The sequence below is a fragment of the Panicum virgatum genome, chromosome 5N (genome assembly GCF_016808335.1).
Source record: "Panicum virgatum strain AP13 chromosome 5N, P.virgatum_v5, whole genome shotgun sequence".
NCBI lineage: Eukaryota > Viridiplantae > Streptophyta > Magnoliopsida > Poales > Poaceae > Panicum > Panicum virgatum.
Window position 1 is genome coordinate 66,778,626 of NC_053149.1, and position 69,409 is coordinate 66,848,034.

General features: G+C 47.6%; 6 protein-coding genes and 1 long non-coding RNA gene across 9 annotated transcripts; 3 read left to right on the plus strand and 4 right to left on the minus strand.

Moving 5' to 3' along the window:
- Positions 1-11,161: 11,161 nt before the first annotated feature.
- LOC120672814 (calreticulin-3-like) lies at positions 11,162-15,140 on the plus strand. Its single transcript, XM_039953407.1, has 14 exons — positions 11,162-11,314; positions 11,869-11,976; positions 12,124-12,316; positions 12,615-12,873; positions 12,957-13,013; positions 13,087-13,134; positions 13,246-13,332; positions 13,430-13,487; positions 13,652-13,719; positions 13,833-13,928; positions 14,010-14,066; positions 14,216-14,287; positions 14,606-14,635; positions 14,747-15,140. The coding sequence occupies exons 1-14, from the start codon at positions 11,212-11,214 to the stop codon at positions 14,756-14,758; spliced, it is 1,248 nt and encodes a 415-aa protein (XP_039809341.1). The 5' UTR covers positions 11,162-11,211; the 3' UTR covers positions 14,759-15,140.
- Positions 15,141-15,643: 503 nt separating this feature from the next.
- On the minus strand, positions 15,644-17,077 carry LOC120672815 (RHOMBOID-like protein 13). The gene has a single exon (XM_039953408.1). It carries the CDS (start codon positions 16,661-16,663, stop codon positions 15,842-15,844), a length of 822 nt encoding a protein of 273 aa, XP_039809342.1. The 5' UTR covers positions 16,664-17,077; the 3' UTR covers positions 15,644-15,841.
- A 12,140-nt stretch (positions 17,078-29,217) lies between these two features.
- On the minus strand, positions 29,218-30,741 carry LOC120674433 (cytochrome b561 and DOMON domain-containing protein At3g07570-like). The gene is made up of 2 exons (XM_039955617.1): positions 30,424-30,741; positions 29,218-30,343 (listed from the first exon to the last, which is right to left on the minus strand). The coding sequence occupies exons 1-2, from the start codon at positions 30,628-30,630 to the stop codon at positions 29,426-29,428; spliced, it is 1,125 nt and encodes a 374-aa protein (XP_039811551.1). The 5' UTR covers positions 30,631-30,741; the 3' UTR covers positions 29,218-29,425.
- Positions 30,742-34,558: 3,817 nt separating this feature from the next.
- On the plus strand, positions 34,559-37,797 carry LOC120675144 (proteasome subunit beta type-7-A-like). 3 transcript variants are annotated; one of them, XM_039956226.1, is made up of 10 exons: positions 34,588-34,724; positions 34,870-34,982; positions 35,070-35,211; positions 35,848-35,989; positions 36,073-36,169; positions 36,249-36,318; positions 36,397-36,501; positions 36,653-36,751; positions 37,334-37,424; positions 37,509-37,797. In XM_039956226.1, the coding sequence occupies exons 3-10, from the start codon at positions 35,071-35,073 to the stop codon at positions 37,583-37,585; spliced, it is 822 nt and encodes a 273-aa protein (XP_039812160.1). In that variant the 5' UTR covers positions 34,588-34,724; positions 34,870-34,982; position 35,070; the 3' UTR covers positions 37,586-37,797. The 3 variants fall into 3 exon arrangements, with proteins under 3 accessions (XP_039812159.1, XP_039812160.1, XP_039812161.1); XM_039956227.1 differs by having other exon boundaries at positions 34,870-34,970; XM_039956225.1 differs by lacking the exon at positions 34,870-34,982 and having other exon boundaries at positions 34,559-34,724.
- Positions 37,798-47,694: 9,897 nt separating this feature from the next.
- LOC120672177 lies at positions 47,695-48,999 on the minus strand. Its single transcript, XR_005673998.1, has 2 exons — positions 48,737-48,999; positions 47,695-48,120 (listed from the first exon to the last, which is right to left on the minus strand). It is a non-coding gene; the product is annotated as an uncharacterized LOC120672177 (long non-coding RNA).
- A 576-nt stretch (positions 49,000-49,575) lies between these two features.
- LOC120675625 (cytochrome b561 and DOMON domain-containing protein At3g07570-like) lies at positions 49,576-51,373 on the minus strand. Its single transcript, XM_039956827.1, has 3 exons — positions 51,058-51,373; positions 50,515-50,959; positions 49,576-50,425 (listed from the first exon to the last, which is right to left on the minus strand). The coding sequence occupies exons 1-3, from the start codon at positions 51,289-51,291 to the stop codon at positions 49,797-49,799; spliced, it is 1,308 nt and encodes a 435-aa protein (XP_039812761.1). The 5' UTR covers positions 51,292-51,373; the 3' UTR covers positions 49,576-49,796.
- A 717-nt stretch (positions 51,374-52,090) lies between these two features.
- LOC120673082 (probable membrane-associated 30 kDa protein, chloroplastic) lies at positions 52,091-56,803 on the plus strand. Its single transcript, XM_039953767.1, has 11 exons — positions 52,091-52,340; positions 53,358-53,449; positions 53,533-53,643; positions 53,883-53,947; positions 54,033-54,114; positions 54,366-54,440; positions 54,602-54,672; positions 54,755-54,837; positions 55,693-55,757; positions 55,840-55,914; positions 56,400-56,803. Exons 1-11 carry the CDS (start codon positions 52,238-52,240, stop codon positions 56,517-56,519), a joined length of 942 nt encoding a protein of 313 aa, XP_039809701.1. The 5' UTR covers positions 52,091-52,237; the 3' UTR covers positions 56,520-56,803.
- The last annotated feature ends 12,606 nt before the right edge of the window (positions 56,804-69,409 follow it).

Genomic DNA, 69,409 nt, shown 5'->3' on the forward strand with positions numbered 1-69,409 from the left:
CAGGGCCGGGGGGCTAGATCCGTGCTTCATCGACCTCGCCGGTGTACCTGGTGCTCCGGCTACAAAGGTGAGTCTCTTACCCTAACCCTAGATGACTAGATCTATGTTCTTTCCCTAACCCAGGTCTTGATCTGTGCAGCTGTTGAGGAACCAGGTAACTGGCGAGTGACGATGGCCGGATCTGACGACGAGACGGTGGAGCTCGGTGTTACCGAGAACGAGGAGCGGCGATTGTGCGGGATGGCCGGAGATGATGACGAGGATGACTTGCGCGAGGACCGTGATGCCTTGTTCGGCCCTGGTGCTGATGATCCCATCAACATCGACGATGATGGCCCTGCTGTACCTGCCTGCGGCGGTGCACCTCCCCCAGACGGTAACAGCGCCAAGCACTCACGTCCCTCTACCTCTCCTGTTTGGGATGATTTCGAGAAGCTGTTCAAAACCACAGCTGATGGTAAGACCATCAGGTATGGAGCTAGGTGCCTACATTGCTCTAAGATCTACTCTGGTTTTTCTAGTGGTGGCACTGGTCATCTTTCACGCCACATTGCCTCTTGTGTTAAGAGGCGTGAAAAAACTCGCATGTCTCAGTCTCAAATCTCTTTTAATCCTGATGGTAGTATGCGTACTTGGGACTACTGTCCTCTGGTTGCTCGTACTCAACTGGTTAGATTGATTGCTAGACTTGATGTTCCTATCTCTATGGGTGAATCTGAGGCTTTTGAAGAGTTTATTAAAACTGCTCACAATCCTAAATATGCTAGAGTGTCTAGGCAAACCACCACTAGAGACATACAGAAGTACTTCACTGATTGCAAGGCTAAACTTGTTGAGACTTTTGGTACTTCTGTTAATTGTGTGTGTCTAACCTCTGACATTTGGTCTGGTAATGCCAAAGAGAATTACCTCAGTGTTGTTGCTCACTACATAAACTCTGACTGGCAATTAGAGAAGAGGGTTCTTGGTCTAGTTCTTATTGATGTGTCCCATAATGGACAAAATATTGCTGACCGTGTAGCATCTGTTCTTGCTGATTATGGTTTGACTGATAAAGTGTTTGCTGTTACTTTAGACAATGCATCATCTAATGCTTCAGCCATGCTAAAATTGAAACCTATCCTGTCTCACTACCTTGGTTTTGATGTTACTGATGAACCAGAGTATGCATCATGTAATGACATTGCATCATCTTCTGTTAATTCTATGTTCTTGCATCAGCGTTGTGCATGTCATATTCTCAATCTGATTGTCAAGGAGGCCTTAACTACTCTCAAGCCTTTGATAGAAACATTTAGAACTGTAATATCATTCTTAAATTCATCTAATCAAAGAATTGCTGCATATAAAAGTTACTGCATTGCAACTGGTGTTATGCCTAGAAAGTTTCAGCTGGACATGGAGGTTAGGTGGAATTCTACATACCTAATGCTTAAACATTTATTTCCTCATAAGTCCCCTTTCACTACTTTCATCCAAGCTCAGTATCCTAGGTCTGAAGGTGAGCCATTTCTGTTAACTGATGAGCATTGGATGATTGCACAAAAAGTTTTATCATTTCTTGAGCTGTTTTATGATTCAACAGTTACATTGTCTGGTGTGTACTATCCTACATCTCCACTTATGATTCATTATCTTGTTAAGATTGCTTTGCATCTAAAAAATTATGCTAATGATATACACATCAGATCTGTGGTGCAACCTATGATAGACAAATATAATAAGTACTGGAGGGACATACCTTTGCTGTACTCTTTTGTATTCATCTTGGACCCCAGAGCTAAAATGAAAGGTTTAACTAGGGTGCTTAGAAGGTTAGGTGGTCTCACCAGTACTGATTATTCTACTTATTTGGTTGGCACTAGAGCTAGACTTACTGATGTGTACAATAAGTATGAAGAGAAATATGGTGCTGTTAGGTTGAGGAGGACTGACCCTCCTGTCCTGTCTGGTAAGTTAAGATCTGCTTGGGACGAAATATATGATGATGATGGTGCTGCTGGTTTGGTTTCTGGTAGTTTGCCTGGTACTCTTAACATGTCTAGAGATACATCTGCTACCTCTCTGCTGCATGCGGTAAGGTCATCAGCTTCAGCTTCCAATGCTTCTGAACTTGTGTCCTACTTGGACTGTGTCGGTACCCCAGGACTGGGGTACCCCCTCTTGCTGTGACTAGGCAAGAGCCTTAGTAGTCATCCTTGACTACAACCAAACAGCCGGACCCCTGCAGTCCGAAGTCCTGTCCTCCCGACAAAGGTCCGGACCTGTTCCGCGGCCGGGGAAGGTCTGGGAACGCCACGTGTCCCAGGAAAAACAGGCGCTCAAGCGCAAGCAGCCAGGGCTCCGGACCTCCCAAGGAATCCAGACCCCCGCGGGGTCCCGGACCCCTCATAGGGTCCTGGATAGCAACCGGACCCCTCTCGAAGGGAAAGTTTGGACGCCCCGCCTCAGGGCGGTCCGGGGCCGACACGTGTATGAAGTCCTTGGTCTCCATATTGAGGTCCACCTACCTTCGCATTCATTGCAGTAGGTGGACATCCACTTTGATATAGTGGAAGCCGAGGCGTTTGACTGACCAGGGGGCACTATTGATCGCGTATTACCAAGGCAGTGGAGCCGATGGCGCCGCCCATGCCGCGTCTGCCAGTCTGCCGTAACAGTCGGATACGACGGCTCGGCTTCACCCATTATGACGCTACATAATAGCCTCAGCAGGCCACGCCGCAAGCTACGCTACTCCAACGGGCACCTAGCTGACGGAACAAGAGAAGACCCCTGTGACAGGAGAGCAGCAGTACGCATATCGAAGGAAAGATTCGCTACCACTGTAGCCGCATTCACGTTGGGCCCACCTGTCGGGGCATCGACGTCCTATGTATCCGCTCCCCCTTGATCTATAAAAGGAGGGAGCGCCGCTAGAAAACCTCAGGCTGGGCAAGAGCCAAGGCCAGCAGAGGATAGGTTCATTCACACAACCAAGACAATACATCTCCCAGTGGACGTAGGGTATTACGCTCCGGCGGCCCGAACCACTCTAAATCGAGTGTTCTTGAGTCCTTGTCTCAGCGAAGATCCAGCCCCATCGCCTAGTACTTCCCCGAGTACTCCCTCACTGGGAATAGGCGGGTGCGCTCCGCCACCCGGCTGTGGGTACCCCTAAAAATCCCCACAACATTTTGGCGCTGTCCGTGGGGAGGACAGGCGTTGGCTGGATCTTCAGGCCTCTAGGCTGTGTTCTCCCTCTGCAACGGCGAACTTGAAGATGAAGGAAGGCACACTCACTCCGCATGCTATGGCACCGGCACTCCGACGCCCTCGGTGCGGCGGCGCACGGCAGCGGCGCCTGCTGTGTGTCGCCACCGCGACACCTCAGAGCCGGCGTAGCAACGCACAGCGGAGGCGCCGCTGCGCGCCGCTGCTCCTACGTCGACTCAAGGTTTTCTCTCAAGCAACGGCCACGCCTCCTCAGCGGTGGCATGGTGTCGGCTCAAGGCTTTCTCTCAACATGGAGCCTGGAGCCGACGGCCATCCCGGAGGAAGTTGACCGTGTCGTCCCGCCGTCTCCAGCGCCGGAGATCCACCTCAGCGTTGCTCGGTGCTGCTGCAGACAGGACCCCGCCTCCTCGTGCGGGGGCCCCTGGCGCTAGCACCAAGGACAAGCCGGCGAACGACCGCACTTCTCCACGCGTCGCACCGGTCCATCTGCTGCGCAAGGGCTCTGGTTTCCATCGGCAACGGCGACGGCAGGGGGAGGGGGCCTCTTCCATTCAAAGCCAAAGAATTTGTCTCATGCCATGTAAGCATGTGACAGCTCTTAGGCAAGGAGGGGTCCCCCGAGCTCCCGAGGTGATGCTGGATGATGCGGTTCAGGCACGTTCAGGGCGCCTTCACCTCCGAAGAAGAACACGCTGTATAGCATGCAGCCGTAGGTTACTCCTAAGAAAGGAATGAGAGATTTTCTCCTTTGTAATAGCGTGGTGTCTACGTGTGTGTCCAGAGCGGTCAAGGTCCGACCTTGTAAACCCGACCTCTGGCCCTATCACACAAACAGGCAAAAGCGGTCCGGAGCGGTGGAGGTCCGTCCTCGTAATCCCGACCTCCGATGTATACCGTGACAACCACAATAATAAAGGAGATTTTCCTCCTCAGTTTTGCCTAGGCTCCACCCTGATTACATTTATTCGCCTTGGTTTAACTATTCTTTTCTCTTGACCGGAGTTTCCCTTATTGCTAACAATCCAAGTTAAGTTGCTGGCTTGTGGTCAGGTAAAGACACCCCTTCTAGCTGGAAGGCGGTCCGGACCCCTAAGGACCTGCTCTGGAGAAGTGGTATTTGTATCCTGGGGTAGAGAAGCTCCGCGTGGCTTAGCCTGGTAATGTACCCTAAGTTTACGTACTTCACTACCCTGTTACAAGTACTCTAGTATCCAGGACTGCTGACTTTAGAGGTCCCGGGCTCTCTTCTAGTATAAGGCTTGGTTTCTTTGCACCTTACTATGAGGTCCGGTAACATGCTTCATCGGATTGTCAGCCACGGTCGCTCCAAGTCCACTCCGGTGGCCCGCTCCGGCGGAGACCGCTCGCCACGGTCGCTCCAAGTCCACTCCGGTGGCCCGCTCCGGCGGAGACCGCTCGCCACGGTCGCTCCAAGTCCACTCCGGTGGCCCGCTCCGGCGGAGACCGCTCGCCACGGTCGCTCCAAGTCCACTCCGGTGGCCCGCTCCGGCGGAGACCGCTCGCCACGGTCGCTCCAAGTCCACTCCGGTGGCCCGCTCCGGCGGAGACCGCTCGCCACGGTCGCTCCAAGTCCACTCCGGTGGCCCGCTCCGGCGGAGACCGCTCGCCACGGTCGCTCCAAGTCCACTCCGGTGGCCCGCTCCGGCGGAGACCGCTCGCCACGGTCGTTCCAAGTCCACTCCGGTGGCCCGCTCCGGCGGAGACCGCTCGCCACGGTCGCTCCAAGTCCACTCCGGTGGCCCGCTCCGGCGGAGACCGCTCGCCACGGTCGTTCCAAGTCCACTCCGGTGGCCCGCTCCGGCGGAGACCGCTCGCCCCGGTCGCTCCAAGTCCACTCCGGTGGCCCGCTCCGGCGGAGACGGTCGACAAAAGCCGGGTCCGGGAAGTAGTGCTACCCCCTGAGCGATCCGAAGTCCGTGTAGCCGCTTAGCTTGGTTCTGTACCCTAAGCCTACACCTTCGTCGCCCCGTGGAGAGCACTCTAGTACCTAAACCAGGCAACAATCATACCGGCCTCAGGGGTCCGGGATGCCCACTCTCTCCAAGAGCACACCAACGCAATCAAGTTGCGTCGGAACACATCACGGTGGTGGCCCCACCCGCGGGTTCATACCTCTCCCGAGGTGGGCCCGGGGGCCACTGTCGGTACCCCAGGACTGGGGTACCCCCTCTTGCTGTGACTAGGCAAGAGCCTTAGTAGTCATCCTTGACTACAACCAAACAGCCGGACCCCTGCAGTCCGAAGTCCTGTCCTCCCGACAAAGGTCCGGACCTGTTCCGCGGCCGGGGAAGGTCTGGGAACGCCACGTGTCCCAGGAAAAACAGGCGCTCAAGCGCAAGCAGCCAGGGCTCCGGACCTCCCAAGGAATCCAGACCCCCGCGGGGTCCCGGACCCCTCATAGGGTCCTGGATAGCAACCGGACCCCTCTCGAAGGGAAAGTTTGGACGCCCCGCCTCAGGGCGGTCCGGGGCCGACACGTGTATGAAGTCCTTGGTCTCCATATTGAGGTCCACCTACCTTCGCATTCATTGCAGTAGGTGGACATCCACTTTGATATAGTGGAAGCCGAGGCGTTTGACTGACCAGGGGGCACTATTGATCGCGTATTACCAAGGCAGTGGAGCCGATGGCGCCGCCCATGCCGCGTCTGCCAGTCTGCCGTAACAGTCGGATACGACGGCTCGGCTTCACCCATTATGACGCTACATAATAGCCTCAGCAGGCCACGCCGCAAGCTACGCTACTCCAACGGGCACCTAGCTGACGGAACAAGAGAAGACCCCTGTGACAGGAGAGCAGCAGTACGCATATCGAAGGAAAGATTCGCTACCACTGTAGCCGCATTCACGTTGGGCCCACCTGTCGGGGCATCGACGTCCTATGTATCCGCTCCCCCTTGATCTATAAAAGGAGGGAGCGCCGCTAGAAAACCTCAGGCTGGGCAAGAGCCAAGGCCAGCAGAGGATAGGTTCATTCACACAACCAAGACAATACATCTCCCAGTGGACGTAGGGTATTACGCTCCGGCGGCCCGAACCACTCTAAATCGAGTGTTCTTGAGTCCTTGTCTCAGCGAAGATCCAGCCCCATCGCCTAGTACTTCCCCGAGTACTCCCTCACTGGGAATAGGCGGGTGCGCTCCGCCACCCGGCTGTGGGTACCCCTAAAAATCCCCACAACAGACTGTGACATTGTCAACCACCTAACTGATGACTTCAACATCTTGAACTGGTGGCATCAGCACAAACTTACATACCCAGTACTCTCAATCATGGCTAAAGATATCTTAACTGTTCCTGTTTCTACCATATCTTTAGAATCCACTTTTAGTATGACTGGCAGGATCATCGAGGAGCGAAGAAGGAATCTGAAGCCTGAAATGGTGGAGATGCTGACCTGCATCAAGGACTGGGAGGCTGCAGAAGCAAGGCTGCAACAGAATGTGGAAGACAAGGAGCTTGAACAAGCTTTTGAAGAACTTTATCTTGATTAGTGATCATTCATGTAATGGGCTGTAATATTTAGGACTTATGGACACTCTAGAACTTTAAGTATTGGACTGTGATGTAATGAACATTATTGGAGCTTGGCTGTACTCTTTTTCCCTCTCTAGAGTTTCTCACAAATGTGAGTTTTATCTAGAGAGGTTTTTAATGAGGCAGCTATTGCACAAGCTCCTGATAAAATTTATCTTTTGTTAGATCTTGTGTTGAGTTTTCTGAGTTAAATTATGTGCTTGTTTGAATCTACTATAAATTCTGAGTTGAATGAGTATTTTTGGCACTACCGTGCTAGTTCTGGCCCGGGCACTAACGTGCCCCTTGGCACGGCACGACCCGGCTAACTGATAGCCGTGTCGTGCTAGTGCCTGGCATGTGGCACGGCGGCACTAACAGGCACGGCACGGTTAATCAACCGTGCCACTTAGTGCCGTGCCGTTTAGTGCCGTGCCAGGCCGTGCCCGTGCCGTGTAGTGCCGGGCCGGCCCGTTTGGCCAACTATACGCGGAAATTTGGGGTGAGAGAACGGGCATCGGCCTGGCGTCGCGGGCCCAGGCCAAGCACGGGCACGAGGGCAGGAAGCGGCTGGCGGCGGTCATGGCAGACCCGCGAGGTATTGTGTTGCTGCTCCTGCGGGGTCGGACTTGTGCCGAGCACCTGGTGGGTGCCTCGGACTTGTTGGCGGCCGCAACATCGCCACAAGTCACACGCCGCGAGCGAACGGCCAAGCCGGAGCACAGCGGCTGCTCGCCGCTGCCCCGCACCAGCACAGCCTTCACTCGCGCGCGCCACGAACTCGTCGTTCCGAGCTGCCGCGAGATGCAATCATGCAACCGCTGAGCCGCAAGTCCACACACGCGGCGTTCGGGCCGGGCATCGACCGTCACGCCGATGCGCTACTCTCGCCCAGACGACGGGCGCACACCTTCGTGTCTTGTGTTGGTGGCCTACTCGCCCAGGATGGTCGGATCCATCCATGGCAGCGACGTGGGGTTCTCGGGCCGCCGTAGTTCCCCCAAGCCTTCGCGCTGGCGTCACTGCCCGCCAAATCGACTGCACACACGTGACCCCACGCCGCGCCCAAGAGGCTTGCCCTGCCCTTGCCCGTTAGGCAAATGCATGAGGCATTCTGCCGAATATCTATGGTGCACCCATAAGCCCGACGCGAACAAGACCACATCCAAAAGGGAAGCAACTACTGCAAACCGACTCCGTGGACTACGTCTATGAACCATGGAGCCGGACTACACAAACCTGCACACACTGGCGGACACAGCGCCCGGCCACCCGGGCCCTAGCCCGGACTCATCTAGGAGCGACACCTGCACCCAAGCTCTGTGCAAATGAATATTATGAACATAAGTTTAGGATAAATAGTTGGTTATGCACATAACGAGCACAAATTAATCTAAGTATAGACGAGCACAACTAATGTGGCCCGGGCTCCAAAAAATTTCTGGATCTGCCACTGCCTGCACAGCTGCAGCCGAGCCGAAACACACAGGTGGGACTCGAAACTGACAGGTGGACCCATGAGAGCAGGATCCACGTTGACTTGTTCTATGTCCACCAAGTCAGCAATGACATTGCTTTCACGTGACTCAATAGAAAGTTCATACATGTCGAGATATTGCATCTACTACCAAAATGCTTATTAAAAAAACATAAGAAAATGCTTATTTAAAATAGGCTAGCTAGATTTAGCACTTAGCAGTATGTGGTGGATAATCACACCATAGATTCATGTGGAATCTCGATCTGCTGTGGTCTATACACAAGCGCATCTGTTGAGGCGACGAATGTATACCACACCACACATATCATTACGACAACGCCTGCTATCTTCACACTGATGTGTTCGTCTGAAATAATAGCTCCGCTTGCTATCATGATAGCGCAGGTAGTGACAAAACCCTGGACAGAGAAGGTGTCTAAGTTAGCGCAAAAATTATTAGAACATGTAAATAAACTAAATGAAGTAGTGGATTGTAACATGTGAACCCAACATGTTTCTAGTTTAATATATGACAAGTGATTTTTTTTCTTACGAAATACAGTATAGATGCGCAGATGTTCACAAACATATATGCACACACATCCCTGGAATGGCAAGTGACTTAAGTATACACGATGATTTATTTTTGAGAAAAACACTAAGGTCGATCTTGTTATTAGACGCGGTACGGTACTCCATACATATCAGGAGGGATCGATCTAGATGAAAATTCAGTTTATTTTTCGCTCCATTGTTATATAGATTGTGACATATTGGTTTTACCCAAACTAAGATCTGAAGGAGTAACAATATATACAATGGCAGCCATAAGTTGAGGCAAAGTGGGCACGTGAATGTAGTCCAATCCCTTACCCGGATGGCCCACCGGTAGGCCGGCTTAATGGTTGTCATCGTAGGCACTAGAAGTTGTTGATAGCCGTCTTCGTAGTGGCCTCTGGATGACCTCCCGGCGCGCATGGTGTTGAAGAGGTCTAGCGCGCACCGTGCTTGACATGGCGCCCTTGCACGGGGCAGTCGTGATCGAGGAAGCTCGCTCTACCCTTGGCGGCGGAACCGCTGGTGCTCACCGGCCAGCGCGATATAGCTAGACGACGAGTGCCGGGTGGATGAGCTCGATCGATCAGGTCTAACACGGGGGTCCCTATGTATCTTGTGGAAGATGACTAAGCAACTCACCTATAAAGCCCAATAAAACCCATCTAACAGTGTATTCAGCATTTTACTGAAAAAATGTTGAATTAGTATTCTGAAAATGTTGAACTACAATTTCAAAAATGTTGAACCAATCGTTTGAAAATGTTAAACTAATACTTCGAAAATGTTGAACCCCCAACCTCTTCTCCGACGCCGGCGGCCGGTGGCGGCGGCCCGGCGAGACGGCGATGCGGGCGCGGTGGCGGAGCTGGCGGCGGCGGAGTAGACTCGCGGCGGAGCAGGAGGAGGTGGCGGCGGAGCAGGCGGCGGCGCACAGTAGGCGGTGGGAGTGCTCGGAGCAGGCGGGCAGCGACGCGAGGGACGACGGCGGGGCCGCAGGCGCGGCGGTTGTCCAGACCAGGGGAGCGGCGGCGCCGGGACGTCGGGGCCGTGGGGCGGCGGCGCACGGCCGCGGGGCAGCCCCCGGCGGTAGGTGGCGGCGGGCAGTGGGAGGGAGAAGGAAGAAGGAGGTGGGGATTAGGATTTAGGTGGAATCCAAGGGTTACAGTTGATTTGCACGAATCTCAAACACTGGAAGATTATTAGAAAAAAAACTACCCGAATATATATATATATATATATATATATATATATATATATATATATATATATATATATATATATATATATATATTCCACTGTCTAACACGGCGTGCGCCCCTTGCGCTTGGGCCTTGGACTTATTATGCTCGCAGGCACGGTTCGGCTCGCCCTCGATCTCGCTTGCGTGCACACACGATGACACGAGTGCAAGACGGAAACAATGCTAGGATTCAGTTCGAATTCGAACACAACAGAGGTTTGGGCCGTCAGAACAGATTGCTCTTGGGCCTTGGCGGACTTCAACTCGTCGTGGCCCGCCGGTTCCTTGCTTTTCGGGCCGACCACAACTCCTCTCCTGCCGCGCCAGTCTCAGCGGTTGCTCCTCTGACTGCTGAACTCTGCAGCTGCTTTCGGCTTACTATATACGAGTCGCGATCCAGCGACTGACGAACCGAACCGTAGGCGACTTCCGGTCCGCACGAAGCCCACGCCCATGGCGAAGCAGCGAACACCTCAGTCGGCTGACGTGGCCTCCTGTCATTGGCTACGCAAGTGATTTACAAACTCGCGATTGGCTGATGTGGAATTAAGTGCGTAGGCTTTCCGCCATGGATAGGAGAAATCGATAGCACACACGCGCTTTGCGGGCATTTCCGCCGACAGTGGGCCCCATCCAGGTAGGGACACGTCCGAAGCAGCGACGTTGACTTTGACAAGTCGCGGCCGGCCGGCCGTCCGTTCGGAGTAACCACTTACCACCGGTCTGGTCTGCTGCAGACTGCTCCGCTCTCCAGTCTCCGCGCTCCCACTCGGTCCTCCCGTGGTCCGCATGAAATGCCCAGGAGTCTCGAATAAACCACCAAAACGCCACCTGCAGATTCTTTGTGCACAGGGTGCTAATCGGTGATCTTTATATGTGCCTTCAAAATCTTTTAGTTTAAAATTTTATATTAATTTTTAAAATAAATTTTATTTTAAAATAGTACACAATTTTAAATTAAAAAGAATTGAAGCTGATCACTAATTAACAACCAACTTGTGCAGTACTATGCGTTGAGCAAGTTCTGACACCTGAGTGGCATTATCATGAATTGAACCAACATCTAGGGTCACTTCGACTCCCACGCGCACTACAAATATTCCCTTTGGCCCAACCCAACAGCTCAGCACGTCGCCACTGCAGCAGCCAAGCTCCCCCTCCTCCCCGCTTCGTCTCCGGCGATGGGTCCCCGCGGCGGCGGCGGCCTGCGCGGCCGCCTCCTCGTCCTCTCGTCGCTGCTCCTCCTCGCGTCCGGCGAGGTCTTCTTCGAGGAGCGCTTCGAAGGTATTGCACACATGCCTCACTGACTGCTCCCCGCTCCTCACCGCTTTGGCGCTTCCCGATTAGCCCCAGCTTGCCCTCGTGCTATCTATAGTAGGTAGATGCTTATTTTTCTTGCTTCCGATTCGAGTTGCCGGATTGGTAGCGGCAGCCTACTGGATTGGGATGATGGGCCGCTACCTGCTGAGTGTTGACGGGATTGATCGGGCGTGCGCTACTTTTCCTTGTCACCCCCTGTGCTTTGCGAGTATTATCGCTGTGCCCCTGCGGCTGCTGCCCTTGGCAAACGAGGTTTTGACTGTTTGGAGATGAGCTGAACTGATGACCTGATGTACTCAAGGATTCCAGCTGAAATTATTACCAGTAGTACCGGAAGCGCTCTAGGATTTGGGTGCAGCGCTTTAGCAGCTTGCTGAGCTTGGCATGGAGTGAAAAACTGATGACATGAGCTTGGTTTTGCAATTATAATTTAAAATGTTCCTCGACCATTGTCATTCTAATTTAAGATGTTTTACCATGTTAGTACTAAATTGTTCTGTTTCGGTGCGAATGTTCAGATGGCTGGGAGTCCCGGTGGGTGGAATCTGATTGGAAAAGGAGTGAAGGGAAAGCTGGAAGGTTCAAGCACACGGCCGGAAGATACTCTGGAGATCCTGATGACAAAGGTTTATTTTTCATCCCTGGCACACTTTTGTTTCAATTGACTATGTATGTTGATCATTTGATCATAAAACATGACATGCTTGCTCAACAGCTTAGTTCCAGTAAGTTTATTGATCCATGTGCTTTGTTTTTTGTGTATACCGTATCAGGAATACAAACAACAATGGATGCTAGGCATTTTGCTATCTCAGCCAAGTTCCCACAATTCAGTAACAAGAACAGGACACTGGTGGTCCAGTACTCAATTAAGTTTGAGCAGGATATCGAGTGCGGTGGTGGATATATTAAGCTTATGTCCGGTTATGTCAACCAGAAAAAATTTAGTGGGGACACTCCATACAGGTAAATTTCTTAACGGCTTTTGTCCCCATGGAATTTCCCATTCTTTCAAAGCCACATTGATTCCTATGCTTGATGTGTGCTTAGCTGTTCAAATTGTTGATGGACGACAAATGCACTCTTAACATATAATTTAGTTGTGTTTTAAGAGTCGATATAGACTTCACAGCTTGCAAATTAATAATCCTATCATTGCTTCTGAATGTAGTGTCTGAATATGAATTGCAGCCTCTATTGTTATTATTCTTGTTGTCGCCTGCTGAGTGGTGCCTGCTAACTTTCATAACTGTCTCTTGTGCAGCTTGATGTTTGGGCCAGATATATGTGGTACTGAAACAAAGAAGCTCCATCTTATACTTTCTTACCAAGGGCAGAATTATCCAATCAAGAAAAATCTAGAATGTGAGACGGACAAGTTAACGCATATGTATACTTTCATTCTTAGGCCTGACGCATCTTATAGCCTACTTGTTGATAACCGTGAAAGAGAGTCTGGGAGCATGTACACTGACTGGGACATCCTCCCTCCTCGTAAAATCAAGGATGTTCACGCCAAAAGGGTTGGTTATTATTTTTATAATTAGAGCTATATTTTGCCAGCATGATAAACTTATATTTTCTAATGTATACATCTTCACTGCAGCCTAAGGATTGGGATGACAGAGAATATATTGATGATCCTGATGATGTTAAGCCAGAGGTTTGTGATTCCACAACTCTTCCGAATATGCATTGTCACACATGTTGCTTAATGTTCCATTGGTGTTAGCCAGGGCTATGATTCTATCCCAAAACAGATTCCTGATCCAAAGGACAAAAAGGTACGCAAGTTCTAACATTAGTCAAGTATTAGCCATGGAACCATATATGTAAATAAGTAGACAAAACATAACATGGAAAATTTGTGAATTTTTTTTCCTTCTATAAACCAGCCTGACACATGGGATGATGATGATGATGGCATATGGAAGCCCAGAATGATATCAAATCCAGCATACAGGGGACCATGGAAACGCAAGGTGCGGTATTTTGTTTGGCAAGCAGTCCTTGGCAAGGTCTGGTACTCCGGTATCATCTATATATAGAGTTCACATTTTCACATGCTGCTGCTTGCAGAGAATTAAGAATCCTAACTACAAGGGTAAATGGAAGACCCCATGGATTGATAATCCAGGTATCCAAATAAATATATTGGTTTTTTATGTATACACAACTATTTAATAATACAGTGCACATTCAGGCTACTTCCAATATTCGATTCAACAGCTGATTTTGAATTTTACCCCCACTTTAAGCTTTGAAGGTCAAGTTTGATGCTATCGATGTATTAATTTGCAGAGTTTGAGGACGACCCAGATCTTTATGTGCTGAAACCTTTGAAGTATGTTGGAATTGAAGTTTGGCAGGTAGTATATACAGTGTTTTTTTAATGTCTTTTCTTAAAATTCCATCTTCCTGCTGCCTTATGATTTCTTAAGTGACGTAGCATGATGTAGACTTCTATCTCAAATATATGCAGGTAAAAGCTGGTTCAGTTTTTGACAATATTCTGATTTGCGATGACCCTGAGTATGCAAGAAAGGTTGTTGAGGAGACTCTGGGTGCGAATAGGGAGGTAACCACAAATAAGCCTTTCACCAAATTGGTCCTGCTACCTCCTGGGAACACTTATCTCAGTTTTCTGTTATTTCTGCAGGCTGAAAAGGAGGCTTTTGAAGAAGCTGAAAAGGAGAGGAAAGCTAGAGAAGATAGGGTTAGAATGAAGCACTGTGATTTATGAATCATCTACCTTCAGTTGGACTTTGTTACTTCTATGTTGATCATCATTCAATGTCGTTGAATCAAAGAATAACTAAAATCTGTTAAAGAGGCTAAATTTTCTGCTAAACTGTTTGTGCACAGGAAGCGCAACAAGGAAAGGATGAACGAGGCCGGCCCCGAAGAGACAGGAAGGACAGGGACAGATACAAAAAAGTATATTTTCTTCATCCTGTTACATACCTCACCTAGATTTTTGCCTTTTCCATTAAGATCCTAATTATAAAAGCTTCACCTCTGATTCCTTTCTCAAGTTATTACCGTATCATCAAAAGGGGCCATATTAGAGAAATGAAACATAAATAGTCAGAATGCTGCGTTGATGTGTTTTGCATTTGCACTGCTTGCTATAGGCTTGCATTTATGTGTTGTGATTTGTGCTGTGCTCATGTGCTGGAGGCGCAGATCATTGCCTAAAATACAGTGCAGTATATGCATACATGGTGCACTAACTCTCCTTCCTTGCTTTTACAGCGTTACAGGGATCACTGGGATGACTACCATGTAAGTCAAAATGCTTTTTTTATGGAAGAAATGCAGCTAGTACTATCTATTATGAACTTCCTAACTCGATTATGACAAGAAGCTTATGTAGTATGCTGGTTCCATGTTCAGGATGAGCTGTGAAGTTCTCGAAAAGTTACATTCTTTGAAGCATAATCTCAAGCCACCATGGACATGACACGACGTTTTCATCAATAATTGAATCTCCAGGCCAAACAACCTGAAGTGTTCCGTGCTATGCGCCAAAAAATATTAAATTTCCAGATTGAGATGGCATGGACAAAACCGAATATCATTCCTGCTTCCTGCGCAACAGCAGGACATTCCAGTGAAAACTTGGCTTTGACACAAAATAGTGGGATGAGTCTGTTATGCATGTAATTTACACGGCGCTGGCAATGTGCTAGCTTTGTAATGTCAAAACATTATCCTCGCCAATATGAATAATGTTAATTGACCTTACAAGAATATGAATCTAAGATGATCCCAAATTTTACCACGTGCCCAGTCAGTTGTACAAAGTGCTGTTGTTGAGGACACTTGATATTTATTAAATTGATGCTCAAAATGATACTGACGCGCTTGATTTATCAGCACAGATGCATAAATGTACAGGTAGGTTTCAAGCTTTCAGGTCAGATCATGGAAGAAAGGCCTGAACCTACAAGCTCTCAGAGTTTTCTTTATGCACAAATTTTTTTAAATCACTCCGCCGATAGTAAACTGGTTAAGCTTCCTGTTGTAAGACCTATTGATGTTTAGAACTAAGTGATTGGTTGATGGCTTGATGCGATGGAACAGCATCAGAGTTCCAAAATACAGTGAGACAGCAGTGTAAAGGAGTAGAACAACGACCCCCAAAACAATGCTGTCCTGTCAAAAATATTTTTTCCAGTGGCTCGGCACTTGTGCGTAACAGAAGGAATGAACATATCAGTTCTTCATGCAAGCTACGGTGTATACAAACAGCACTGAAGAAATTCAGTTGCAAAACCTGACCTCACATGATAACTAGCACAACAGAATTCCTTTCTTTTCAAAGTGAACATGAAGCATCTTGAAGTCCAGATGAATAATTCCTTTATACCAAGGATGACCAAAGACATCCATGACACCAAAATTTCAAAACTGAATACAATGCACGGTGTCAACATGATAAAATTTTCATAACAAAAACAAGATTTTTTTGTCAAACATTTCTGCATACTATACAATGTCGGCAACTCTTCTTGCAGGTAACACATCCATCTGAAGAGTTCTGCCATTTCTGGTGGCAACCACACCAACAGAAGGCAGTGACGGGTCTGTCACTGGTTCGATCTCAATAAAACTCAACTCCACAGAACCTGTACGCTTCAAGCTCAAGACAAATACAAGCGCAATCCAGCCGAGCATGGTGATTGCCCAGTAGTTATTGATCCCATGAATCAGGCCCCAGGCAATTGAGTACCCGACAATGATCCCCGACAAGTGGCCAATGAAGCTAGCCTGCGGTACCATGATTGATGTGAATATCAGCGACTCGAATGGCGCGAAGCTGATCGGCAGCGACAGAACCCCGAAGATGTTGAGCTTTGATGACGGCTGCTTGGCAGCCAGAATTGTCATCCAGCCAAACACAACGCAGGAGTACCCAACAGCAGTCACCCTCCTGAAGTACTCGACCTTGAACCTCTGAATCATCATGTGGTAGAAGCCGAGGACCAGCAACCCGGACAGCACGATGAGCACGAGCGTGTAGTGCAGGTAGTACTGGACGCCGAGCCCGATCTGGCCCAGCTGCTCGACGACGCCGAGGCTCCACAGCGCGCTCATGTTGAACACCAGGTGCACGACGCTGATGTGCGAGAAGGCGGAGGTGATGATCCGCCAGTACTGCCCGCCGTCCACGGCGGCCTCGTAGCTCAGGCCGACGTCCCCGTACCCGATGCCCCGCTTCTGGATGAACCACCAGATCAGGGAGCAGATGCCGATGACGCTGCTGCTCGCCGGCTTCTCCAATATCTCGTAGATCAGCGGCTTCCCCATTTCCCCCAACAGGAAGCTCCCTGAGATTTCGGGCCTAGGACCCCTGGCTCGGGGATTGGGGAATCGGGGAGGAAATGATCCAGCAATTCGACGGACGCGTGGGGAAGATTGGGGGCTCACTAATCGCGAGGGGATATGGGCTCGATTTGGGGCGCACGAATTGGTGGCGGGAGGTGGGGTTTGGCGATTTGAATTGTGAAATTTGATGGGTTTTGTGATGGATCAGTGGCTCTCACCTTGGAATTTTGGAGGGGATTCGAGCAGCTTCTCGACCGGGCGCTTCCGATGCCCTAGGGCTTTTGCAGTTGGGAAATTTTCGTCTTGGGTCGCTTCGCTTCGGGAGGAAAGATGGTCGTGTGAGTTTTCCGATTAGTTCAGGACTAAGCTGCAAAATGATCGTGCCCTACTGCCCTTGATTAGTGAGAACCCTTAGTTTGTTGTAAATTTGTTTGGTCGCCGCTGTCGCAGTCCAAAACCTGTTTCCGCTATCGGGCCGGGCCGCACCGTGTTTCTGGGCCCATTGGATAAGATAAGAGGAAAATAGTACTCCCTTCATATTGTAAAGGGAGTCGTTTTGAGTTTGTCTTAAATCAAATATTTTAAACTTTGACTATAAATAAATTTTTTTAGATTAAGTTTGAAAATATAAAAGTGATGTAAGTAGATTCATCTTTAAATGTAGTTTTGTAAAAGTATATATTGACTATATTTTATAAATTTTTTATAGTAAAAAGATAGTGGTTAAAGTTGTTTTTGGAGACCATATCGATGTCTTAAACGACTTTCTTTACGGTATACGATAACATATTTCAGTATTAGAGTGTTTCTTCTTCTTTTTTTGACACCGTATTTGAGTGCTTCTTTCATGCCAAATTTGCCTTCTTTTGTAGTTTTCGGTAGAAGCTCATGATTGGTTTTACCGAAAAGAAGACCTGGAAATATCGTAGTTGTTCAAATGGAAGGGAGTACTCATATTATTCCCTCTTTTCGACAGGTTTGTGAGTTAATCAGCCAGCAGTGCTTTTCTTTCACACCAAATCAGCACCGGCCATCAACTACGTGTCAACCAGCAGTACTTTTGAGTTAAATATACCAGCGGCCCTTCTACTTGTCCCCAGGTGCCACTTAAATTCACAACTTACAAAATCAAAATCTGGCACCCTAAACTTTTTAAATTGTGCCACTTAAATCCATAACACTTCAAAAAATATGAATACATCCAAAAAAATAAAAACCTCGAGATTTATCATCTTCTATATTTACATCCGCCCCCTCCCCTTCCATGCGCCCTCCGCCGCGCTCTCCCCCTCCCAGCGCCGCGCTCTCCCCCTCCCAGCTCCCTTTGCTGCTCCCTCCCTCTCCTACTCCCTCCGCCGCCCCCACCCCCCTGCACCCACCTCCACCCCCTCCAGGGCGAGCAGGGTCACGCTACCTCCCTCCCTCGGCAGAGGAGCAGGGGCCATGCGTGCGGCGAAACGATCCATGTCTGCATGTGTGGGCTGCCTCCTCGCTCCTCCCTCCTCCGTTCATGGCCGCGGTAGCCGGATCCGTGCCGACGTGGAGCCCGCTTGCTCGGAGAGGGAGGAGCGTCGGGGAGGCGTGCCGCCAGGGATGGCCGGAGCGGATCCGTGCACGAGCTCGGCCGTGGTCGCCGCCGCCCCCTCTCCCGCCCTTTATTATATACAACAATTAGTGGATAATTAAGAAAGTTAAAACCAGCATCTCGAAGGCTGTAACTAAAGGACATGTTGTCTATTCGGTGGTATATATATTGTAAACAATCTCCATCAATGAATCAATCCAATCCCATTCTCCATTTCTTTCTACTTTTCACTTTCACTTCACACCAGCGATGTCGTCCACTTAGTCTGAGCTGGTGGAGAGAAAAATCGTAAAAAAAAACTGATAGGAAATTACTTGATAAATGATTAGGAATTCCGGAAAAAAAAACATGGACAAGTCCTGATCTCAATCCGGACTAGAGAAAAAGAGCGGAAAAAACAGCTGCTCGTAACTTGTGGGCCGGTAACTTGTGGGCCATTTAGTTGCGAATACTGGGCTGCTTGTAACAAGCTATCTATATCTATAGGAGCCCCCCGTCCCCGATCCTGACTTGTGCCCCTAAACCCTAACCATTCGATCTTCTTAAAAAACTCGATCGGGGGGTTGAAACGGTCCCCACCCGTGTTTCATTAAGAGGAAGCGACTGCCTCGGCTCTTAACCCGACCGAGAAACCCCCCGAACCCTGGCCCACCAGCGAGGGGGATTTTTTACCCCGCGGCATCGGAAATTCGCGTCCCCCAGGACTCGAACCCGCGCCGCGGGGGTGCCGCCAGCCCCAGCCGGCCAACTGGTCGTAGGGGCCTTAGGCACCATTCGATCTTCTCACTGGCAGAAAACAGAATGGCTGCTTTTCCTGGTGCGAGCGTCGCCGCCGCGCCGCCGCAGCTCGCTCCTGTGTCTGGCAGGTTTGTTACTTCCCGCTCCGGCATCCTCCCACACTATCACACAAGTATGCGTTCGTGCCATTTCATTCATTCGTAAGTAGATTCAGTTGTCTTTGAATAGATTAGAGATGGATGCTAGACATGGTAGCAGAGAAGGGATACAAATGAGATTGATTTGAATAGACTAGATATGGATACTATTACTAGATACTCCTATGTCAGTAGATTCAGTTGTCTTTGAATTGATTAGAGATGGATGCTAGATCAATGGTAGCAGAGAAGGGATACCAACTGTTACAGTTATTTCGTTCTTCTCATTGAGATTGATTTGAATAGACTAGATATGGATACTAGATACTCCTATGTCAGTAGAGAAGGGATACCAATCGTTACAGTTATTTCGTTTTTCTCCTTTTTAAATCTAAATATGGGCTTAAGCTAGTGCTACCTTTTGCTTTCTATTAAAGCAAGCCAAAAAATAGTCTTTGGTCTAAAATAAAAAAATAACTGTTACAAGGCCTTTGATAGTAATTATTGTTTTTAACAGAGGTGGCCAAGCTTGCAGCGGACACATTACCCTCAATTGTTAGTGTTGACGTTACATTATGGCACCATGTGTACCCAGATGATAGGTTAGATTCAAAAAAGCAATATGATGCTAGGGTTAGGGAAGTCAAATCAGCCAAAAAGAAGAAATCAACCAAAAAAGTTAAATCTGCTACTAGGAGCTCAAGAGGTTTTTTCATTGCTACCAATGGGGAAAAAAAAACAGAATTCTCACATGTGCACATACAATGGATGACTGCTATTCTCCTCACGTCGAAGATTTGCCTGCAGAATCTGCAAATTGTTATTTTAAGTTTGAGAACACGTGCTCCCATCAAGACATGGAGATTCACAACAACCCCGGCATCAGGGATATCAGTGTTATGAAAAGGTCCAAAACTGCGGCAAACTGTATTGCCCTCTGTTGAAATATGCAATGTATACTTGAAATATTCTAGAAGATTGTGGAAATCACAAGAAACTAACTTTGCAATGCATGAGGATAAGATCATGCCAAACCAAAGTAAGAAGGTTCTAGAAGAGTGGAGAGCAAGTACGAGTAATAGTTATCATGTCTCATGGTGAAGTGTAGAACTCTATAGAGTAAAGATATTTGTATGATGGAATAAAGATAGGGAGAACTCTAGAAATGTAGAAGAGTGTAGAAGGTGGACACATAGCAACACCATATGAACTATGAAGTCCTATAAATAGGGGTGTCCCCCTCCCCCATGCCATACCATGGTAAGAGATCTCAAGTAGGAGATGGCAAGATTGCCATGTAGTGTAGTGATGTTATGGTAGGGTAGTCACATAAAGAGTGTAAGTGTCATCTCGTGTTGTATCAAATTGAGTTATGAATAAAGGTTTGAGTTTCCTTGTAAGTGTTAGTCTCTCAGTTTCTAAGTACTTAGTGTATAAGTTGTGATCTATCGTAGACTGTCTCTGCCACCCGGGATCACAAAGGGTTGCCTTCATTGTAGGAAGGCTCTGACTCCCGAAAGCCAGTTTCATCTATTGGTAGGCTCTGCCACCCGGAAGCGAGAAGGCGACTCTGTCGTTGAAAGGACCTTATACACTATGTAGCTAGAAATTGAAAAGGCTAACCGACTCTAAAATGAGTTGGTGTCTTAGGTGTAGATGTCTGCATACGGTTTCCAACATCCTCGATGCACTAAAAGATCTCATGGTTCTTGAATGTTATGCTGATAAGATCAATATAAGGTTCAACACTGAAGGTGGGGACATTGTGTGTACAAACGAGCACCCAGTGATTACCATGATCACTGAGGATCCACCAATGTTACAAGACTGTCTCCTGCAAGGGTGGCCACCTCATTGTATCTAGTGCTATAAGGTTGGCCATTTCTCTTTCTGCAATAGAAGCCATAATGCCATAACATCACTTAACCCCAAAGGCTACACGACGAGGCTGTCTGATTTTAGTGGGCTCGTGGCTCCTGATGGTTGCTCTGGTGGCCCTGTTCTGGATTTCAACAAAAAGTGCATGGGAGTATACCATTGTCAGTCACATGGATGTTAATGAGTTCTTGCAGAAGTATCACATTGTAAGTGTGATTACTGACAAGTAGTATAAAAAAATTCTCAAGTATGTGTGCTTCTACTAATCAGCTTACTTTTTCTCCTTTTCAGCTGGATGAGTAGAAGGACGGCAACGACGATGCACCAGCTAAGGAAGCTAGTGATCTACAAGTTCCTGAACCACTTGGCGCTCAGCAGGTCATTCATCAAGAGCTACCTGGTGGTGGGCGTCGCTTTGGTGATATTGTATATAAGCTGGGGAGAGAGTGATTGTTCTTTTGGCCAGTTCTCTGGTGGGGTATTGGCAGCTTAATGTAGAAAGAGAAAAATGACTCTTTTGGGAGAGGATGTTGGTGGTCTTTCTGGACAGTAACTAATATAGTGTCATGTTCCCTAAATATGAATGATGTCTTGCTAGCTTAGCTCTTGGGTATTGGCAGATTATAACATAGAAAGAGAGAATGACTCTTTTGGGAGAGGATGCTGGTGTTCTTTCTAGAGAGTAACTAGTAGAGGATGCTGGTGTTCTTTCTGGAGAGTAACTAGTATAGTGTCATGTTTCCAATGAATGATGCTTTGCTAGCTAGCTCTTGGATATCTCTGTTTTTTTTTTGGACAATCTAGCTGTGTTTGTCTTGACCACTGTGGACCTGTGTCTCCTTTTTTCTTACCACTTGCAACCACTCTTATTTCACTGAATATTTCGTTTTGAAACTGGCCACTTTGATCATTTTCAGAACAAAATTCAGTAGTGATATGCTTTTTTGACTGCTTACACCTTACCTTTCGTTTCCTTGTTCAACCCATAGCATGCTCTAATCATAGAATTAAAAAAAAAGGGCGTACCCAATGCCGTAGGCTTCCTGCACTGTTTGATGTCAAGAATTTTAACAGGACTACAGGGAAGAACTGATGGAGTATATCAGATTTTCAACTATGGATCTTGAAAATGACATGTCCAGACTTGTCTTCAATAGTAGTTTCAAAAGATTACACTTTTGCTGTATTTTGAATGTTTTAATACTACTAATGCATGGTCAACACCTGTCTTGGTGATCATATTACTATATGAAATGAAAATTATTTGAAAATTCGAGGGAGTAGGGTTTTTATCAAGTCACAAATAACTAAATAACAGAGGGATGTAGTGTCTTTTTGAAGACAAGTTAGGCATAATATCCAACATAAAAATAACCTATGGTGCTTAATACTCTTATTAAATAATATTGAACTAATATAATACAGCCACTTTTCTTCTTTTAGAAACTTAATTGGCAAAATTTTACAACAACTATAGTCTAGATATCCTCTAAAGACATATTGTGAAGCGTTTTCTCGCAGGCACATGGACAGGCAATAGTAGAAAGTAGGAAGTATCTACTATAAGTTCATTAAGACACTAAGGGCCCATTTGGGAGGCTTTTGTTGGCATCAGCTTCATCTGTTTTGTGTAATCCGAGGCATTGTACAATGCAGTGGTTTCACAAAACTAAGACAAAATTAAAGCTGAAGTCAGGTGAACCTTTTTTTTTCTTCAACGCCTTTGACTTCACCAGTAAAGTTGTTTTGGGAGAAGCCAGCTGAAACTGTTCCAAAGTAACAATCGAAAAGCAATGGCCAGCTCAAACTTTTAGTAACAATGGAAAGCAATGGAACATTAAACGCGGCTCAAATGTAAAGATGTGAAAAAAAACACTACAATACTTCCTTTGATCATGTATATAAGAGCAACTACAGCAGTTTCATAATAAATATCTTCCAATAGGATAGTATTGGGATGCTCCAATACCATTTCCATATATTATTGGGAGAGATGCTTTCACAGTAACCTCATCCCAATACAACTGACATATTGAAAGAGCCAAAACTCTCCCTTTATTTGAGTGGAGTTGTGGTGAAATATTGGAACAACCCAATAATTATTGGGAAAGGGGCCAGGTTTTGAGAACTGCTAGAGTATATCTTCTTTCCAATGATAGATTGGGGAAAGAGAGACCGCAAGAGATGCTCTAAGTCCATTAAATCATTGACCCGATATCTAATACGATACAAACCAGCAATATCCATAAAAGGTATTATCCTAAAAACAAAAGGCTACATATTGTGAAGGCATATTAATTAGTGAATCTAACAATATGAAATTTAATGTTAGTGATTTGTATAAAATTTTGTATATTAATGGTCAAAGGTATGTAAAAAAAGTTTAGCTTAGGACAAAGAAACAAGGGCTTAGACTTTTATCGAAGAAAGTATTTAATTGGAGAGATAATTCCTACAGTAGTGACTAGTTCGCACAAAACCCTGACGCCGCCCTAACCTCGCCGGCGCCGTGCCTGGCCCCGCCATGGGCGGCGACCGAGCACCGCCGCTGCGCGCGCGCACGCGCGCGGGAACACCCCAAGGCCGGCCCTTGGCCGCCTTGGCACCCTTGGGATGCCGCCGCTGCCTTGTAGCGGTGAGCCGCCGCCTCGTCGCCGCCACCGCGCTCCGTCGGGCCTTCGCCGCGGACGCCGGTGCGCGTGCTTCGCCGGCACAGAGCGCCGCCGCCGTAGCGTTCTACTGCCGCCGCCGCCGTAGCGTTCTACTGTCGCCGCCGCAGGCATCCTTGCTGGCCTCACGTGTGCGCCTTTGCCAGCCTAGGCCCCCAGCAGCGCCTCGCCGGCGGCGTGCCGCCGCCACGCCGTGCGAGGACACCGCCGCGACGTCACGCGCGTCGCGCCCCGTCCCCGGCCACACGCACGCACGCACTCAGATCAGCCACACAGGATCCAGAGGCTGCCGCACGGGATCCCTGAGCCACTGACGGTTGGGACCCACCTGTCAGAGAAAGTGGATGGCACCGACAAGTGGGGCCAACTCGTCAGTGAGAGAGAAGGAAAAGAAGAAGAAGAGAGAAGTTGGGCCATTGCCCGTTGCACAGACCGGCCTTTGGGCCAAAAGCCACGGAAGGAGGAAGCCGAACCGGCCTACTGGGCCGCCCAGCGCCGAGTCGACCCAAGCCGAGTCGAAGATGGGCCACGAGCCGGCCCAGGAGGAGAAGAAGCCCACGAGCACAGCACTCCTTTTTTCTTTTTTTTTCTTTTCTTTTTCAGCTCTGACACATGGGCCCCGCTGACCGACAGGTGGGCCCTCTAACCGTTGACCGGTCGACGTTGACCGGTCGACGTTGACATCAGCAACGGCCATGCTGACGTCAGCAGAGCCCTCGCCCCTGGATGACATCATGCTGACGTCAGCATGCCACGTGGCAAGCCCAAAAGCTGCCATGTGTCACTGATTTTTCTTTTTATTTTCTGAAAATCATTTATTATTTTCAGAAATACCTTTTGACTTCAAAAATTCATAATAAATCCATTTTAGCTCCAATAATTTTTCTAAAAACATGATCTACACGTTAGAATAGGTTTTGGGTGCCATTTGGATCTTATTTGAGAGTTTTGTGCATATTTGCACTTTGACCCCTATACTTATACGTATTTACGAATAGAACCCGGCACCGAGGAGCTGACCGAGGACCAAGAGTACTAGGAGACTCAGGAGTTCTACGAAGAACCAGCAGGTTCACGCCCATCTCTTCTCTTGACACCTATAGTCATCGCATGATTAGATATGCTACGCTTTACTTTCTATTGAGTGAGAAACTGCATGGCCTCTTTATTCATACTTCCCTTGACCACCTACTCCGCCAGTATATGGTTAGGAGATTATGAGTGTGTACGGATCTGTGATATAGTCTTGGTGTATGAGTTACTTATGAAGGAGACGGTGGATAGGGTGATGTCGCGGGAACGAGCAAGTTAACTCGATCTCGGATCGAGGGCTGGGGACATGTGTTGGGCATGGCCTGCGGGTACCTATGGCGGGTACAAGAGTTCCCAGTGCGGGGACGGATCCTTCGGAATCCAAGATAGATTAGGAAAGAGATGGTAGGCCATACCTGTAATGGGTGCTAGTTGCGGAACGTTGTGGCGGATACGCGTTGTGACGAAGATGCTCGTTTCAGCAAGTAAGGACCGAGTTGGCTGGACCTGGTGACGGAACTTTGACTACGTGCACACCACTTATCCTTTATGAGGAAGGATCCGGTCCGGACTAGCTACGCGCGGTGCCAAGCCTGCAGGAGGATATAGATCAGTACAGGGGGAGGGCCAGTGCTGGCGTGAAGGGGTGTTGGCCCTCGTTAACCCCGATATAGCAGGAAGAGGCTTCACAGTCCCGGGACGATCTCTCGTGGGAGATCGTACCCAGATCCGGGAAAAGCAGGATGGCGGCCGTAGCCGTTAGTCTCGTGACGTTAGACCGGTGTTTCGATATCCGGGAGGGTCATTCCCGATCGGCTACGATTCGAGTGGGTCCAGGTGTACAACCCCTGCATGGTGTAAAACTATACGTATAGCCGTGTAATCGGATATGTACGATTCTCGATCCGGCTTCACTGACTAGAGTAGGGTTACTATATATTTCTACATCCCCCTAGTCGAGTCTTCCTGTCGTGGTACAGCTGAGGTACGAGGAGAGGGAGTTCTCGTACCGACTGAGTGAGTGAGTGAGAGTATGAAGGAGAACGGTCGGGAGTCCGGGATACCAGAACAGTCCGAAGTGAGGAGAGATGAGCTTGTGCTGAAGATGTTCTTGCATAGGAAACCCCTGCCTTTCCTTGGCTACTCTTTATACCTTTGCATCCACAAAGCTTGCATACGGATGGTGACGTGAACCTATTCCGTCCTTGGGGATAGTTTTGCAAGATGCAGGATCCGAGGAGGAGTTCGACACAAATGATGATGGTTGGTATGACTAAAGCTTGGGGTATGCACAAGCCTGCTTGTGGGAAGAGGAGACCCGAAGATGATGGCCCAGAAGACTAGAACCGCTTCCGCTTTTTTGCTTGAACTATGAATTCAGCCCTACGGGCTTGTAAGGAGAGAAAATTATGAAACTCTCAGGAATCTATATATATTATATTAGTGGAACCCACTATCTATCATTAACTACTATTTCTTTGCTCTCACGTTGAACCACATCACCCGAATAATCGCATCCATCCAATCATTTTGTTTAGTTAATCCTATCCGTTCTCTCCATTGGCTCCCACTATCTATCATTAACTACTATTTATATACTCTCATGTTGAACCACATCACTCGAATAATCTCATCCATCCAATTATTTTATTTAGTTAATCCTATATGTTCCCATTGGTTCATTCTTACCTATACATCAATAGCTCCTCCACTCACTTGAAATTAAACAATATGCCGCAGGCATCTCCCTGTCTTCCTTATTTTATTAACTATCTATCCTTTTGTTCTCCTGTAACTGACAAGTAACATGAGCAATCAAGAGTTGGCAGTCGAGCGGTCGTATGCACAATTGCTCTTTATGATTTTTTTTCATGTGTGATAAATCATCTACCATATCCATTGTTCTCTTCCTCATGTATTTTTACGGTTTGTATGATGCTCTCATAATGCAATCCATTCGTACATCTCAACCTCTTAAATCATAAATATTTGTTTCTACGATGCTCTTTTAGATCCCGCAGCATCGCGCGGGTAATTCACCTAGTTATGTAATAATTAAACCCATGTTTGTACTCTTTTAAGTGGTATGACTTCGATGTTGCCTAAAATGACGATTCTGTATGTGATAGCGTCTGATCCAGGGACTATCACGCCAATACAGGGAGTCGGGTTCGCTATACGAGAACACGGTTCGTTTAAAAAACAGGAGAAGATGACTGCCACCGAAGACAGTAGAGGACGAGGGACCGTACTCGGGCTGACAGGATAAGGTAAAGGGGGTCAGATCACACCCTACCCCCTCGGCCCCTTTCTTTTTACTTTTCCATTCTTTTTGTATCCGACCCCCTGGTTCACCCTGAGACTATAAAGGGGCTGGGGTACCTCTATGCAAGGGGGACGAAGAGACCCGATTGACCGAACACACACACTCACACACACACACTCTCTCTCACACACACACGCAACCAGAGACTTGGGAAGCCCTCTCCCTCTCTCAACCGTTTGTAACCCCTACTGCAAACTTGAGTGCAAGAGCACGAGTTCTCAAACTGGACGTAGGGACGTTCTGCCCGAACCAGTATAAACCCTCGTGTCGAATCAGGGGCGGAGGACCCGGTATGGCGAGGTATGGCGCTCGCCATACCTTGATTTTTCGTCAAGTCGCTGCTAACTATCGGGTTCTAGCTGTGGCTTCATGCCAGCTGCCATGGACGCATAGCTACAAGCGAGTGGAAGAGACACACGAATAAGAAAGCCACGATTGCTATCTAGCTTTGTGGGCCGCCCATTTATTACCCGCTGTTACTGCTGGCCTGCTTGGCCCAATAGCTAATATGGCAGCCATGACCAAACTGCATGATAGGCCTCAATGCCGGCCATAGGGGGAGAGAGTGGTGATTGGTGAAGGCATATACGTGCGAGCTGCGTAGCAACTAGCAAGGCCTGCAGAAAAGATAGACGACCAAGTTTATGGCGAGCGGCAAACATAAATGAGGCACCATGTACTGACCGTAGGCACTATTAAGAAGTACAAATTGCAAAATGCATTTTTTAATCACCAATTTGATGCAAAATTATGTGCTATTTGTTTCTTTTTTTAGTGAAACTATGGTGATGATGTGTAAATTCGAGGAGCTTTTGGTCAAGGGGAAATATCCATACCATTTCGCCATACCTTAAATTTTTTTCGTCCTCCGCCACTGTGTCGAATGCTTGCATTACCATCCGGAATAGTGACGCACATACAAATTTACTAGTCGGTAATACGGAACACCGACACATCTCTAATGGTGTGGACTAATAGGTCATATCGAATTATGTCCAAGCTGGCCAATCCAAGCCAGGTCGATGGCAAATATGTTGGGACAATTGTAAAATTGGTATTTGAGTGCTGGCCATTCATAAGGATGGTAAAAAAATTAAATATTCTTGGAAAATTTTGTCTTGGGTCGCTTAGCTTCGGGAGGAAGGATGGTGATGTGAGCTTTCCGATTAGTTCAGGACAAACCTGCAAAATAGTCGTATTGAACTCTTGCTCTTGTAATTACTATACTGATGAATCAATCACCCTTGGCATTTGCATGGACAACCCTATATTTGTTTCAATTTTTTTTTTGTTGCTGCTGGCGCAATCAAAAACCTGTTTCCGCTATCGGGCTGGACCGGACCGTGTTTCTGGGCCCATTGGATAAGATAAGAAATTAAAGTATAATTAAAAGACAATGTATGTATTTTAGTATTTCAGTGTTTTTTCGACATTGTATTTGAGTGCTTATTTCATGTCAAATTTATCTTCTTTAGCAGTTCTTTTTTTGCGGAATTATTATTTTCCAGTTTCCGGGCAAAGGTCATGATTGGTTTTGCCGAAAAGAAAAACTTGGAAAATATGGTGGTTGTTCAAATGGAAAGGAGTAGGTATCATCGTCGGCAACGTATCTAGTGCAAACCAAGGACCTCGTGCAAACCCGTGCAAACCTACTAAACAAAGTTTCAAAAAATTCTGAAAAAAATCATGAATGTGCTTCTCAGCTTACCTCATCTATATATAAAATTTCATGGTCAAATTCGTCTTACTCTAGAAGTTACAAAAAAGACAAATTTTCTGACAACAATAATGGTTCAAATGCATCTCAAATTTGTCTTTTTTTAACTTCTAGAGTAAGACGAATTTGACCATGAAATTTTATATATAGATGATGTAATTTTAGAAGCACATTCATGATTTTTTTCAGAATTTTTTGAAACTTTGTTTAGTAGGTTTGCACAGATTTGCACGAGGTCCTTGGTTTGCACTAGATATGTTCCCATCATCGTCCCCCCCCCCCCCTTTGTTTTGTGTATCTGTTGAGCTGTAAAACGGATTGCTCACTGCAGCGTTGCATTAGTTTGATTTGATTTAAGTGTCTAGGGAGCATTGCAGCACGCGGCACCTAATTTGATTTGAAAACTTAAACTTCACGCTAATCAGACCCTTGCGAATTTAGGATAAAATGAAGATTATGAAGAAATGGTAGTACTATATTAATCAACAAATGTATGTCTCAACGAAAATGTGCTCAGACACGGTCGCTAAAAAAATGTCTCAACGAAAACAAATCATCTACGCTCATACAACAAGGTATAGTAGTATAGACGACGAGATCGAGGCTACGCTCGCGTAACATAACCGGTGTACATAAAGTCCGAACGGTCGTCGATCGCCGGATCAAGCGGCGGACCTCCAGAGCCTGACCTCGAGAACAGCCGAGGCGAGGACCCAGGCCGCGAGGAAGACGCCGTAGAAGGCGGCGGCGGCGGAGGCCTCGTGCGCGACGGACAGCCCAACGAAGACGTTGGCGACGGCGCAAGCCACCGCGGCGCGGCCGACGTAGTGGTGGTACCAGTTCCAGTAACGCCGCACCTTGGACTCCTTGCCCGGCCGCGCCAGGAACGCCAGCACCTGCAGGCAGCCGAAGACGAGGATGGCGATGCCGAGCGCCTGGTGGCGGTCGGCGCCGGGGAGATCGTCGTTCAGCTTGAACCCAGCGATGACCCCCGCCGTGCCGAGCACGAACCCGACCCCCTGCACGGAGATGTGAGCGTAGAACCAGAACGGGTCGTGCCGCTTGAAGTAGCGCGCCAGCGCGACGCCGACCGGCATGAGCACGCCCCACCCGAGCCCGGCCATCGCGCCGTGCCATTTCTTCGTGTCGAACGACGCGCCGCCGCCCGCGCTGGAAGCCACGCCGGTGGCGTAGTCGACGGCGGCGGATCCGTAGCTGCGGTGCCGCACGAGGTAGTTGTTGGAGAGCTGGGCCCCCGAGGGGCCGACGGCGTAGATGAGGTACGGCGCCGGCTGCGCGGCGGTGAACTGGAAGGCGAGGTAGAGGCGGGACGACTGGGCCGCCAGGAGCGTGGTGCCGGGGAGCAGCGCCAGGCTGCCCTGGTCCGGCGGGCAGCTCCCCGGGCTCGTCCCGCCCAGCCGGTACTGCTTCGCCACCCCGACGCCGCCGCCGGTCGTCCACCCGGCCACCGCGCTGCTCCCCACCATGGCGCCGTTGGACGAGAACCCCACCGACACGTACCCGCCCGCGTCCGGCGCCGACAGCACGAAGCTCCACGTGTCCCGCCCGCTCTTCCCGTACTGCACGCGCTGACAAGGATCAGTGCTCCGGCCGGCCGTGGATGAGAATACAGGGGGGATGTGAATTGTGATTGACGTACGCGCAGGATGAAGCCTTCGGAGGGCCAGGCGTCGAAGCAGGTGAGGTTGGAGGTGTCGAAGGGGATGAGGCGGCTGACGGCGGCGAGGCTGGAGCCGGAGCCGCACGAGTCGGCTGTCTGGGACCTCGCGACGGAGCTGCAGAGGCAGCATAGCAGCAGCACGAGCAGCGCGCTGCTGATGCTGGAGGAACAAGACCTCGGCTTCATGTTTCTGTCTGCTGAATCTGATCTGCCTGCTAGTGAGACGGGTGAGGTTGGCAGTGGGCTGAGGTGGGCAGCTGCGGAGGCCTGCAGATTGATGAAGTGCCCGGGGCTGCGGTTTCCTGACCAAAACGGGATGTCCAGATATATACCAATCCGTTTGATTCCAAATGTAAGTTTGCTTCGACGAAAATGCATACCACACAACGCGTGGCAGTTGAGAATGTACCATAGCGTCTCATAGTCAATGGGCACCATTTCTTTTTTTAAAAAAAAAAAGATAACGAAAAAAGAAAAAGAATACTTAAGACGAGTCGACTCGGAACTAAGTGGATAGTTTCCACCATAAACCATAAGAAACCGAACACTCAGTTCACAATCTAGCTGACAGTTTAGTCACCCTTCATCTTTTAAGAATGAAATGACAAGCAAGGAGCAACTATGGTCGTTGCGGATTGTACTGATCTGCTGATGGTTCTACGAGCAAATCAAGGACAGGATGCCATGTTCAATATGCACATTCATTAGGAAAAACTTGTTCATGACTGCTGCTGCTCTACCTCTGCTACTAAAGATTTACACATCATTTCATTTGTTAAATTCATAGAAGAGTCCTCGCAAAAAAATTCATAGAAGAGAGATGCTGAGGTCAAAAGGCAATGTTTAATTTGCAGGTTGTTTTGCCTGCATGGTCGTCAGAAAGACGAAACCAGGTAAAGGTCACACGCCCTACAGTACAGACTACAGAGACATACGAGCGCACAAGATAGCGTCTGATCTAACATTCCCCGATTTGATAAACTTGACCCCTAGAAGGTTCCAGCCCATGCAATATTTAAACCCTCGTTTATCCTTTGATTAGTGGTAGCCTCTCTACGAAGCATATATTTTTCGGTGGGGCAAGTGCAAGTAGTGCAAGGTGCTATCTGCCTGAAACACTGAACCTGCCCGTGGATTCAGAAAGGTCCACACGACGACCAAGACTACCATGGCACCGGCTCGTCGTCTCCAGGAAGAGAAGCATGGATTCCTGTGGCTTGCTCGGATTCTCCACACACTCCTCACGACGTTCGCTTCCTTTTGAAAATCGTATATCGGCGTGTGGCCGCCACGCGCCTTGCCGTTGGTGTAGACGACCACCGACTTCTCGACCAGACATTCTACCAAAAACTGGAACCTTGCAGTGAACTGCACGCGGCAGGTGAACTTGGAGTGACAGTGGCATGAAGAAGGCGATCGAGATCACAGTTCAGAAAATTTTCAAGTAGTAGTCCCTGCAGCCGAGTGCAGCACAAGGAACAAGGCTTGCCCCCTTATTTAGTTCCCTTTAAAATTCTAAAACTTTACAAGATTCTCCGTTACGTCGAATCTTTGAATGCATGCATGAAGTATTAAATGTAGTTAAACAAAATAACTAATTATACAGTTTGTCTATAATTTTTGAGGTGAATCTTTTGAGCCTAGTTAACCTATGATCAGATAATAATTACCAAATACAAACAAAAATGCTACGATACTTTACAGCTTTCCTTTTATGCATTTAAATAAGAGCTTAGTTCGGTATGTTCTTCAACTTGCAGTGGCCCCCAATGTTGTTTCATGTCAAATCAACACACAACAGGCCAATCTGTCTTTGGCTGTGTTTAGATCCGTAAAATGGTGGTAAAAAGGGTAACAGCGGACACTGTAGCACTTTTCGTTTGTTTATGATAATTGTTGTCCTATCATGACCTAACTTGCCTCAAAAGATTCGTCTCGTCGTGTACATCAAAACTATGCAATTAATTTTTTTATTTACCTATATTTAATGCTTCATGCATGAGGTAAAAGATTTGATGTGATAGGTGAATAGTGAAGTTTGGATAGAGAAATTTTGAAACTAAACGCAGCCTTTGCTGGAAAGCAGCAGCACTGCAGCAGACGCGTTGTAGCTTGAGCATTCACAGAGCATGTCGCGGCCGCTGATTTCCCATGAACCGTCCGTGGTTTTCACCCACTTGCTACTATCAAAAGTTCAAAACATTGCCGCAGGTCTCAACCTCGCTTAGCTACATACATGGAACATGCGTGGTGCACTGAAGTTAGTTCCGACCACGGACCACCATTTGTTCAACTATAGATAAGTTATAATGGGATTTGTTTTTTCATTAGACACGGTGTCATCTCAACATTTTTATGAGATAGCAGAGATAAAAAAAGTAATCGATTTCAACAAGATAAAAATTATCTGAAATTCAAGTACTCCAGGAATTCTAAAGTGATCAGGAAAGGCATTTCGTTATACACGGAATTAGTGGTACTCTATTGAATGTTCCGTGCAAGATGAAACGGGCTTGCTAGCGCCCGGACCGTCGGTTCAACGCAACATCGAATAATAACATTCACAACATAGAAGAAAAACGTCTACAACATAAAAAACCATCATTTGCAACATAAAAAAATATTGAGAAGAATTGTTAACCATCCATTGCTAATGAGGAAAAAAAACCGCCGCAACATCTGTTTCATGTTGCATGGGACATTTAAATCTCTCATTGATGCACAACATTCAGATTAAACAATTGCAACATCTAGATAAACACTTGCAACATTCAGATAAAACACTTGCAACAAAATGCAACAACGCAACGTCTAGATCTGTTTTTGCAACATCCACTTGAAATACTTGTAACATTTCAAAATCTCTCCTGCAACATCATAAAATACCTATTACCACATGACCACCCGCTGCTCGCCACAGTCTTAGTGGTCTTCAACCTCCAGGAACTGCCCGCCATGGCCGCCCCCCGAAGCTCATCCGTCTGCCAACGCGGCTTACCCCTGGTGCGGGATAGCGACCATGGCGAGGGGAGGTGCCGGGGAGCGGCGGCCCAGCCCCCACCGCGTGCACCCCACCCAACAGCTGCTCGGAGCTGCCCCATGGCCGGTGTTCACCGACGCCGGCGAGGGGCTCGCCGTTGAACGGAGCTCGCGGCTGCCCACGTGGGGCTCACCGCCGTCCACATGCGTCGCTGGTCGTGCTAGGCTTGCCACGCCTGTGCGGGCTCGCCGCCGGCCATGTGCTCCGTCAGCCCCGGAGTTCCCACGGCCACCCTCGCACGCTGCCGCCAGCAGGAGCTCGCTGTTGGTCTCGTGCGCCACGGCCTTCGCGCGTCGCTCGCCACTGATCTGGTTGAGAAGCAGGGAGGGAGAAGAAATGAGGAAGGCGAGTCTGGAATGGAACGGTGAGGGAGGGCATCCGATCCATCAGATGCTAGATCCCTAGCATTTCCGAAGATGAAATCACAATTACTTGGTTAGGAATCAAGTCTTAGTCTATACGGACTATCTGAAGGACTGGTCAATCAACGAATCCAAAATGCTCCATTATACTCCATCCGTTCCAAATTATAAGTCATTCCAAAAATCTTGGAGAGTCAAACAATCTCAAAGTTTGACTAAAATTATAGGGAGAAGCATAAATATTTATGACATCAAATAGAAATACGATGAAAATATAGCTAATAAAGAATCTAATGACATTTAATTAGTATCATAAATGTTATTATTTTGTTATATAAATTTGGTCAAACTTGAAAAACTTTGACTCTCCAAGATTTTTGGAATGACTTATAATTTGGAACGGAGCGAGTAATATGCATTTCATTAACCTGCCCTTACAAATGAGCAAATAGAAGAGTTGATTTTGTTAAGTGCGGGGCGAAATTTCAGTCGGAGTTTCGATGAGAGAGGTCATAAACTATGTAAATCGGGCCAGATCACCAATTGGAGCTGAAATGAGAAGATAAATTAGACCAGGGGTGTGAATCTAAAATGCACCATGTGCACCAGGACCAGATTGATGTGAAAGATCTTCTATAAGGGCTTCTCCACAAATTGTATCTTTGAACTGATCCCATCCGTCTATATCTGATCCGGTGGCTAAGATTTCCCGTAACACTGGTATGTTCACCCTTTCTTCCTCCCCAATCCAACCCCAGCTCTACCCGCTGCTCCGACTCGATCTTGGATCCAAAAAGAAAAGAAAAGGGGAAACAGAAATAGAGAAGCGCACAGGAAGAAGCCTCGCCGCTCTCGCATCGTCCCCAAACTCAGATCAGGTACGCGCGCGGCTGAAACCCCAACGTGTTCCACCTTGCAGTCTATCCACGCCGAAAATCGGGGCCGGGTCGCAGGGATATCTAGGGTTTCGTTCACCTGCGATTTGTTCTTTTTTCCCTTATCCTTTGTTTTTTCCTCGCGAAGAGCGGCATCTGCGGCTCGTCGATCCCTCCCTGCCGCTTCCATCTTTAGCGCGCGGCCCACTTGATTGGGAGGAGGAGGGGGCAAGCGAAGCCGAGATTGAGGTGGAAGGATAGGATAGGTTAGGGGTTTAGGGCTAATTGGTTGACGACCTGTGTCGGTTTGACCTGATCTTGATCTGTGGTGGTGCCGTTGCGGTGCAGGATGACGGGCTCCATGGATCTCCCAGCGAAGGGCGGTTTCAGCTTCGACCTGTGCCGGCGAAACGACTTTCTGGAGAAGAAGGGGCTCAAAGTCCCCGGTTTCAGGAAGACCGGGACTACCATCGTCGGTCTCGTCTTCCAGGTGCAGCTCGCGTTCATTTATTGCTACTTTTCGTTATTCTGGGATTAGTAGCTTGTCTTCTGCTGGTTCGAGTTACATGTGTTTGCGAATTAGATAGGCACTGTCGTTTCTTTATGTTAGTAGGCTTGGAAACTAATTTTTCAGCGCAATTGATCTTTAGAAAAAATCTGTCTGACATGTCAGTGTTAACCTCCATATGCACATACCCATATTGTGGACTTGTGGTACTAGTTAGTGATATGAGTTGGGAAAAATGTTCAGTGCAAACAATAGTGGAACTGTGAGAAAAACCCTCTCTTTTGTGATATCTGTTTGTTAGCCTTCTACTTGTATTAACTCATGGGGAAAGGTAACCCATACACAAAAAAATACTAATACTTATGATATTTGATTTGTGGCAAATGTGGCATGCCTAAATTGAATCTTTATTTGTGTCAACTTGTGATTGAATGAATGTAATGGATGGTAGTTTTGCCTTAACACTTCTAATTTCTAGCAATTTTTTAGTATGTGTACTATTGCTAGCCCAGTGCAAATGGATGAAAGACATTGCATTCATGTGACCTGTTTGAACAGGCATTTTTCATATTGCTGTATTGAGGTTAACATTGGACTAAACTATATTTTGGTATCTAGGATGGGGTTGTTCTTGGGGCAGACACCAGGGCAACTGAGGGTCCTATAGTTGCTGACAAGAATTGTGAGAAAATCCACTTTATGGCGCCAAACATCTATTGCTGTGGAGCAGGAACGGCTGCTGACACAGAGGCTGTTACAGGTAAATGACTAAAAGAATGGCATTTCGGCCTTTCCAACTCCTTCCCATGAATTCCTTCTGACATTTTGTTTCTTTTACATTAGACATGGTGAGCTCACAGCTACAGCTTCACCGATATGCAACTGGTCGCGAATCAAGAGTTGTGACTGCTCTTACACTGCTGAAGTCACACCTTTTCAAGTGAGCTCCTGTCTCACAGGCATATTTTCAACTTCCTGTCATTCTATGACGCTTGACCTACTTATGCCATTATGTTTAGGTATCAAGGTCATGTCAGTGCTGCTCTTGTTCTTGGTGGAGTGGATTGTACTGGACCACATCTACACACTGTGAGTAACTGAGTATAACTGTTTGTTGCTTGTTATAGTTAAAAGTTAGGGTAGTTGAATTAACTTTGGAAAGTGCAGGTTTATCCGCATGGCTCCACAGATACTCTTCCTTTTGCCACGATGGGTTCTGGATCGCTTGCTGCAATGTCTGTGTTTGAATCGAAGTACAAAGAAGGGCTTACAGTAAGTGAACCAGCACAACAGTTCCTACATTTAACTATGTTGGCAATATATTATTGTCTTCCGTGGTGACTGAATTTGCATTTGATGGTGAAAGTCTGTTAATAGTGTATAATGCTATTTTTGCATCAACTAATTCCTTTTTACCTTCTAGAGGGAAGAGGGGATACAACTTGTGGCCGATGCCATCCGTGCTGGTATCTTCAATGACTTGGGTAGTGGCAGCAACGTGGATGTCTGTGTGATAACCAAGGTATGCATTGCATTTTCTGGGTCATGACTGAAGTTAACAAAACACTGCAAAATTTGAATACATCAAAACATAATGTATTGTTTACTTATTAGAGAAAGAACTTTCAAACTTATCTTTGCAGCAGTGTATTTGTCAACTTTGATTCAGTACTCCCTCCGTTTGAAATTAGTTATCATTCTAGCCTTGGCCTAGGTCAAATATTTCTGTCTTCAACCATTAATTCCTAAAACTTTGTGTAGTTTAACAACATGCAGATTTTATATTAGGATATCATTTCTTATTGTGAATCGAACAATCTTATGATAAACTGTATGAATTTGTAGAAATTGATGGTCAAAGATAGAAACGTTTAACAAAAATAGAATGACAACTAAAACGGAGGGAGTATATCGCTTGCACATGGTTTTGATTACTTCTGGTCATCAATTGCCAATAGTGCTCATTTTTTAGTAAACTATTACACTGCATTTTGCATGCTACCATCTGCCACAGATGCCTTTTTAGCAAATCAAAGAACATGAAATATGTTCTTAAAAAATCCTTCGAAGTGCTTTGCTGACCAAACCCTTTTGACATTACCAGGGGAAGACAGAATACTTGAGAAACTATGAGTTACCGAATCCAAGAACTTATGCTAGCTCAAAGGGATACAGCTTCACCAAGGGGCAGACTGGTGAGTTCCTTGCCAATTAATGGTACAGAATATGACATATTGAACAGTATATAAAGTTATGCATGATTCTGTTCTTGTTTGCAGAGGTACTGTCCACAAAGATCATACCGCTGAAGCAGAAGGTTGAGGTTGCTGAGGGCGGTGATGCAATGGAGGAGTGATCACGCATGCATACATTCGGACAACGGTCATATTCAGAATTTATGTAATTTTTCTTAGTGGGGCTGCTAGAACAAGAAAAGAATGGGATGTCTTTGTTGTACTTTCTGGACTGAATCCAGACTTTTACTGAAAGGTGTTTCTTATGTTGACATATTTTCAAGTGATTGTTGGTGCCGAATATAGATTTGTCTAAAACTGTGATGGTATGGTATTTTCTCTGCGTTGATACCGCTGCATTGGTTGTTAGGTTCATGATGAGGGAAAGGGTTAGCAGGCATGTGGCACTCTGACTAGATGAAGGGCGCTACAAAAACCATCACTGGTGCAGTAGATTTCAACTTTATATCAGCGCTTATTTGTACAGGGTTGTGACCATGCAATATCTCATTTGTTGGTCAGGATATATATGTTCAGTTGTGTAAAAAAAAACGTATATGATAGATTGCGTCATTAGTTACTATGGGGACGGGGAATGCATAGACCCACATTCGGTCAGAGCTAGTGTTGTGCTAGTCGAATTAAGGCACTGTTACAGGTTGCTTTGCCTGCATGATCAAAGACGAGACCAGGCTAACTCAAAAAAAAAAAAAAGACGAGACCAGGCCACTTGTTCAGCTTCCACGCAACGCCAACGCGGTCGTTGGATACCTGGTGGAGTAAGATCGATTGCAGAAAGACAAGCGCACACGATAGTACTCCTTGCCTTTCCTGTGATAATGGTATTCCCTGGTTTGATAAACTTGAGCCCTAGAAGGTTCCAGCCCGTGCAATATTTAAACCCTTGTTTGTCATTTGATTAGTGCTGCCTGCTGGCCTCTTTCTGAAGCTCACTTTGTCCCCCTGACGGCATGCCTTTAGGTGGTGCAAGTGCAAGGTGCTATCTGCTTCTGATCTGCCTGAAACACTGAACCTGCCCGTGAATTCAGAAAGTTCCACGACGACCAAGACTACCATGGCACCGGCTCGTCGTCTCCAGGAAGAAGCAAATAGCGTCGGCGTGTGGCGTCCACGCGCCTCGCCGCTGGGCAGAGTCAGAAAGACCCCGATTGTGTACTGTGACGGAACCGCCAAATTAAAACTCTAATTAAGCGTAATGGCCGTCATTTGAACACATCAGGCTCATTAGCTTAATGGCTTAATTTGGCGATCCTTTCGCAACCCACGTCCCGATCGAAACATCACCGATAGTCCCACGCGAAGGTGGGCGCAGATGGTACAAGCACGACACATATTGAATATACAACAAATATACATAGAACTTGACCTTAAGTTTTACAAACCGAGTTTGAATAAATACATAATTCACAAACTTTTCAATACTGAAATCCTGGTTCGTCTAGAGGAACGGGGCCTACAGCTACCAAAAGTGAGCCCTAGAGAGATCCCTAACTAGACGTCCGGCTCCACGACCACCCATCCCTCTGCATCCCGGCGGATGAACTTGGCGCAGCAGGGACAGAAGTCTACGTCTGCGTGCCCTGAAATAATGTTGGCAACAAACCCTGAGTATTCTAATACTCAGCAAGGCTTACCCGACCAGTGGGTATAACTTAGCCCACATAGCTAGACATGCAAGGCTTTTGGCTGGTGGTTATTTTGCAGAAAAAGCAACTAAAGTAATTCCTTACTTTCATTATTTTAGCTTCAGATTCTATAAAAATTAACTCTCGTCTCATATTCGCGAAGACCTACTATAGCAATCATGGTGATGCAAGCAAAATAATTTGGTGAGCTCAATATTTTATATAAACATTCCTAACTCATATTCTACATTTTTGCTACGGTGTGACAAAGAGACCAAGGCCCTCATAACCGCGAGACACGGCGAATCGATCCGATTTAACCTTGCAAGGTGGACCTAACCAACACGGCACGTATTTGCCCCGTCGGACTATACATACCAACCATTCCCCTCCCCGCCTCGAACTACAGGAACCAGCCCAACGACATATGGTCAGCCGAGCTCAACGTGAGACCACCAAAAGTAAACACATGCATCCCAATTCTCCGCGACTACTCGACTCGCCCCAGGAGTTGGGTGCGGGTTCCTGTACTTTCGAAGCAAGGCAGTACTCGGCTTACCGGTTTCGACTACCTCCTACTCCCGGCATGCGGTTAGTACAGTTCAATCCCCGATCAGCACTGCCACATCCACCGGTCCTTAATCGACACAGACGGGGCTAAGACACCCAGGAACCCTGTCCTGTTGCCATACCTATCCATCATCCCCGCCCGGTCTCACATTTCCATGTTCATTTCAAAACCAATCTCACATACTGAATCATATAAAGATAATAACGTATCTCGCGAGTAACCGGAAATTACTCGACTCCTAACATTCTACATCTCGCGAGTGCAGGAGACCACTCGTCTTCTACCGGTAACGCTAAGCTTAGCACAACTATCGTCCTATACATGCTAGTATAACTCCGGGAATCCTATGAATCATGCAACTAGGGTTCCAAACAATTCCTGAACTTAATGCACAAGTAGTAGAAACATACATAGGTGTCTTAATTTAAAATACTAGGATGTGCACCGGGGCTTGCCTTGCGCCTGCTGCTCAACACTGGGGCCAGACGGGCCTTGGGCCGGGTGCTCACACCTCTCCTCTTGGGCTTGCGTCGTTTGCTCTTGTGGTGCCGCGATCGCCTCAAAGACGGCTCCCTCAGATGCGGATGCTACACGTATGCATATGTATTAAATGAGTGCAGCCCAAGAATTGTAACTAGTTTACTTTAACTGAAATACCCTGCGGACTGTCCGCGCCCGAGTGGCGGACTGTCCGCCGCACTATCCTACCAACCCAACAGAGGCAACAACGTCTCTGGAACTTTTTCCCATTTTACCTGCGGACTGTCCGGCCACCCCTGGCGGACCGTCCGCAGTTCAAGTACTCAACCCACCAGAGACGAAAACGTCTCTGGACAATTTCCTAGACTCTACTGCGGACTGTCCGCGCCCTAGTAGCGGACCGTCCGCAGTTCACCCCTGCGAACCTCCAGAGACGACATCGTCTCTGGAACAAATTTGAGCCTCAATGGCGGACCGTCCGCTCCCCGATAGCGGACTGTCCGCAGTCAATCTTGCAAAAACAACCAGAGGCAACATCGTCTCTGGACAAAACTAACCTGACCTGCGGACCGTCCGCGCCCCCCAGGCGGACCGTCCGCGATAACTAATTCCTGACCCTCGCCCTAGGCGGCAGCAAGGGCGGCGGCGACGGCGGAGGCCGTGCTCCGGCGCCGGCGACACGCCATGGAAGGGGAAAAAGGCTGGGAAGCATAAGAAACTCACCACGAATCCATTCCCGCAGTCGGTTCGAGTGGAGGGCGACCGGAGAGGCGGATCGGCGGTGGAGCAAGCTTCAAGCACCCCCAATGGTGTCCGGCGGTGGTGGAAAGATTCCAGCCGGGGATAAGCCGGTTTAGGGGTTTGGGAAGGTGGAGGAGGTGACGAGGAAGGTTCCTGCGCGAGGAATCGAGGTCTGGTGGACGGAGGAGGGAGATCGAAGCAAGGGGCGACGATGGCGCGGGAGCTCGAGCTCCGCTCGGCTCTGGAAGGAAAGAGGAAGAAGAGAGGATTGACGAGTGGGTCCCACGCCCGTCCAGATAAATATCTGGGCGACGCCTCGCGGACTGTCCGCCGTCACCTCGCGGACTGTCCGCGTGGTGGTTGTTACAATCCTACCCCCTAAAAGAAATCTCGCCCCGAGATTTAAGGAATAGCTAAAGGGAGAGTTATAAATTGGGGTGTACCTTGGTAGACTTGTAGCAATTCCGGACATTTAGTCCGAACAAATTCCTCCGTCTCCCAAGTAGCTTCCCGCTCAGAGTGATTGCTCCATTGCACTTTATAGAATTCACTGGTTTGATTCCGAGTGACCCTGGTTTTGTGATCAACAATTTTGATTGGGTATTCGGGATAGACAAGATCGGGTTCCACTTGTAGTTTCTCAATGTCAAGCACCTTCTCCGGAACACGGAGGCATTTCCTGAGCTGAGATACGTGGAATATATTATGAACCGCGGATAGGTGGGCAGGAAGCTCCAAACGGTATGCCACTGGCCCACATTGCTCAACAATAAGAAAAGGCCCAACATAGCGAGGTGCGAGCTTTCCCTTCACCCCGAACCGTTGAACCCCTTTCATTGGAGATACCCGCAGATAGACATGATCCCCTACTTGAAACAGGGTGGATTGACGCTTCTTGTCCGCATAACTCTTTTGTCGGGATTGGGCAATCTTCAAATTTTCCTGAATGACCCGAACCTGCTCTTCTGCTTCATTCACCATATCGGGCCCAAAGAAAGTTCTCTCCCCCGCTTCTGACCAATTCAAAGGCGTTCTGCATTTCCGTCCATACAAGGCCGCAAATGGAGCCATTTTGATGCTTTCTTGATAACTGTTGTTATAAGCAAACTCGGCCAATGGCAAGCACTCATCCCATTTCTGACTGTAGGTGAGCACGCAAGCTCTAAGCATGTCCTCTAATATTTGGTTTATTCTCTCTGTCTGACCGTCAGTCTGGGGATGATAAGCCGAGCTGCGGAGGAGCCGAGTGCCGAGGGCGGCATGAAAGTGCTCCCAGAACCGGGCAATGAACTGAGCACCCCGGTCCGAAATGATTGTTTTTGGAATTCCATGAAGACTCACAATGCGATCTATATATAGCTGAGCGTATTGCTTCGCCGCATGTGTGGTCTTTACCGGTAGAAAATGGGCCGACTTGGTGAGACGATCTACAATAACCCATATCGAGTCATACCCCTTGGAAGTTTTGGGTAGACCGACGATGAAATCCATACTAATGTCTTCCCACTTCCAGGATGGAATACTCAATGGCTGCAAGGGGCCGGCTGATCTCAAGTGGCTAGCCTTAACCCTCCGACAGGTGTCACATTCTGACACATAACTTGCGATTTCCCGCTTCATCCTTGTCCACCAAAACCGCTGTTTCAGATCCTGATACATCTTGTTGCTGCCAGGATGGATAGAATACCTAGAGAGGTGAGCCTCATCAAGAATTTGTTTCCGGAGTTCTAAATCCTTAGGTACCACCAGCCGGTTCTTAAACCATAACACACCCTCGCCATCTAGCTGAAAACATGCCACACGAGGGTCACTTTCCATGAGCCTCTGCCTAATCCTTTCCATGCCAATATTATCTCTTTGAGCGGCAATAATTTGATCCCGCAGTGTTGGAGTGAGGGTAATATGAGTAAGTGTACCCTCAGCTACTATAGCCAAATTCAACTTCTCCATCTCTTGGCATAGAGTTGCATGCATAGGGGTTACTGAGATACAATTGCAACTTGCCTTTCTGCTCAATGCATCTGCTACCACATTAGCTTTGCCCGGGTGATAGTGGATTTCCAGATCATAATCCTTAATCAATTCCAACCACCGTCTCTGGCGCAAGTTTAGCTCATTCTGAGTAAAAATATACTTTAGACTCTTGTGGTCGGAGTATATATGCACAGGATTACCCAGAAGATAATGACGCCAAATCTTCAGCGCATGCACCACTGCTGCCAATTCCAAATCATGAGTGGCATAGTTCTCTTCGTGTCGCCTAAGTGCTCTGGAAGCATAAGCTATCACCCGCTGATCTTGCATAAGGACGCAGCCAAGGCCCGTACCTAATGCATCACATACAAACATCAAGGCTAGAATCATACCTGGCTAAGTCAAAGGCGGAAATGAGAATGCGGCCAAAACTCATACCTGATGCATCACAATAAACATCAAATGGTCGAGTGATATCTGGCTGAGCCAGGACAGGAGCAGACGTCAGAAGTCTTCTCAAGGTCTGGAAAGCCTGCTCACAATTGTTGCCCCAACTAAATCTCACTCCTTTCTTGAGTAATTCGGTCATGGGCCTAGCAATTTTTGAGAACTCCGGTACAAACCGGCGATAATATCCTGCTAGCCCAAGAAAACTTCGAATCTCAGGAACAGAGGTAGGAGCCTGCCAATCCAGGACATCCTGAATCTTGCTAGGATCAACCGAAATCCCTTTGTCCGAGATGATGTGGCCCAAGAACTGGACTTCCTTGAGCCAAAAATCGCATTTGCTAAATTTGGCATACAGCTTGTGCTCCCGCAGGCGCTGAAGCACAATGCGGAGATGCTCTGCATGCTCTTCTTCATTCTTGGAAAATATAAGAATGTCGTCGATGAAAACAACGACAAACTTATCTAGCTCGGGCATGAATACCGAGTTCATGAGGTACATGAAATGAGCAGGGGCATTGGTTAGCCCGAAAGACATGACCAGATATTCAAAAAGTCCGTATCTGGTGGAAAAAGCTGTCTTGGGAATATCCTCAGCTCTAATCTTTATCTGATAATAGCCAGAGCGGAGATCAATCTTGGAAAATACTTTGGCCCCGAATAGCTGATCAAACAGAATATCAATCCGGGGAAGGGGATATTTATTTTTGATTGTGACGGCATTCAGAAGTCTATAATCCACACACAGCCTGAGGCTCTCATCTTTCTTTTTCACAAAGAGTGCAGGACAGCCCCAAGGTGACTTGCTAGGACGGATATAGCCCTTATCAAGCAATTCCTGTAATTGTTTCTTTAACCCCGCCAGCTCATTGGGTGGCATCCGGTAAGGCCTCCTAGAAATCGGTGCCGTACCCGGTTGCAATTCAATGGTAAACTCCACGTCACGATCAGGCGGCATTCCAGGCAAATCATCCGGAAAGACGTCCGGATATTTACACACCACTGGTATGTCCTCTAGCTTCTTGCCCTCGGCGTGGTGCACCGCATGAGTCAAAGACGCTGGATCCCTCAAATTTAAAGTCATACTACCATGAATAGAGGAGTTGATGTGCACAGATTGTGAGGTCGTGTCCAGGGTAACTCCCTGACCCTCCATCCAGTTCATACCCAATATAATATCTATCCTTTGGGTTGGTAACATTATCAGGGCCATAGGGAAAATTTTTCCTTGCAACTGTAGGGGTACTTGCTTAACAAACTGATTGGTGATTAACTCCCCCCCAGGCGAATGAATGTGGTATGGCTTGGGCATGCTTTCAGTTTTTAATCCCAGTCTAACAATACACCCCTTGCTAATAAAGGTATGAGACGCCCCTGAATCAAATAATACTGTAACGGGTTGTTCATTTACTGAGAACGTACCCGCCATCACTGGAGCTCCCTCTGGAATACCCTCGAGGGTGGTGTAGTGCACTTGCCCCGGCTTGAAGTGGGCCACTTGCTGCTTCTGACCCTGCTGGCTCGACTGCTGGCCTTGCTTGGGTGGCATTGGGCAATTCCGTGCAAAGTGACCCGGCTGCCCGCAGTTGTAGCACGGAAACAGATTGGGGCGCACCCCCGGCTGCTGCACCCAGACCTTCTGCTCATTCTGCTGAGGAGCAGGAGGCCTGACCGTCCCCTGTGGCTGAGTGTACTGAGGGGGCCTGTATCCCCACTGCTGCTGTGGCTGGTGCTGAAAAGGAGCTCGCTGTGGGCCCGACTGCACCAAGCGAAACCTCTGAGGGGCACTGCTAGAGGACCCCGCTGCCGGCGCCTTTCTCTTCTTTTCTGCCTTGTGAGCTAGGTGGGCGTCCTCCTGTATGATAGCCCCGTTGACTAGCTCACTGAAACTGTCGAACCTGACCATCGCCAAGCGATCCTGGAGCTTGGTACTGAGCCCCTGCCTGAAACAGGCCTGCTTCTTCTCGTCAGTGTCCACATGGTACCCAGCATACTGGGAGAGAGTGTTGAATGCTTGGGAGTACTGTAGTACACTGTTATTGCCCTGCTTCAGGGCCAAGAACTCGGTGAACTTCCTTCTAATCACCCCCGCTGGAATGTGATGTGCCCTGAAGGCTTCCCGGAACTGTACCCAAGTGAAATGGGTGTCCGCAGGGAACATTGCCACATGATTGTCCCACCATGTGCGTGCTGGGCCCCTAAGCTGCTGAGCGGCAAATCCTGCCTTGTCCCCATCATTGTACTGGTGTAGGGTGAATTTGGACTCGATAGTCCGAAGCCAGCTGTCTGCCTCCAGCGGTTCATCCGCTTTATGGAAGAGCGGTGGTTGAGTAGCCAGAAACTCTGGATATCCAGGAGCAGGCGGCTGATTGTGAGGTCCAGGCTGCGGCACTCTGCCCTGCGCCACGAGCTCACGGAGGAGTGCCGTCTGCTCATCGCGCCCAGTGAGCATGGCCGCAATGGCCTGGGCCAACTCAGGAGGGTTCGGTGGTTCTCCCATTCTGCATTCAACCATGACGAGGTTAGTTCCCTCATCCAGATAAATCAAGACAAAACCGATAGCAAATTAATCCTTGCAAGTCATGGCACAATGCAGAAGGTAGGGCTTCAAAACAATTCTGAAGGATACTAGCAGGCGGGGCCAGGCGATCGATCGGCGCCACCAATTGGTCTGACCGAGCTGCCCTGGTCCAGCCGAAATTAGTACGGCGGACCGTCCGCAGTACATGGGCGGACCGTCCGCTTCCCAAAATCCTAGTCGACCGGACTGTCCGCGGAGAGTCTGCGGACCGTCCGCCGTGCGCACTGTCAACCAGATTCAGTTCCACCCGGCTCTGGTAAATTTTTCTCAAGGTCTGGCGGACCGTCCGCGGGTCCTAACCGGACTGTCCGCTGAACATGCCTCGCGACAGTGCCTCCGGTCCGACCGACGATACTCTCGCAACCTTTTACGCCCCCCCTACCAACCCTCTCGATCCGTACGTCATCTACAAAGGTCCTTAGGATCGTAGACTCACACCCCCACCAACTCCCACGGAAAAACCCCAAAAACCCTCCAAAAATGAGATGCATGCTCGCCCTACGCACAAAACCCATTTTTATATTTTTAGAAAAACTCGAAATTTAGTCATGCCTGTACCACCCTCGGTGCGTTTCGGCTCTGATACCAGCTGTGACGGAACCGCCAAATTAAAACTCTAATTAAGCGTAATGGCCGTCATTTGAACACATCAGGCTCATTAGCTTAATGGCTTAATTTGGCGATCCTTTCGCAACCCACGTCCCGATCGAAACATCACCGATAGTCCCACGCGAAGGTGGGCGCAGATGGTACAAGCACGACACATATTGAATATACAACAAATATACATAGAACTTGACCTTAAGTTTTACAAACCGAGTTTGAATAAATACATAATTCACAAACTTTTCAATACTGAAATCCTGGTTCGTCTAGAGGAACGGGGCCTACAGCTACCAAAAGTGAGCCCTAGAGAGATCCCTAACTAGACGTCCGGCTCCACGACCACCCATCCCTCTGCATCCCGGCGGATGAACTTGGCGCAGCAGGGACAGAAGCCTACGTCTGCGTGCCCTGAAATAATGTTGGCAACAAACCCTGAGTATTCTAATACTCAGCAAGGCTTACCCGACCAGTGGGTATAACTTAGCCCACATAGCTAGACATGCAAGGCTTTTGGCTGGTGGTTATTTTGCAGAAAAAGCAACTAAAGTAATTCCTTACTTTCATTATTTTAGCTTCAGATTCTATAAAAATTAACTCTCGTCTCATATTCGCGAAGACCTACTATAGCAATCATGGTGATGCAAGCAAAATAATTTGGTGAGCTCAATATTTTATATAAACATTCCTAACTCATATTCTACATTTTTGCTACGGTGTGACAAAGAGACCAAGGCCCTCATAACCGCGAGACACGGCGAATCGATCCGATTTAACCTTGCAAGGTGGACCTAACCAACACGGCACGTATTTGCCCCGTCGGACTATACATACCAACCATTCCCCTCCCCGCCTCGAACTACAGGAACCAGCCCAACGACATATGGTCAGCCGAGCTCAACGTGAGACCACCAAAAGTAAACACATGCATCCCAATTCTCCGCGACTACTCGACTCGCCCCAGGAGTTGGGTGCGGGTTCCTGTACTTTCGAAGCAAGGCAGTACTCGGCTTACCGGTTTCGACTACCTCCTACTCCCGGCATGCGGTTAGTACAGTTCAATCCCCGATCAGCACTGCCACATCCACCGGTCCTTAATCGACACAGACGGGGCTAAGACACCCAGGAACCCTGTCCTGTTGCCATACCTATCCATCATCCCCGCCCGGTCTCACATTTCCATGTTCATTTCAAAACCAATCTCACATACTGAATCATATAAAGATAATAACGTATCTCGCGAGTAACCGGAAATTACTCGACTCCTAACATTCTACATCTCGCGAGTGCAGGAGACCACTCGTCTTCTACCGGTAACGCTAAGCTTAGCACAACTATCGTCCTATACATGCTAGTATAACTCCGGGAATCCTATGAATCATGCAACTAGGGTTCCAAACAATTCCTGAACTTAATGCACAAGTAGTAGAAACATACATAGGTGTCTTAATTTAAAATACTAGGATGTGCACCGGGGCTTGCCTTGCGCCTGCTGCTCAACACTGGGGCCAGACGGGCCTTGGGCCGGGTGCTCACACCTCTCCTCTTGGGCTTGCGTCGTTTGCTCTTGTGGTGCCGCGATCGCCTCAAAGACGGCTCCCTCAGATGCGGATGCTACACGTATGCATATGTATTAAATGAGTGCAGCCCAAGAATTGTAACTAGTTTACTTTAACTGAAATACCCTGCGGACTGTCCGCGCCCGAGTGGCGGACTGTCCGCCGCACTATCCTACCAACCCAACAGAGGCAACAACGTCTCTGGAACTTTTTCCCATTTTACCTGCGGACTGTCCGGCCACCCCTGGCGGACCGTCCGCAGTTCAAGTACTCAACCCACCAGAGACGAAAACGTCTCTGGACAATTTCCTAGACTCTACTGCGGACTGTCCGCGCCCTAGTAGCGGACCGTCCGCAGTTCACCCCTGCGAACCTCCAGAGACGACATCGTCTCTGGAACAAATTTGAGCCTCAATGGCGGACCGTCCGCTCCCCGATAGCGGACTGTCCGCAGTCAATCTTGCAAAAACAACCAGAGGCAACATCGTCTCTGGACAAAACTAACCTGACCTGCGGACCGTCCGCGCCCCCCAGGCGGACCGTCCGCGATAACTAATTCCTGACCCTCGCCCTAGGCGGCAGCAAGGGCGGCGGCGACGGCGGAGGCCGTGCTCCGGCGCCGGCGACACGCCATGGAAGGGGAAAAAGGCTGGGAAGCATAAGAAACTCACCACGAATCCATTCCCGCAGTCGGTTCGAGTGGAGGGCGACCGGAGAGGCGGATCGGCGGTGGAGCAAGCTTCAAGCACCCCCAATGGTGTCCGGCGGTGGTGGAAAGATTCCAGCCGGGGATAAGCCGGTTTAGGGGTTTGGGAAGGTGGAGGAGGTGACGAGGAAGGTTCCTGCGCGAGGAATCGAGGTCTGGTGGACGGAGGAGGGAGATCGAAGCAAGGGGCGACGATGGCGCGGGAGCTCGAGCTCCGCTCGGCTCTGGAAGGAAAGAGGAAGAAGAGAGGATTGACGAGTGGGTCCCACGCCCGTCCAGATAAATATCTGGGCGACGCCTCGCGGACTGTCCGCCGTCACCTCGCGGACTGTCCGCGTGGTGGTTGTTACATGTACGGCCCGAAACGACCGGCTGGCTAGACGTACAGGAAACTGGTGCCCTGCCCTGCCCTGCCCTGCACTGCATGTTGAGCTTGGAAGCAGGGATCGCAGCTGCATGAAGCAGAAACAGGTGATCGTAACGGTCTTCTGAAAAATTAACTCTCAGGAAGCCGCTGCGGCCTACCTACAGTCACAAAAGCTCCCGAATCGATGGGTCGAGAAACGTGGGATGTGATATGTTGTTTAAAAGTGATTTTAACACTATTAGAACGAAAATATACATGCGTTTCCAGTACGGGAAACGACGATGTTCCCGGAACGAGAAATCTGGCACCGTACCACATTCCCGGTGACTGGGGGCCTACCGCAACACAAGGCTTTTTAGTCCTCAAGACCTCAACTTCTTCAGCTTATAGTATGTGAAAAAGCTCAAGTCCTCAAGTCCACAAGGCGATAAGCTCAATTGCGATTCAGATGTGAAAAACTGCTCAATAGTAGTATGTACATGTCAATGAAACGAATGTCATATATCCATTGTACAACATGCTCAATAAACAACGAATAATGTCACGAGAAGAAACAGTAAACGTTAATGCTAATCACACACAAACGGCCTCTCATGGGTCATGGCAGCCATTAGAAACGGATGGAAGCAGGCAAGCAAGCAGTCCACCGTGGGACGGATCAATGGCTGCGCCTCCACTCCTCGAGCACGAGGAAGACGACGGCGAAGATCCCGACGAAGATGCCATAGACGTAGCTCCACTCCTGCCTCTCGTTCGCCAACGAGAGGCCGTAGAAGATGTTGGCGACGCCGAGAGCAACGGCGGCCCTGCCCACGTTGTGGTGGTACCAGTTCCAGTACCTCCTCGCCTTCGTCTCCTTCGCCGGCCTCGCCAGCAGCGCCGTCGCCTGCAGGCCGGCGCCGACCACGACGACGATGCCGATGGCCTTGTGCGCGGCGACGGGGCCCTCGTCGTCGTCGAGCTTGAACCCCGCGACGACGGCCAGCACGCCGACCACGGACCCGAGGCCCTGCGCGGCGACGTGCGCGTAGAACCAGAACGGGTCGAAGCGCTTCGAGAAGCGCGCGAGCGCCACGCCAGCGGGGACCAGCACGCCCCACCCGACGACCGCGAGCACGCCGTGCCGACGCTTCGAGCTCAGGAAGGCGCCGCCGCCGTTGGCGCCCGAGCTCGATGCTGAAGCCGGAGACGTGCGCCTCTCTCCCTTCCCCTCGTCGTCACCGTCACCGCTGTCCTCTCCTGCGCGCTTACTATTACCCTTCCCGCCCTCTTCGCCGTCGCCGTCACCTGCGTATGTGATCCGACCCCGCGAATTGATCAGAATGCCACTCAAGCAGAAGACCGGCGCGTGAAATCAATCCCTTTATTTGGCGTACCGCCGCCGGTAGCAGGGCTCCCCCCGCCGCTGGAACCGCCGGAGAGGCTGATGGTGCCGGACGCCATGTCCTGGTGCTGCGGGAGCAGCCCGTTGGACCCCGGCAAGCTGCCGCTGGGGCCCACGGCGTAGACGACGTCCGTGAGGGGCTGCCCGGCGAGCTGGAACGCGAGGTAGAGCCGGGACCCCTTGGACACTATGGTCGGCGCCGCGGCGCCGCGCGCGAGCGCCAGCTTGCCCTGGTCCGGCGGGCACGACCCGGAGCTCGTCCCGCCGAGGTAGTACTGCCTCGCGGAGCCCGCGCCGGCGGCCGTCACCCACCCGGCCACGGCGCTGCTCCCCACCATCCGCCCCGTCGGCGAGAAGCCGACGGAGATGTACCCGCCGCTGTCCGGCGCCGACAGCACGAAGCTCCACACGTTGCTCCCCGACGCCGCCTTGCCAAACTGCGGGCAAGAAAGCCACCGTGCGCGGCCGACGCGCATTAACGCTACGAGAAATATTGAGACTAATCAATCGATCCACTAACGAACGCTAAGCTTACTCTTAGGATGAAATCTTGCGAGGGCCATGCTTGGAAGCAGGTGAGGCCGGTGGTGTTGAAGGGGACGAGGCTGCCGAGGCTGAGGGCGTTGCCGCACGAGTCCGCCGCGCTCTGCGAGCTCACCGGTGATGGCAGGGACAAAGTGACGAAGCAGAGAGCCACGAGGACCGGGAGTAGTGGGCGTGGCGTGCATTGGTGGGTCAAGTGCTTAGCTGCTCTCGTGATCCTGGGCATGGCTGAGACGGTGAGGTCTAGCGATCGAGTGGAGTCGAAAACAAAGGGCGCCGTGGTGTGCACAGCGAGGGAGCGCCTGGAATGATTTATATGAAATGATGGCGGGACTAAATAAGCGGATGGCGTGTGTTCCGCCTTTGATAGAACATTGTTTATGCGAAGGTTAGGAATGGGGTTGGCGCGCATGGTGTACTAGAATATGTTGGCTTCTAGTTCTCTTATGGAAATTAAATATGTTAGCTTCTGGTTGGTTTATTTCTTCCAATTTCACTAGTTCTCTCTAACACTTTTTCAGGAAAAAATAATTTCAAATTTTATCTTGAATTTATTTGCAAAATATTTTTTTCAATTCGCCTGCACGGCCATGTAAATGCTACTTGATGGGTAACTGTGTAGGCCGATTAGCCGTGTAAAGCTGTATAAAACTATTTCGACCATTTATAAGTCTATCTAAACGGCCGTGTATTCCGACTATTTGCTACACGGTGGGTGACCGACCGTTCATTGTTTAATATTTAGTCTAACATTGGTTTTTTTAAACAAATTTGCAAAGAAAAATTAGTTAACAAATTGCAAAATCCATTGGCTAGTTAACAAATTGCAAAATCCATAGGCTGGTTCCGAGTGAAAAAGGTTTTGGGGATGTCAGTTCGACCCAAAACCTTGCGCAGTTGGGCTGTATCAAATCGACCCAAAGCTTGTCTATGTATTGGGCTTCTCCATAAATTTCACTTGGGCCATTTGGGCCGGTAAGAAGCTTCCACGATTCCACCGTCTCCCCCGGAAACCATTCAACCCCGACCCGAGATCGCTTTCTCTTCCCATCGCCTCTCTTCTCCACACGAACTCAACCCTCGGAGATAGAGCGAACCGAAATACCAAGCAGAAAAAGGGAGGAAAAAAACCATTCCCCGTTTCGTTCTCGGCTAGACCCCCGCCCGAATCGATGGAGATTAGGGCTCCTCCGACGAGCCTGAGGCTCGCGGCACCCCCGGCCTCCGCCAGCTTCCGCCGGACCGCCCTCAGGACCTCCTTCCTCAACGGCAGTGGTGCGTTCCCCGAATTCGTGTCGTATCCCACTTCCCCGTCTTATCCGTGCTCGCGGGAGATGTTGCTTCATGAGTTTTTTTTTAATTGTTGTTGTTGCAAATTCGATTAGCGCGCTCTAATGTTCATTTGGTAGTTTGGGGCATGCTTGGTCGATAGCTACACTTCGCAGTGGCAAACTTGAGAATTTGTAGCTCGTGATGCTGTTGTTGATTCAGTGTCAACATAGACTGTGGATGTCACTGCCCTTGCCGCCCCGTATTGTGTACTCACGTCATCTTCCATGATGGTGTGAAGTAGCTTGTTGCTACTTGCTACGAACAATTATGTGGTGGTTGTTATGGTTGCAATGTTAGGTCTGTAAAGCCCAACTTCTTTACACCATTATGAGAAAAATGAGCCTAAAACTATAATTTCAGTTTCAATCGGTTATGTTTAACCTTTAAGACACATCATTTCTTGATAAAATGCTATGCCGTTGTCTCTATCAGCAGAACTGAAAAACAGTCCTGGTGATTTGTACATGACCCTTGGTTATAGATGCAAAGTGAAGTACCTATTGTCAAGTTAAAGGTTTTGGGGAATGTTGATTCTACCTCTAATCAGGTTTATCAATGCTATAGTATTGTGTGTACCACACCTTTTTGTGTGTGTGTGTGGGGGGGGGGGGGGGGGGGCTCTCTCCTTTTTACCTACAGTTTCCCTGAAAAATGCTATCCCACAAACTAAAAAACATAAATGACCTTCGATTATCTTTCATCATGTGGAATGGTTACTTGGCAAAACCATTTTGACGATTATGGGAACACCTTAGAATTTCAGAAAATGTGCTTTCCATTCTTCTAGTCAATGTTTTCAATGCACATGCTAATACAGATATTTGGATGGCATGTTGTTGCATTACTGGCAGCAATACCAGCCATTATGCTTCATTAGAGAGCATAGTAAAAAATGCTAGAGTATGGCAATGAGCTACAAGCCATGTTGACAACTTAATTTACCTATTTCTTGCTCTGCAGTTTCACTTAGAGTTGTGCGCATACGGCAATCAAATGTCAGCAGATTTAGGTGCAATGCCAACCTCTTTGATAGACTATCTAGGGTTGTCAAGGTGAGTGATATTGTTCCTTCACTATGTCATCAATACCTTTTGTTTATGATTATCTAAAGCACTTGGATCTCTGGTTTGTGTAGTCCTATGCAAATGCTGTTTTAAGTACATTCGAAGACCCCGAAAAGATCCTAGATCAGGCGGTTCTTGAGATGAATGATGATTTAACAAAGATGCGGCAAGCCACCGCTCAGGTTTGTTGTGATTAGTCAATAATAAATTTCATCATTGACAGCACATGCTCTTAATTTCCGCTAGTGCCATAAGGCTGTCTTTTCGACTACTTTCTGTTCTATTGTCATTCCCACTCCTGTTCCCTCACATTTTGTCAGTTAGCTGCCTCTTTGTTGGACACATTCACAAAATGAAAATCTGGTTCTATCATCCTTGCTCCATTGCATTCTCCTGCTGACATGGATTGTGGTTTTGGAAGGTCTTGGCATCTCAAAAGCGGCTTGAGAACAAATACAAAGCTGCTGAACAAGCTTCTGGTGATTGGTAATATTATGTTTAATTGCAAACAAACAGTGTGTTCTGCCATCTTGCTCTACAGTAAATGATCTACATTTTTCTGAAAGTGTAGGTATCGGAGGGCTCAGCTCGCTCTTCAAAAGGGAGATGAGGATCTTGCCCGTGAAGCCCTTAAGCGCCGTAAATCGTATGCTGTATGTATCATCTAAATCTAGATTTCTGGGTCAATGTCAGCCATTATCACACTGTTTGTCTGCAACTTAGTTTTTACTTTTTAATTGGCTCACATGGATGCTGTGCAGTACAAAGAGTTCTGCTGGCTTTTCATCGCTCTGTTTAGCAATAACATGTCTGTAATATATAGTCTTATATTACAAGTACAATGGTTAACTTAACTTATCAAATTCGTGATACGCTTTTATTATTGTTGTTATTATTTGCTTAGGATAATGCGAGCTCCTTAAAGGCTCAACTTGATCAGCAGAAGGGTGTTGTTGAAAATTTGATTTCAAATACCAAGGTGAGCTTATTATATTAGCCTATACTGCAATATTTATTATGTGCCACTACTATTTGTCTATTTGATTGGATCCACTTGGCACAGATGGTGAAAGGGCTTATTTCACATTTTTTTAATCACTAGCTAATCTGTACTGACCTGTAGAGTATGCCACTCTGCAGCTTCTTGAGAGCAAGATAGCAGAGGCCAAGCAGAAAAAGGATACCCTAAAAGCCCGTGCTCAATCAGCCAAGTATGCATATTATTTGCTACTTACTTTTTTGTTCCTGTGAATTATGGATGCACTGAGATTCCCCCCCCCCCCCCCCTTTCAGGACGGCAACAAAAGTGAGTGAAATGTTGGGTAATGTAAATACAAGTAGTGCCCTTTCAGCATTTGAGAAAATGGAGGAAAAAGGTATTATCTCCTTGGCTATTATTATTAATTATCTAACCTGTTTGCACTGTGGGTGTGCTGGCCTAGTTCCTGTTGAGACTAGAGACCTGCTATGTGTCAAATGTAGATTAAAACTGCAAGAGGTCAAGTAGTTAATATCCAATACCCTGTCATGGTTTCAGCTAGAGCATATCCAATGGACGTTTAGAGGCTTCCATAACTCAAGCAGCAAAAAATTGTTGCCATTTTTTTTCGAACATGCAGGAGAGCTGCGTATCTTTGTATTAAGAGGAAAAAGGGGTGGTCCAATTACAGAGGACAGCACCTCACCTTGGGCCAGAGTGAGGGCTGCAAAATTTTAAAAAAAAAACATTGCCATAGTATTATCCAATAGCCAACTTCTGTCCTTGATGAGTGTCGTCCGCGCCCTCCACTATCACCACAAATTCATGCACTATTATTGTCAATCTGTTAGCTGCCAAACATTCAAAGTACGCCATATCAGCTAAATTTAAGGAAATGGTGTAAATTGTAGGCAGTTACACTGTCAAAATTCACCAAGACGACACATACATATGTATTTTTTTTACTCTTGTACTATTTCTGATGCTTTTTAAACATATTCGCATTTTCGATAGCAATATTTTGATTGGTATATTCCAGGATCTGTCACTATTTATAATATTGGCAAAGTACAGCTATCTCATCTTCTTGCGTGTGTTGGCTTCTTAAGGTTACATGCCTTCTCTAAATTGAGGAATGACATCTGCCGCTGCCTTTTCTTCCTGGCCAAGTTAATTTGCAACAAGTGATACTTCATGAGAAATCATTTGAATCTTTGGTTCATGAAAATAATTGCACATTTGGTGTTGTCAGTTATGGTGATGGAGTCCCAAGCAGAGGCACTTGGTCAGTTAGCAACTGATGATCTAGAAGGGAAGGTAAAATTGGATGCCATGAAGTGATCATTATTAACTCTGTTGTTGTAACCACATCTGCTTATCACTATTCATTTGTACACAGTTTGCATTGCTGGAGACTTCATCTGTTGATGATGATCTTGCACAAATGAAAAGAGAACTATCTGGAAGTTCATTGGTACGTGTTGTTATTGGATTCCCAGACTATCGTCAGTAACGAAATTTCAAGCTAAGGATCAATTTTCCATTGTTTTTTATCTGTTTTATCATGCACAAGATAACAAAATGTGATCTACTTTGATTTATATGAGACATAGGACTTGTAAAAGTCGTTGTTCAGCTGACCATAAAACTTTTAGGCTCCGCTAAAAATATTGATGCTTCCTAATTTCACATTCTATAATCTCAATTAATTTTGTTAAGTATGGTCGAGCTCTGCATGGTGAAATTCATGTTTAAAAGTTGTTTCTGTGGTGTTCATCACATAAATCTGTACCTAGTATAGCATACAATATGGCTGAACAAAACCTTTCTTTTCATTGTCGGAACAAGCCAAGTGAATAATTTATAACCATGTGGCCCAAATTTCATTCTGTGTGTTTTTGGTTTTCCTTTTTTGCCCCCCCCCCCCCCTTTACAAACATTTCTTTATGTCAACTACAGAAAGGGGAGCTTCCTCCGGGTAGAACAGCCGTGAACAACTCAGGTGCAGCACGCCCTTTCCCCGACCTGGAGATTGAGAATGAACTAAATGAGCTGCGGAGAAAGGCCAAGGATTATTAGGTTGCACCGTTCTTGTCGATTCAGCAGGCCTGACAAAATCTCGTCCCCCGGAAAATAGTATAGCCGCAGATTTCTCCATTGTGTTGTCGAAACTCCAGTGCACCCTGTTTGTTAAAGAGTATTGAATCTTGCAACATTCTCGGCGTTCTCCCCTGCGAGTGACATTTGTACAGGTAGGGTAGCTATAAATTGATGTAAATCACAACTTGCCCTGAGCCCTTTTTTGCATACAATAACATGTATAATATGTATTACTATAAAGAACAATTTTTTTTAAAAGCGTTTCTTACCCCGTAGCCCTCGCGGTGGATCTATGGACCTACGGTTGAGGAAGGTAGAAGAGAGAAATCACAAGTCGAGAGATGTTTCTGATCACCAGGATACCCCGCGCCGTGTGCTCACCGAGGTTGCCGGGCGTCCTGGAGGCGATACGACGACTGGGCCCGTCGAGCGCGCCAGGGTTCCAACCGATCGTCCCAACGGCAGGAAGGTCGTGCAGGGGCACCACTGGCGGAGCCAAAGTGGGCCACAGCCCCTCCTGCAAAAATTCCATTAGATAAATAGTAACTTTGATACTGTTTATTGGTTTAGCATTTCAATTACAAAGTCCGGCCCCCCTAATTCTTTGATCTGGCTCCGCCACTGAGGGGCACTGTCAAGCCGTCGGCGGCCGCCATGGACGCTGCCAAGCTTGACTCCTGCTAGAGCCTAGAGTTCATACCTCAGGTCCTTTCCTTCCCCCTCCTCCATTCGTATTGCCCATTTGCCCATATGCACGCCCTGCAGCTACGCAACTCATCTTTGCCGCGCGTTGCTGTCACCATATGAGTACGCCGAGCGCACTGCAGCCGTCACTGGATTCGCCCCACGTGCTGCCTCCTCGGCAGGGACATGATGAGCGAGGTGCGAGGAGGCATACCAGCTCCAGCAGGCGCTGGTCAGCCGCGAGCCCGTGTCGTCCGTCACGCGCGCGCGCCATGATGCTCGACCAGGCGCAGTCCACGAGGCTAAAGCAGCAGCTACCAAAATCGCCAAACGCGATGCCTCTGACCTGGATAGAGCACTCATGGTATTGCCTAATCTGCCTTTGTGCATTGGATGGATGGGGAACTGGATTAGAGTTCTGGGGAGGAGGAAGGTTGGGGAAGAAGCAGGCTGTTGTGTTTGCGACCTTGCTCGTGGAAGTTAGCGGGAGTAGTGATGGCATTCTGTTCCGTTTGCTCTGATTTGGGAGAGGTCAGAGGAGGATATTCCATGGGGATCGGAACTTGTAACAGGCGCTTGGAATTGAGAGAGTACACAAATGTGTTCAGTCTACTTGGGAATGAAGGGGCTGCTTGCTGCTGTGCTTCATGGGAAAGAAGAGCAAAAGCAAGCAAGAAAGGAGGTGTCTTCCATGGTGTGCTACAGCCGTTCAGAGATGGAGGTTTGGCTTCCTCTGTGGTACTCTACATTCTACAACTGCATCCATCCCAACATCTGAAATAACCTACATATAGCAGGATGTTCCATAGGAAATTCTGCACTTCTTTACTCACTAATTTACTACTTGTTTTTTCTGTTGTTTAATCTTGATAGCCATTGCTGTCACGAAAAATGAAATTATTTGGCACTCTGTATTTGTCTGAGCACAAGAATATGTTACAAACAAAATGATAAAAGTAAGAAAGGAGCAAAGATGGCCACACTCTATGGCTACCTGATCTTATACTGACCTTGTTGTGTGATTTTGTTCAAAGAATGTATAATTAAGTTACTACTCCCTCCGTTCCAAATTATAAGTCATTTCAAAAATCTTGTAGAGTCAAAGTTTTTCAAGTTTGACCAAATTCATATAACAAAATAATAACATTTATGATACCAATTAAGTATCACTGGATTCTTTGTTAGCTATATTTTCATAGTAGACCTATTTGATATCATAAATATTTATGTTTTTCTCTATAATTTTGGTCAAACTTTGAGATGGTTTGACTTTCCAAGATTCTTGAAATGACTTATAATTTGGAACGGAGGGAGTAGATAATTAAAGAAGCATCAAGCAAGTTGAGCTTCTGCAGTCAGGGTAACTCTATGGCCCCCTTTCCTTGAAAGATTGATGCAACTCACATATAAATGAGCCCGTTTTGCGCACAAACTGGAAGCCCATTTTGGAAGTAATTGATGTGGATCATAAGTAAATCAACTTGAGTTCTGGGCCATGTGTTTTGGGCTAATGGTGTGCAAATGATTTTACCTTACGTTGCAACTAATTAACGGGAACGTCTACTAAATCCCGGCAGTATTTGAACTGGAATAATGTGTTGCTGGTACATTCTTGTATTATTACAATTATTTGGTCAATATTATTAATCTTGCTTTAATATACTAATCTAAATCAAAGAGAATTGGAAAACACAAGATCAGAGAAAACTGTGGCTTTTGAGAAGGACAAGGTTCTTGAATAGAGACTTGAAGAGCATACTAAGCAACTTCAAATTGAATCCAAGCGGTTACAGTAAACTGAGACTGCTCGGAGAGAAGTGCCCTGAGAATATGGAGCCCTGAAATATGAAAAGATGAGCAGTTTGAAGCATAGTATCACTATGATTGAGAAAAAGGAGCATAGAGGCCGAACAAAGAAATACATGTATAAAGTTAGAGGCTTAGGCGGTTATCCCAAGTCTTCATATCTCACCAGTGGAGATAAGACTAGCAGCTTTGTATGGTGAGGTGAACCAGGAAAGAGCATAGAAGTAAGTTAAAAAGAAAGAGGTTAGGGTACTATCTCTTTCTTTTTTTTAGTTGTAATTGACTAACATTGCTCCTTGTTAGTTAGTAATGAAATGAGTGAAAATTTGTCACTATCCAAATTGATTTGGAATCAAATCCTTCGGAGAGAAAGAAAGACCAATTGAGCGGCACATGCTAGCTTGAGACGTGTTTAATACAACTAGGCGTACAACCCATGCATTTGCGCGGCTAGTATGGAAAGTTCAAAAGATTCACATATTGTTGCATCCTTACTTAAAGATTATATTTTTTTTACCATACATCACCCTATTCATTATCATAAATTATGTCTTATTGTTGGTTAAAGCCATTCATATAATTATTCTTATTTTCATTTTATTTTGAATGATTGTTGTTAGCTTTAGATTTTATTAATAGTATATATTTGTAACTGATACATAGCTCATTGGTATTTTATATTTAATTTTTCATAATGACATTGGTGGGTGATTTTTAATTAGGCACAGGAGTATTTTAGGCTAATTTTTATCATAATGGCATTGGTGGGTGATTTTTAATTAGGCACAGGGGTATTTTAAGCTAATTTTATTATAATGGCAGTGGTGGGTAATTTTTATTTTTCTGCTTTTCTCCGATTAACGTGAGAATTTCTAGACCTTGAGAGTGAACAAGGAGGCTCTGTTTGTTGGCCAAATAATAAGATACTCCCTCCGTTCTTAAATATATGACACCATTGATTTTTTTTCTTCGTTTGACTATTCGTCTTTTCTACAAATATTTATGCAAATAGCCAAATCTTCAAGTTAGATTCAGAGTACTCTTGATAATAGACGTAAAGGTACTCATTTCACTTCATTTAACTAACTGATTAATTAAATAATATTGGTCAAAGTTGAAGAAAAAAATCAACGGTGTCATATAAAAAAAAGAACGGAGGGAGTAATATAAACATACGTGCGCACCGTATGCTTTACTAGTATATTGAGAAGTTTGGAGTTTCCACCCTCATGGTTTTGACCCTCTCTGTTGGTGTCGTCACATGTGTTGAGACTCTGAGAAATCTTGAGGTCGACGTCGATCCAAGTCCCCTTGCATTGGCTGCCCGCGAGTCCAAGTCAGTGCTCGGGTGCGACTGGTACGCCCCCGTTTATGTTATGACTCTGATGGTTCGGTCTCATGACCGGAAGTTGGTCAGAGGTACGTACTACTCGTTTTGTCTTTAATTAGAGTCTGGATTCGTACTTTGACAGGACAAAAATGCGGCGTCATGTGGACTTTTGTAACAATCCAAAAATTTGGATTCAAATTAAGAAATTTCCTTACACGTGGACCCCACCTGTCATACACCCACCTCCCATCTTCCTGTGCTGCACGTCGCAGTAATGGCGCCGACGCCTCCCGAAGCCTCCCGTCGCTGTGTCGTTGCCGTCGTGGAGGCCGATCCCGGTTTTCCGGCCGTCGAGCGACTCCAAGTCGACCGCGCTCATCTCCTGAGCTCGCCACCTGCCCCGCTCCCTCCTGCGTCTCGCTCTCCTCACCTTCTCCTTCCTCAGTTTCGCCATGGGTGACGCATGAAGCTCCTCGCGCTCGCCAGCCCGAATCGCGAGTTTCCCTCCATGAATCCCAAATCCACTTGAACCGAAGCTCGTCTATCTTCCTAGCCTCCTCCTCGACCTCTCCTTCGCGAGCCCCCTCGACCAGAGCACCGGGAATCCTTGGTTTCGCGGCCGTCGGTCACCAGTGAGCCCGAGATCCACCTCAACGCCGACCACCCACCTCCGGCCGTGGTTTTCTTCGTCCAGTAGCTCAAATCGAACCTAGGTGAGGTGCTCTTGCTCGTGCGCCTCTTTTTCCTTCGTTTCTTGCTTCACCGACGCCGGAACGCGGCCATGCCGCCGCCGGCCGACCCGCCTACCGCCGCCGCACGGCGCGGGCTGCGCTCAGGCCGCCCCACGCCCAGCATGCGCGCGCACCGAGGCCGCCCAACCCCGCTAACGCTCTCACCGCGCCGCTCCGCCGCCGCCTGGCCTCGCCGCCGCCGGCCCGAGCCGCGCCGCCGTCTCCTCTGCCTCGCGCCGCCGCTAGGGCACTGGAGCCGCTGGCCACCCCGCCGCCCTGGGTCGCGCGCGCGGGCCCCACCCCGCGTTGCTGCTGCGCCGCCGCGCGGGCCGCCGCCGGTCGCCGCCGCCGCAGGCCGCTTGGCCCTGCGCCTGGGCGCCGCCACGCGCTGCGGTTCGCGTGGCTGAGTGGGGAAGAAACCCCTCCCACTGACCAGTGGGACCCGCTGGTCAGTGGGGTAAGGGGGGGATTTTATTTATCTTGTGTTTATTTCGACTGTAAATTGTAAATTCCATATAAATTCAAGGAAAAATGCGAAAAATATGAAATAAATTTTGTTGGATTTGTTAGAGTAAGATATATAGAGGAAAAATATCCATAGTGGCAAAATGACCTTTTTACCCCTGCAATAATTTAGATTGTGTTTAGTCTTGCTTAATTAATTTCTATAGATCTGTTAATCTAAAAATTATGAAAATTTTGCAGTAGCTTACTTTAAGCATGGGTGATCCACCATAAAATTTTCATACTCATAGGACCTAATTTAGTATATGAATATAATATGCAACCAAACTTAAATATGTGTATAGGTATAATAGTATTTATTTCACATGCAAATTTTTATACAAATTATAAGAGGCAAATAATATTGTCTTTGCTAGTCATATTTTATTTTATAGTGAATCATGTTCTAATTGATAATTTGGCCTTTAATTATTTCTAGCACTAGGGTTAAAGTTAGTTATCACCATACTTGCATCCTTTTGAGTAAAATTGTTAAATTGTTTAATGCTTATCATCTAATGGCAGAGTCATGTTGGCATTTACTCGTTGTATCATATGCATGACAGTTACTCATTGTTTCATATGCATACATATAGAATCCGCGACCGAGGAAGTCGTATACGAGGTGATCGCGGAGCCGCAGGAGCAGACGGAGCCAGTTCCGCAGGAGTTTCGTGACGACCCGGCCCAAGGCCCAGTGGACACTAACTCTGAGCAGCAGCCCGCAGGCAAGCCCCGGTGCACATCCTTTTAATTCAAACTATGACACCTATATTATGTTTCTATTACTTGTGCATTAGGTTCAGGAATTATTTGAAACCCTAGTTGCATGATCCCTAGGTCTCCTCGAGTTATACTAATATGTAGAGGACGATAGAAATGCTATGCTTAATACAACTCGGTAGAAGACGAGTGATTTCGGGTCACTCGCGAGGTATAGGATATCTCGTTATTTTGAGTATATGGAATATTGGAATAGGTTGGATAAGGAAAAGAAAATGGAGACCGGGCGGGAAAAGGCTAGCCCGCCTGTGTCGGTTAAGGACCGTTCGTTGCCTGGCCCTGTGATCGAGTTTGAATTGTACTAACTGCATGCCGGGAGTAGGAGGTAGTCGAAACCGGTAAGCCGAGTACTGCCTTGCTTCGAAAGTACAGGAACCCGCACCCAACTCCTGGGGCGAGTCGAGTAGTCGCGGAGAATTGGGATGCAGATGTTTACTTTTGGTGGTCTCACGTTGAGCTCGGCTGACCATATGTCGTTGGGCTGGTTCCTGTAGTTCGAGGCGGGGAGGGGAATGGTTGGCATGTATAGTCCGACGGGGCAAATACGTGCCGTGTTGGTTAGGTCCACCTTGCAAGGTTAAATCGGATCGATCCGCCGTACGTCGCATCTCGGATATGAGCACCTTGATCACGGCACCACATCGTAGTGATGCTATATGGATTTTAAGTGATGATTAGTAGAGTCTACCAGAAATTATTACTCCATGTTGTTATGATTGCTTAGCAGGTGCAAATAATAGTTAATGATTTATGAATATATAATTTGGAGCTAAAAGAGGGAAAATAAGGACTCATTTCTAGAACTTTTTCTGCAAAAGTAACCAACAGCCAAAAGCCTTGCATGTCTAGTTACGTGGGCTAAGTTATATCCACTGGTCGGGTAAGCCTTGCGGAGTATTAGTATACTCAGGATTGTGGCTCAAACTATTTCATGTCCGGATGAGATCAACTTCTGTCCTTGTTGTGCTAAGTTTATCCAGTTTGGAGCGGATGGTTGGGAGGTGGCCGGACCAGATGTTTAGCCTTGCTAGTTACCAAATCACACACCCGTGGGCTGAGTGTGTGATTCGATACTGCGTATCATGTATTATAGACGTCAAGTTTACTATATCGGACTTTGTTTTAAAGTAATGTTGCTCCTGTATTTTAATTATGTAATTAAACCAGGTTGTAGAACTTAATGTACGCTACTCGGTATTGTAATCGTATTTTTATGTACTCATCATGTTTGTACTGCCTGCGCTCACCTTCGCGTGGGACTACTGGTGTTTGTTTCGATCGGAATGTCGGTTTTCGAAAGGACTGTCAAGTTAAACCGTTAAGCTAAATGCGCCTGATGTGTTCAAATGATGGCCATTTAGCTTAATTTGAGTTTTAATTTGGCGGTTCTGTCACAGCTGGTATCAGAGCCGAAATACACCAGGGGTAGTATGGATGTGACTATTTTCTAGATTTTCAAGATTAAAAATGAATTTCTAGGGTATAAAGAAAAATCGTTTCAGTCGCGCTTTACGATTAAATCCGTATTAAGCCCTACATAGTATTTGGTTATTTATAAATTGGTGGCAATATTTATATTCACTGACTTCCAGCACATTTCTTTCGGTTAAACCTTAATTTCTTGCACAACTCTTACTTAATATTGTAACGACGCACCTACGCTGAGGTAAGCAAGGTGAGCAATTCTTGGTAGTCTTTAGAATAGCCCACGTGTTTCATACGTGCGCGGGTCCCGTATGATGAGCATACGAGGAGGTGATAAGGCTCCATTCAAATGAGCCTGTCGCTATCTGCCGCCTGATATGGAGCGCGGACTTCCCACCGTGTGATTGTGAGCACGGCCATCTCGTAAGGCAATGTTACGAGATGTAAATCTGTCATGCGATTGGTTATGACCGTGTACCTTGGGACACGTGTACCCTTGGGTGTCCCGTAAGGCGATTTGTACGGGAAGTGAATACGTTGCCTCGGTAACGTATGCAGCGCTGTCCATGCAGCGTTAAACGCATGGGCGCCATCTCTATAGTAGATGGTGATGTATGTGTGAATATGTGGGCAACTGCATATGCGTTACCTATGTGGCGTAGGACACATGGGGGCCGTTCGTGTGTGCTGGCACGAAGGGTCCAGTCGTGGATATATGCATATATCTGTATATCATGTGATTTCTGCAGGTACACTAACAAACGAACGCGTAAGTTAAGGCGTGTAGAAATCGATTATATAATTGAGAGCGTATGTGCCACCAAAAGACCACGTATATTGCCCTATTATTGTCGGCAAATTTTGTTGGAAGGGTGACGTAGGACGATCATGCATAATACCATTCATTGCATGGTAAGAGTGGGTTAGCGAGTGAATTGTGTTGTGAATTTTTGTTGGAAGTTTGAAATTAAAAGAGTATTGTTTTTCTAGAGTGCTGTAAGTGTTTACCATTTTATTAGTTGTGAGTTCGTATTTTCTTTTGGGAATGTTCCTTACCGCTGTCGGCGTTTTTCGCAGATGGCGGCCTTGTCGGACTTCCACTTTGACGAGGACGGGTGGGTGCGTTCCACTTGTCTTCACCGTGAGGGCCTTCCCGTGTTGCTGTGGGAGGTGCTCCAGGAGTTTGGCCACACTGAGCCTCCCCAGTACTACGGTCGCGTGTCCTCCGAGGGGGGCATCTCTGGTTGGGAGGCTCGCCTGCGAGTTCCAGCACGCCTCGGTCTCTTTCAGTCAGACCCTTGGGAGGTGCACACTGAGGGTGCTGAGATTTTGAGCGTCTGGGATCGTGCAGCTGCGATGGCTATTACCCAGTTTTGTGAGCAGGAGCCCATTTTTGCGAGTTACTCTGCTTCGACGGTTGGTTTTCCTGTCAGAGTGACTTCGGAGTACTCGAGGCAGCGGTTTTCTCTTCTGTTGGACCCTACTCTTCCAGGCCACGTCCCAGCTTTGGCTAGGATCGCCCGCTACGCTGCCGGTATGTTGGGTGTGTGTGATCAGTTTAGGAGTGAGAACACACTCTACCGGCAGGGACTTCGGACAGCTCACGCCACAGCACAGGAGCAGACTCAGCAGATCTTAGGACAGAGCCAGCAGCTCGCAGAGCAGAGTCAGCAGGTAGTGGGGTTGGCACAGCAGTTCTGGGAGCAGGAGCAGAGGATAGTTGAGCAGGCTCAGCAGATTTTGGAGCAGTCACAGCAGCTAGAGGAGCAGTCACAGCAGCTAGCGGAGCAGACAGAGCAGCTAGCGGAGCAGGCTCAGCAGATTGAGGAGTTGACTGAGCAGGTGGACGACCAGGAGGCTCTAGCTGACCACTTACAGGACGCGCTTCAGGTTGCACTAGGGAACGTGCACCAGTTGCAGCTTCAGCAGCAGCAGGCCGCAGCCCCACCTGAGCCACCACCTCAGGTGTCAGGTGTTGAGTCAGGAGTTGGGCCTCAGGAGATGTCCGATGCAGCGAGTTCCGTCGGTCAGAACGACGTTCCACCTCAGGCAGGGTCCACAGCCATCTTAGTGAACGAGCAGAACGTGGGACGCCTGCAGGAGGAGCTACGCGCGCGTGGGATCGAGGTTGAGCGTGTCTTCGAGTACCAGCCGCCGCGTTGAGTAGTTGGACTTTGGATGTAGTTAGGGTTAACATAGTGTTGTAGTTTGGTAAATGTATGAGAGACAACTAGATTTGGTAGTATGACTAGAATAACTCTGATGTAAGATAAGGACTGTGGTTTGTATATGTTTGGACTGAGTTTGTAGGTGTGTAATCCCCTTTGTAAAATATCATCTTAGTGTTCGACTTATGGTAATTCCGAGGTTTAGTACGTAAAAATTCGTGAAGTATGATCTATGCGGTAAAAGTTTTCGTAGCATCGAAGTTTAGTACGTAACAATTCGTGAAGACAGTCCATGCGGCAAACGCGCGTTATACAAAAGTTGTAGAGTATTTCAATAACCACTCACTAGCAAAAGTTATGAATTTTTGGACGTATAGTTTGGGAGGTACTGTCAAATCTATACCGCGAAGATTGGTGATATTGAGATTTAGTTGGGGCCTATGTTGTCTTCACTAGTTGATGCAAAAACGGTTGTACCTCCCTCATACATGATCCAGTCATTCTTGTTGCAATTATGGGGCATAAAAGTGGTGATACAATTATTGAGTTATTTAATCAGTGTTCTAAATTCAGCATTTTTCATGAATTGAATATTAGTTGCTATCATGATTATTTAATTTAATCAGATATTGGGACTAATCAATTCATGATTAATTGCAGAATGCCGAACACCGATAATGACTCCTCTGCGCCCAATAGCGCTAATGCGCTGCCACCGCCTCCCAATTTGGTTGAGGCAATCGCGGCCATGTTGACTGGGCGCGATGAACAGACGGAACTACTCCGTCAGCTCGTTCATCAGGGTGCTGCACCGCGGCATGGAAATCATAATCATCACCAGCCGCCTGTCCCTGGGTATCAGGAGTTCTTGGGTACTCAGCCACCGCTTTTCCATAAGGCGGATGAGCCACTGGAAGCTGACAGTTGGCTCCGGACCATTGAGTCCAAGTTCACTCTATACCAGTATAATGACAATGACAAGGCATCATTTGCAGCTCAACAACTCAGAGGTCCTGCACGTACGTGGTGGGATAATCACGTAGCTATGTTCCCTGCTGGCACTCGGTTTTCTTGGGATGAGTTCAAGGAAGCTTTCAGGGCACATCATATCCCTGCAGGGGTGATACGCAGGAAGCTCAATGAGTTCTTAGCGCTGAAACAAGGCAATAATAATGTGACACAATATGCTCAAGCTTTTAACACCTTGTCTCAATATGCTGGGTATCATGTGGAAACAGATGAAAAGAAACAAGCGTGCTTCAGGCAGGGCTTAGCAGCAAGCTCCAGGAACGCTTGATTATGTTCAAATTCAACACCTTTAGTGAGCTGGTCAATGGGGCTATCACTCAAGAGGACGCCCGTATAGCTCACCAGGCAGAGAAAAAGAGGAAGGCACCAATGGGTGGGTCTTCCAGTCAGGCTAATCAGAGGTTTCGTCTGATTCAGGCCGGACCCCCTCGTGCACCTTATCAGCATCGGCCGGTGTACCGACCAGTACAGTATCAGGCCACATATCGGCCTCCACAACAGCAGTCGGGTTATCGGCCAACACAGTATCAGTCGGGATATAGACCACCTCAGTACCCACAGCCTCTGGGGGTAACCAGATCTCCGGTGCCTCAGCAGAATGTGCAGAAGACGGGGTTGCAGCCACAGGGTGTACGCCCTAATCTTCCTCCCTGTTTCAACTGTGGTCAAGTTGGTCATTTTGCACGTGAATGCCCTATGCCACCTAAACAAGTTCAGGGTTCTAATCAGCACAATCAGAAGCCGAAAGTGGCTCATTTCAAGCCTGGACGCGTGCATTATACCACACTAGAAGATGTACCTGAGGGAGTTCAAGTAATGGCAGGTATGTTTTCAGTTCATAATCAACCTGTTACCGTATTATTTGATTCGGGTGCATCTCACACGTTTATTAGCAAGGAGTGTGTCATTAGACTGGGACTGAAAATAGAGAGCATGTCCAAGCCGTACCATATTCACTCACCTGGGGGAAAATTAATCACCAATCAATTTGTTAAGCAAGTGCCCCTACAGTTGCAAGGGAAAGTTTTTCCTACGGCCCTTATAATTCTACCAACTCAGAGTGTAGATATTATATTGGGCATGAACTGGATGGATGGTCGAGGAGTTCTTCTAGACACTACCTCACGATCTGTGCATATTAACTCTTCCATTCATGGTTTTATGACTTTGAATCTGGTGGACCATATACCTTCGGCATCCACAGTGAATCAGGTTGAGGCCAAAAGTCTGGCTAAAATACCAGTGGTGTGTGAATATCCGGATGTTTTTCCGGATGACTTACCAGGCATGCCACCTGACCGTAAGATAGAGTTTGCCATTGAATTGCAACCGGGAACGGCACCAATTTCCAGAAGACCTTATCGTATGCCACCCAATGAGTTAGCAGAATTAAAGAAGCAATTGCAGGAGTTACTTGATAAGGGTTATATCCGTCCTAGCACTTCACCTTGGGGCTGTCCAGCGCTCTTTGTTAAAAAGAAAGATCAAAGCCTCAGGTTGTGCGTGGACTATCGGCCTTTGAATGCTGTCACTATCAAAAACAAATATCCACTTCCCCGAATTGATATTCTGTTTGATCAGTTAGTCGGGGCCAAGGTATTCTCCAAAATTGATCTTCGATCGGGCTATCATCAAATAAAAATTAGGCTCGAAGATATTTCAAAGACGGCTTTCTCCACACGATATGGGCTTTATGAATATCTCGTTATGTCATTTGGGTTAACAAATGCCCCGGCTCATTTCATGTATCTCATGAACTCGGTGTTTATGCCCGAGTTAGATAAGTTTGTCGTGGTTTTCATTGACGACATTCTTATATATTCCAAGAATGAAGAAGAACATGCGGAGCATCTTCGCATTGTTCTCCAGCGTCTTCGGGAACACAAGTTGTATGCCAAATTCACCAAGTGTGAGTTTTGGCTAAAGGAGGTTCCATTCCTAGGTCATGTCATATCAGAAGATGGAATTTCTGTTGACCCCAGTAAAATCCAAGATGTTTTGAATTGGGAAGCACCTACATCTGTTCCGGAAATTCGGAGTTTTCTTGGGCTAGCAGGATATTACCGGCGGTTTGTTCCGGATTTTTCAAAAATTGCTAAGCCCATGACTGAGTTGCTCAAGAAAGGGGTGAAATTTAATTGGAACGATAAATGTGATCAGGCTTTTCTGACCCTGAGGAAACTTTTGACATCTGCCCCTATCTTAGCCCAACCTGATATTACTCGACCCTTTGATGTATATTGTGATGCATCAGGTACGGGTTTAGGTTGTGTCCTCATGCAAGACCGTCGAGTAATTGCTTATGCTTCCAGAGCACTCCGGCGTCATGAGGAAAATTATGCCACTCATGATTTAGAACTAGCAGCAGTGGTTCATGCTTTGAAGATCTGGCGTCATTATCTTCTGGGC

Excerpts from the sequence above, each read along its gene's own strand:
- LOC120673082 (XM_039953767.1), top strand. The coding sequence starts at position 52,238 with ATGGAGATTAGGGCTCCTCCGACGAGCCTGAGGCTCGCGGCACCCCCG. Across the intron at positions 52,341-53,357 it reads CTCCTTCCTCAACGGCAGTG|TTTCACTTAGAGTTGTGCGC; the intron begins GTGCGTTCCCCG and ends CTTGCTCTGCAG. Across the intron at positions 54,441-54,601 it reads ATTTGATTTCAAATACCAAG|CTTCTTGAGAGCAAGATAGC; the intron begins GTGAGCTTATTA and ends GCCACTCTGCAG.
- LOC120675144 (XM_039956225.1), top strand. The coding sequence starts at position 35,071 with ATGACGGGCTCCATGGATCTCCCAGCGAAGGGCGGTTTCAGCTTCGAC. Across the intron at positions 35,212-35,847 it reads TCGTCGGTCTCGTCTTCCAG|GATGGGGTTGTTCTTGGGGC; the intron begins GTGCAGCTCGCG and ends TTTGGTATCTAG. Across the intron at positions 35,990-36,072 it reads TGACACAGAGGCTGTTACAG|ACATGGTGAGCTCACAGCTA; the intron begins GTAAATGACTAA and ends CTTTTACATTAG.
- LOC120672814 (XM_039953407.1), top strand. The coding sequence starts at position 11,212 with ATGGGTCCCCGCGGCGGCGGCGGCCTGCGCGGCCGCCTCCTCGTCCTC. Across the intron at positions 13,135-13,245 it reads CTGATCCAAAGGACAAAAAG|CCTGACACATGGGATGATGA; the intron begins GTACGCAAGTTC and ends TCTATAAACCAG. Across the intron at positions 13,488-13,651 it reads CCCATGGATTGATAATCCAG|AGTTTGAGGACGACCCAGAT; the intron begins GTATCCAAATAA and ends ATTAATTTGCAG.
- LOC120674433 (XM_039955617.1), bottom strand. The coding sequence starts at position 30,630 with ATGAAGCCGAGGTCTTGTTCCTCCAGCATCAGCAGCGCGCTGCTCGTG. Across the intron at positions 30,344-30,423 it reads CCGAAGGCTTCATCCTGCGC|TACGGGAAGAGCGGGCGGGA; the intron begins GTACGTCAATCA and ends CAGCGCGTGCAG.
- LOC120675625 (XM_039956827.1), bottom strand. The coding sequence starts at position 51,291 with ATGCCCAGGATCACGAGAGCAGCTAAGCACTTGACCCACCAATGCACG. Across the intron at positions 50,960-51,057 it reads CGCAAGATTTCATCCTAAGA|TTTGGCAAGGCGGCGTCGGG; the intron begins GTAAGCTTAGCG and ends TCTTGCCCGCAG. Across the intron at positions 50,426-50,514 it reads GAGCCCTGCTACCGGCGGCG|GTGACGGCGACGGCGAAGAG; the intron begins GTACGCCAAATA and ends TCACATACGCAG.
- LOC120672815 (XM_039953408.1), bottom strand. The coding sequence starts at position 16,663 with ATGGGGAAGCCGCTGATCTACGAGATATTGGAGAAGCCGGCGAGCAGC.